This window comes from Sminthopsis crassicaudata, chromosome 2, assembly GCF_048593235.1.
Source record: "Sminthopsis crassicaudata isolate SCR6 chromosome 2, ASM4859323v1, whole genome shotgun sequence".
In the NCBI taxonomy this organism is placed as follows: Eukaryota; Metazoa; Chordata; class Mammalia; order Dasyuromorphia; family Dasyuridae; genus Sminthopsis; species Sminthopsis crassicaudata.
Window position 1 is genome coordinate 464,582,366 of NC_133618.1, and position 66,948 is coordinate 464,649,313.

At 35.4% G+C, this 66,948-nt stretch overlaps 1 protein-coding gene across 1 annotated transcript; it reads left to right on the top strand.

Moving 5' to 3' along the window:
* The first annotated feature begins 41,961 nt into the window (after positions 1-41,961).
* Positions 41,962-57,050, top strand: LOC141552911 (olfactory receptor 1L4-like). Its single transcript, XM_074284827.1, has 2 exons — positions 41,962-41,986; positions 56,095-57,050. Exons 1-2 carry the CDS (start codon positions 41,962-41,964, stop codon positions 57,048-57,050), a joined length of 981 nt encoding a protein of 326 aa, XP_074140928.1.
* Positions 57,051-66,948: the final 9,898 nt, after the last annotated feature.

Consider the following 66,948-nt stretch of genomic DNA (forward strand, 5'->3'; position numbering starts at 1 on the left):
ATGACACCTTTTATTTAATCTAGCCTGCTCCTTAATTTACAGATCAGCAAACAGTCTCAAAGAAGTTAAGTGATTTTAGTAGAGATTCTCAGGTAGCATATAAGAGAACTAAGATTTCAAGCCTGGAAATTAGGTAGGGATTCTAAAATCCAACAATACTTCCAAGTATTATTTGTATGTTGCCTCTTTGCAAGTGACTTCAGATGCAAGACTAATACTTTCCCTCTATAACTTTGTAGCGTGAATCTCCATTAATCATTATTAGAATATTACTTTTGACTAAGTGCAGCAGAGATTGTACAGAATGATAACTACTGTCAGCTATATATAAATAGGCTAAAGTTAATTGCGAACTAGAGACTCTCTCTTTTCTATGGGAAGCAGTATAGTGTTGTGGAAGAGGTCTGATACAGAAATGAAGAGATCTGAGTTTTAGATTGAGCCCACATATATAAAAATAGACAAGTTCCTTCACTCTCAGGGTCTCACCTCTAAAGTTAAAGTGATGGATAAAGTAATTTTCTGCCTTTAACCTTTTATGTTCTCAAATACAAGAGCTTCACATGATAAATTTGTCTTCAAATTTTAGTGTTCTATGTTCTTAGATCCTTATTCTAAAGTTCCCTCCAACTGTAATATTCTATGCTTCAGGGCACAGTATGATGTATAGAAAATGTCTTCTGAATTTGGAGTGAGGAAAGACAACTACTCAAATCCTATCTCTGACGCTTACTAGCTGTGACTAAGGTCTGAGCTTCCTGGGTAAAAGAGGTATAATAATGATCTACCTCATAGAGTTATTGTAAAGCTTAAGCATGATAACATACATGCACATGCATATATTAGGTAATGACTCATAGATCTATGAGCTATTCTATGAGTGAAGTTCCTTATAGATTCTAAAATGCAATGATTTTCATATAGCAGCTGCAATATAATATTTTTCACTTTTTTAAATTTTTTGAAATGTATAGAATATAACAGATAGTTCTGTAATATTGTATAATAAAAAAGACGAATATACATGAACCTGCAAATACACTATGCACAACTTTTTATTCCTTCAAATATCAGCAAAATTATGATTTTTTTTCTTTCCTCGTTCATTCTTGGTCTAAATTCACATTTTCTTTATGGTCCTTTTGCTCTTTTATAGATTTTGGAAAATGCAAATTCCTCTTAGTTTCCTCTCATTTTCTCCCCTGCCTTTTGACACTTTTTCCTTTTTTACTGATAGTAGAATGATTGTGGACTTCCTTTCCAGTGAATGGTAACAGTGCATGATATCAACCATACTGTGAGGTTCCTGCTAGCTTTCAAATTCTGCAATCAAACTAAGTTTTGAACCAAAATCAATTAATCTTTCTTTCTTTCTTTTTTTTTTTTTCTGAGGCTGGGGTTAAGTGTCACACAGCTAGGAAGTGTTAAGGGTCTGAGACCAGATTTGAACTCTGGTCCTCCTGAATTCAAGGCTGGTGCTCTATCCACTGCACCATCTAGCTGCCCCAATTAACCTTTCTTGATGTCAGTTTCCTCATCTGTAAAATTAGAAAGGTGGAGTTGGACCATTTCATCTCAGAATGTATTATTCTGATGATTTCTTAGCTCTAAATTCTATGGTTTTGTCATAGTCTTGTGAGGCAAGATTTCCTGTTTTCAAGAAAGAAAATGATACAAAAATGGAAAGAACAATGGCCTTAGAGATAGATAGACCTTTCAAATTCTTCTTCTTCCATTATACATGTCTTAAAACAAATTATTTCATCTTTCCAAGCTTCAGTTTTCCCCAAAACCATCTATGTACCACTTTCCTCACAAGGATCAAGTGAATAAAATGTCTGAACATAGTTTAAGATGTATGAATATAAGCTTATATTGTTTCACATTATTGGCTTTGTTAGACAAAATATCAGCCATACTTTATGTCTTCTATATGATTGCACATGTTTTACAACTTTGAACTTTTGCAATGTGCCTTTTGTCTCTTGTTTGAAGGATTGACTTCTTTTTAAAAATTGGCCTAAATATTATTGCCATTAATTTACAGATGAGGAAAATGAGACAAATGGAATAGGGTACCTACTACAGAAGACATTTTATGTAGAGCTCTACTTTAAGGTAAATTTTGAAGGAAACTGGGGATTAAGAATGAAATTGAGGAAGGAATGAATTCCAAACATTCCTTTCCTTTACGAATGGACCTCCAGAGAGCTGTTCCAGCTTTTAGAGTCAGCATCTATTCCAAATCATAGTCCAAGAACACTTGCTGATATATTTTCTTTCATTTGACCAATGTAGTATCTATTTCTTTAAAGCAAAAAGACATGTGATGAACAAAATAATTTGGTGAAATGTCCAGCAATATACATTCCAGACAACAGGGGAATGGAGCCAAGATGGAGGAAACAACTCATATTTCTCTCTGACCTTCTTTACAGCCCTCACAATAACTATGAAATCAAGCCTCTGAATTAGCTCTGGACAGGCAGAACCCACAAATATAGAAGTACAACACATTATCAGCAGAAGATAATTTCAAAGATCACCACAAAAGGTCTGTTTCAATTGGAAATGGAAGGGAGGCAGCCAGGGCAACTGGTACTAACACAAGCACAGATATCTCAGTATCCCAGGGTTGTAGAGTTTGTGAGAAAGCAGACCAGAGAAGCAGAAAAGAGACAGTGAGGCCCAGGCATATGACTACAAATGCCAGTGTGGATAGCTCAGAGTATGGGAGCAGTGAAGTCTCAAAGTGGCTGAGTAGACTCTGACCACAAACATCAGGGAAGACAGCTCAGAGTCCTAGGGAATTGCTGATGTGGCAGAGCCAGCAGCAGTAGTGAATCAGCACTGACCCAGCATAGCTGTCATTGCTTGGAAAACCTCTCCCACCTTAAAAACAGAACTTAACTTAACTTAAAAAATGAGTAAAAAAGTAAAGAGGACTTTTACAATTGACAACTTTTATGGTGAAAGAAAAGAACAGATTTCTTTTTTTTTATTAATAGTTTTTATTTACCAGATATTTGCATGGGTAATTTTACAACATTGACAATTGCCAAACCATTTGTTCCAAAGAGAAGAACAGATTTCAAACCCTGAGGAGACTAAAGGCAGATTGTCTCCAGCTGAAGCTCCAAGGGGTGAAATAACAGAGGCCCCAACAAGGCTCTCCTAGAAGACCTTAGAAAGAATCTTAAAAGAGGGCTACAGGAAAAACGGGGAACAGAAATGAAAGCCTTGCAAGAGAGTCTGGAAAAGGCAACCTAAAATAGACATAGTGAAATGGAAAAAGCATATAACTCATTGAAAGACAAATTTGATAAACTAGAAAAAGAAAACAACTCCCAGAAAAACAGAATTTGTGAAACAGAAAAAGAAAATAACTTCTTAAAAAACAAAATTTGTGAAATGGGAAAAAAATCCATAGTACAAAACAATTCATTCAAAAATTCAATTAGACAAATACAAAAAGAAATAAAAAACAAAGTAAATGAAGAAAATAACACACTAAAATTCAGAATTAAACAAATGGAAGTGAATGACTCAATAAGGCAACAAGAATCAGTCAAGCAAAACCAAAAAAATGAAAAAATAGAAAAAAAATGTAAAATACCTAATGAGAAAAACAACCGACCTGGAAAATAGATCTAGGAGAGACAGTCAAAGGATTATTGGACTCCCTGAAATACATGATGAAAAAAAGAGCCTGAAGACTATTTTCAGGAAATCATCAAAGAGAACTGCCCAGATGTCACAGAATCATAAGGTTAAATGATCAGTGAAAGAATTCACCAAACACTTCCTGAAAGAGATCCCAAAGTTAAAACTCCAAGAAATATTGTGGCTAAATTCCAGAACTAGCAGACCAAGGAAAAATACTACAAGAAGCCAGAAGGAAACAATTCAAAGACCGAGGAGCCAAATAAAGATCACTCAAGATCTAGGAGCTTCCACATTAAAGGACTGAAGGGCCTGAAATCTGATCTTCCAAAAGGCAAAGAGTACATGTATAATTTGGTTTACTGTTATAATATAAAAAAGGATCTAGAGGTGAAAAGAAAAGTGTACCAGAAAAAAAGGGAAAAGTGGAGATAAAAAGAGGGAAACTACATCTTACAAAGAGGCAAAGAAACATATTATATCTGAGGGAAAGAAGGGAGGGGGATGATCATAATGTGAATCTTGCTCTCATCAGAATTGGTTCAAAGAGAAAATATTAGACATATTCGGTTTACAGAGAAACTTCTCCCACCTCAATGAAAAATGGGAGGGGAAAAGTGAAAAGGGAAGGGGTAGGATAAATAGAAGGGATTACAGAAATTGAAAGGGAAAGGTTTAAGAAAAGGGGAGGGAGGGATCCTAAAAAGGGAGTGCTGCATGAGGCAAGTGGTGCTCATAAGTTTAATACTGGGAAGAAGGGTAAGGGGAAAAGGAAATAGAAAAGCATAATCTGGGGTTAACAAGATGGCAGGAAATACAGAATTAGTAATCTTAACCATAAATGTGAATGGGGTAAACTCCCCCACAAAGCAGACATGGATAGCAGACTGGATTAAAAGCCAGAATCCTACAATATGATGTTTACAGGAGTCATTCTTGAAGCAGGGCAACACATACATAATAAAGGTAAAAGGCTGGAGCAGAATCTACTATGCTTCAGGTGAAGTAAAAAAAGCAGGGGTAGCCATCCTGATCTCCGATCAAGCAAAGCAAAAATTGATCTAATTAAAAGAGATAAGGGAGGGCATTATATCTTGCTAAAGAGCATAAATAATGAAGCAATATCAATACTAAACAGATATGCACCAAGTGGTATAGCATCTAAATTCCTCAAGGAGAAGTATTTTATTACTATGTTTATTTATAAATAATGTATTATATATTATATAAAATATACTTTCTAATTATTTATCTCCAATTTTATTATTATAATTTCAAAATGCTTTCCAAAGAGATTATACTGACCTACAGATCCACCAGCAATGCCTTAGTATGTCTATCTTCATCTTTTGTCATCTTTGCCAGTTGGAAGAATACAAAGTGAAATATCAGAATTATTTTAAATTTGTACTTCTCATTATTAGTGTTTTGGATACTTTTTTATAATACTGGGTCTTTTTATTTATCTGCAATAATGTAAAACATTTCCATAGTATTCATTTTGTAAAATAAAATCAAATTTTAAAAAAGTGAAAAATAGCATGTTTCGCTTTGTATTTAAATGTCATCAGTTCTTTTTCTAAAAGTAGATAGTACATTTCATCATTAGTCCTTTGGGATTGCCTTGATTCACTGTAGAATATCTAATAAGTTTCACAGTTTTTTATCATATAATACTGCTGTTACTGAATATAGAGTTCTCCTAGTTCTGCTCACTTCATTTTGCAGCAATTCATTTAAATATATCCAGGCTTCTCTTAAAATCATAACAACATAATAACATAATAATATTCCATAACAAAATAATATTCTATCACAATTGATGGGCATCCCTTCAATTTCCAATTCTTAACTACCACAAAAATAACTGTTATAAATATTTTTGTACATACAGGTCATTTTCCTTTTAAAAATTTCTTTAAAATGTAGACATAATAATGATATTGTTTAATTAAAAATGAACAGTTTTGTAATCCTTTGAACATATTTCCAATTAGTCCCCAGAATGGTTGGATCGTTTCACAACTTCACTAAAACTTCACTAGTATCTCAGTTTCTCTACATCCTCTCCAGTATTTGCCATTTTCCTTTTCTGTCATATTAGCCAACCTGAAATGTGTGAGGTGGTCCCTTGGAGTTGTTTTAATTTTTATTTCTCTAATAAATAGTGACTTAGAGCATCTTTTAAAAATTATATGACTATATATGGCTTTGATTTCTTTACCTGAGAGTTGCCTGTTCATATCTTTTGACCATTTTTCAATTACAGAACTATTGGCATTTTAAAAAATGTGTCTCAGTTCTTTATATATTTGAGGAATGAGACCTTTATCAGAGATACATGTTGCAAAAATTGTTTTTCAGGTTTCTGGTTTCCTTTTAATTTTGGTTCCATTGGTTTTATTTATATAAAAAAAGTCTTTTTAAGTTTCTATAATCAAAATTATGTATTTTATATTTAACTGCCATGCTCTTTCATTGGTGGGAATAGTCAGCGATAGAACCACCTGAAGTTTCTTGGGTCTTCTCCTTCATTTCAAGGGTCTGCTCTGTCTCTCTTCAATGGACAAGGCAAAGATGACTTGTTGGCACCCATCTGATTCCTTTTCCAAGCAAACCCTCTCTCTCAAGCAGTTAAACTATCTGGTCCCTTCCATTCACCACTTTCTGAGTCTCTCCACAGGACCTGGTGATTATCTAAAGACAGTGGAGCTGCTCGCACAGGACACTGCCCTTCCCATGGGTTATAAAACCTATCTGCTGAAGCCAGTGCATCTTTGTCAAAAATTAAAAAATTAATGGTATAGAGAACTAAATTTAGAAGTTCTCTAGGGTTACCCATGGCTCCCCCTTTCTTTTATTTTTGGAGGGATGTCTTAATATCTCTGTTTCTTCTCTCTGCTATTGCCTGCCCTTGAAGATTAAAAGGTATGCCAGTGGTATGTAAAATCTTATACTGTGCACAAAAGTGTGCAAAATGTTTAGAAGTATATGCAGGTCCATTATCTGTTTTTATTGCTTGTGGCACACCCATAATAAAAGGAATGCAGTGACCACTTGGGCTGTTTCTTTTGCTGCTGGTATTGCAAAAGTGAATCCTGAAAAGGTGTCTACCACGACATGGATAAAAACGATAGACGACCAAAAGATTTATAATGGGTCACATTCATTTGCCAAATTTCATTAGGTCTCAAACCATGAGGGTAATTCCCTGGAGGAAGTGTAGGAGCACGGAAAGGAAGGCAAGCTGGACAGGCTTTTACTATACTCCTAGCTTCTTCTCTTGTTATTCCAAATTGTAAATGTAAAGCTTGGGCAGCCTGATGATATTTAGAATGAGATTCTTGGGCTTCTTTAAATAAAGGAGTACTGGCTAACATAATATCTTGCATGTCTACTTACATAGTGGACTTCCGGGTCCTATTTTTGTGGTAATTCAAAGGCAGATAGCCTTCTAACTATGTCGGCCAGTACTCCTTTATTTCAGGAAGCACTACCTCATCTGGCTGTTTCTAAAACTTTTCCTTTTTCTACAACTTGCAAGATTGTTTAAGGCCAATTGAATTATGTTGTATGTATAAAATACCTCTGTGGAAGTTGAACAAGGACCTATATTATTGTAGAATTCACTAAGTTGTTCTCCAACAAGTTTCCAATTATCTACACTTATTTCTTCTTCCTCTAAGAACCAAGGGGATGTGCTTTTTAATGTACCCAAGAGTCTAGCAATCTGTTCCCAGATTACAAGTAAAAATTGCTCCTCAATTAACTTGAGCATGCTTTCTATAGTTACACTTTGGGGTGGAGGTGGGGGTGAGGCTGTGGCTGGGGACAGGGGAGAATCTTTTCCTAACATCTGCCCCATTTCAGCTATAAAAGGTTACTAATTTAGCCCTTAAAGTAAGTTCCTTACTTTTGTCTATTAAAATATTCACCTAATTTCCTGGTCACTGGAGGACTTCAGTGGAAGTAGGGTGGTTGGCCCCACATTGGGCGCCAAATGTTGTGACCCTGGATATCTTAGAATCAGCTGGAGTCAGGATAAGCAAAAGTCTTTATTCTTGGACTTTTGGGGTCACCATCAGGGGATTAAATCTAGCAATCTCCACACCTCCTTCCTCTCCCTCCATTGCCAAAAGAATGATTCTCCTCCTCCTACTCTAATAGATGATCTCTCATCCCTTCTCTTACCACACCCACAGATCGATCCAGCATAGAGTTGAGTAGGGTCATCCTCTAAACAAGTTAATAGAGAATTGTCCAATTAGTGATTAGCCGTAAGCGCTAGGTTACCTTGCATCTAGATTAACTACATCTGCTCAGTTCCAGCCCTTTATATTTATCCTTGTTCAAAGTTATCAATATTTAATTTAAATGATGTCAGCACAGTAATCTGTCAGAATCTCTCAGAACCAGGGAAACTGAAAGCATTCTGTTCTAATTTGCTATTAGCACCAATGTTTAACATTCAATTAGGGAAGAGGGCACCTATTTCTCAATGCTCCCCAACTTATGATGTAATCCTTTGTAACCTATAAAAGCTGTATGACTTTACTAATCCTTAACTGTTCTGCCATGAGCTTTCTCTTTCCCTTATCTCATGGTAGATTTTAAAATAGTGTATAATTAGCCGGTGAAGGAAATAAAAAATGCAGGCGAACAAAATTAGAGGGATTGGGAATTCTATGTACTGGTTCATAGTCATCTCCCAGAGTTCTTTCCCTAGGAGTAGCTGGTTCAATTCATTATTGCTCTATTGGAACTGATTTGGTTCATCTCATTGTTTTGTTTTGCTTTTTTAAATTAATTTTATAATTATAACATTTTTTGACAGTACATATGCATAAGTAATTTTTTAGAACATTATCCCCTGTACTCCTTTTTGTTCTGAATTTTCCCCTCCTTCCCTCCACCCCCTCCCCTAGATGGCAGGCATTCCCATACATAATAAATATGTTATAGTATATCCTAGATATAATATATATGTGTAGAACCGAATTTTGTTGTTCTTGTTGTTGCAAAGGAAGAATTGGATTCAGAAGGTAAAAATAACGTGGAGAGAAAAACAACAACAAAAAAAATGCAAACAGTTTATACTCATTTCCCAGTGTTCCTTCTCTGGGTATAGCTGATTCTGTCCATCATTGATCAATTGGAACTGGATTAGATCTTTTCTATGTTGTAGATATCCACTTCCATCAGAATACATCCTCATGCAGTATTGTTGTTGAAGTGTATAATGATCTCCTAGTTCTGCTCATTTCACTCAGCATCAGTTGATGTTAAGTCTCTCCAAGCCCATTTGTATTCATTCCTGCTGGTCATTTCTTACAGAAAAATAATATTCCATGACATTCATATAACATAATTTACCCAACCCTTCTCCAATTGATGGGCATCCATTCATTTTCCAGTTTCTAGCCACTACAAAAAGGGTTGCCACAAACATTTTGGCTCATACAGTTCGCTTTCCTTTCTTTAGTATTTCCTTGGGATATAAGCCTAGTAGTAGCACTGCGGGATCAAAGGGTATGCACAGTTTGATAACTTTTTGAGCATAATTCCAGATTGCTCTCCAGAATGGTTGGATTTTCACAACTCCACCAACAATGCCTTAGTGTCCCAGTTTTCCCACATCACCTCCAACATTCATCATTATTTGTTCCTGTCATCTTAGCCAATCTGACAGGTGTGTAGTGGGATCTCAGAGTTGTCTTAATGTGCATTTCTCTGATCAATAGTGATTTGGAACACTTTCATATGAGTGGAAATAGTTTCAATTTCATCATCTGAAAATTGTATGTTCATATCCTTTGACCATTTATCAATTGGGGAATGGCTTGATTTCTTATAAATTAGAGTCAATTCTCTGTATATTTTGGAGATGAGGCCTTTATCAGAACCTTTAAACTGTAAAAATTCAACAAAAGACTTTTTTATTATTAATTTTTTATAATTATAACATTTTCTTTGACAGTACATATGCATAGGTAATTTTTTTTTACAACATTATCCCTTGTACTCCCTTCTGTTCCAAGTTTTTCCCCTCCTTCCCTCCACCCCCTCCCCTAGATGGCAGGCATTCCCATACATATTAAATATCTTATAGTATATCCTAGGTACAATATATATGTGCAGAACCGAATTTTGTTGTTGTTGTTGTTGCAAAGGAAGGATTGTACTCGCAAGGTAAAAATAAAAATAATCTGGGAAGAGAAACAAAACAAAACAAAACAATGCTCACAGTTTACACTCATTTCCCAGTGTTCCTTTTCTGGATGTAGCTGATTCTGTCCATCATTGATCAATTGGAATTGGATTAGCTCTTCTCTATGTTGAAGATATCCACTTCCATCAGAATACATCCTCATACAGTATTATTGTTGAAGTGTATAATGATCCCCTAGTTCTACTTATTTCACTCAGCATCAGTTGATGTAAGTCTCTCCAAGCCTCTCTGTATTCCTCTAGTTGGTCATTTCTTACAGAACAATAATATTCCATAACCTTCATATACCATAATTTACCCAACCATTCTCCAATTGATGGACATCCATTCATTTTCCAGTTTCTAGCCACTATGAAAAGGGCTGTATATTTTGGAGATGAGGCCTTTATCAGAACCTTTAACTGTAAAAATGTTTTCCCAATTTATTACTTCCCTTCTAATCTTGTTTGCATTGGTTTTGTTTGTGCAGAAACTTTTTAATTTGGTGTAATCAAATTTTTCTATTTTGTGATCAATAATGGTCTCTAGTTCTCCCTTGGACACAAACTCCTTCCTCCTCCACAAGTCTGAGAGGTAAACCATCCCATGTTCCTCCAATTTAGTTATGATTTAGTTCTTTATGCCTAAAACTTGGACCCATTTTGATTCATATCTTAGTATGTGGTGTTAAATGTGAGTCCATGCCTAGTTTCTACCATACTAATTTACAGTTTTCCCAGAAGTTTTTGTCAAATAATGAATTCTTATCCCAAAAATTGGGATCTTTGGGTTTGTCAAACACTAGATTGCTATTTTTATTCACTATCTTGCCCTGTGAACCTAACCTATGCCACTGATCAACTAGTCTATTTTTTAGCCAATACCAAATGGTTTTGGTGACTGTTGCTTTATAATACAGTTCTAGATCAGGTACAGCTAGACCACCTTCATTTAATTTTTTTTCCATTACTTCCCTTGAAATTCTCGACCTTTTGTTGTGCCATATGAATTCTGTTGTTATTTTTTCTAGGTCACTAAAATAGTTTCTTGGGAGTCTGATTGTTATAGCACTAAATAAATAGACGTTTTAGAAACAGAGGGTAAAATAGACATTGAAAAAATTCATTGATCACCTACCTCCTTATTGTGGCTCCTCCATATTTGAATTGCTTTTTTCTAGCAGCTTCCAATATTTTTTCCTTTGTCTGATGGTTCTTGAACTTGGCCACTATATTTCTTGGCCTTTTGATTTTAGGGTCTCTTTCAGTAGGTGATCAATGAATTTTTTTCAATGTCTATTTTATCCTCTGTTTCCAAACTGTCTGGGCAGTTCTCTTTGATAATTTCCTCGAAAATAGTGTCCAAGCTCTTTTTTTCCTCACATTTTTCAGGGAGTCCAATTATTCTCAAATTGTCTCTCCTGAATCTGTTTTCCAGGTCTGTTGTCTTTCTAATAAGATACTTGACATTCTTTTCAATTGTTTCATTTCTCTGGTTTTGCTTGACTACCTCTTGGTTTCTCCTTGGGTCATTCATTTCTACTTGTTTGAGTCTAATTTTCAATGATGTGTTTTCTTCATTCACTTTTTTTATATCTTTTTGTAATTGTCCAATTGTGTTTTTATCTTCTATGGAATTTTTTCCATTTTATCCATTTTATTTTTTAGAGAGCTGATTTCTTTATCCAGCTCACTAATCCTGCTTTCCTTAGAGTTGTTTACCTTTTCCAGCTCACTAATCCTGTTTTCCTTGGAGTTGTTTGCCTTTTCTAATTCACTAATTTTATTTCTCAATGATTCGATCTCTTTACCCACTCTGGATGACTTCTCCAGGTTCTTTTTCCAAGCTTCCCTTTCCTTTTCCCATTTCTCTTCTAGCTCTCTTGTGAGAGCCTTTTTTATTTCCTCAATGAGATTCTTTTGTATTGAGGAGCAGATCATATTCCCCTTAGGGGATTCCTCTGGGGACAGTCTGTTTTTAGTTTCCTCAGTATTTGAAGTCTGCTCTCTCTCCATACAGAAGCTGTCAATGGTTAGAGCCCTTTTGAATTTTTTGTTCATTTTGTCAAGAGTGGAATGGAAGAAAACAAATTGACAAGAGAAACATTTGGTCTGTTTTGGGGGGGATGGGGCTGGATGGTGTTAATGGGCTTCCTCTTAAGACTGGGGGTAGGGCAGCAGAGAGCCACTAACAGAACATCAATGGCTGCGCTGAGTCTGCACTCTGAGGCTCTGAGAACTCGGAGTCACTCCAGGTGGGGTTTGGGGGGGTGGCCGGTTCCAAGAGAGGCTAGCTTTCCAGGGTTTTAATCTTCATCTCTGGTGTTTATACCCTCTCTGCTGCTCCTGGCTTGCTGCCAAGATGGAATATCCACACTGGGGTAAAAGTCTTTTTGCAGAAACGGCAGAGATCGTACCCCTCCCCTCTCTGAGCTATGTGAGCTGTCTGTCTAGCTCTGGCTTGCTTGCCCTCAGTCTGCGCCCAATCGGTTCGATCCTCCTCTGAGCAAGCACAGACTTTCTCTGGCAAATTTCAAGGATGTCGTCTGTTGGTGATTATTTGTGGGTTTCTTTTCCAGTCAAGCATTAACTCTGAGGCTTGTCATGAAGTAAATCCTGAGAAAAAACACGGAGCTCAAGCAGCTGTCTGCCTCCATGCAGCCATCTTGGCCAGAAGTCCCCTAAATCTAACAAAAGACTTTTGAAGGTAGCTCTAATAATTGTTCTGAAATTGCAACCAATCAAAGAGGCTGCTGTCCTCAAATGAAATGTCAGGCAGTGTGCTAAACACTAAAATAACCTGCTGGCATTCCTTCTCCTGTTTTTTGTTTACTGATCCAGGTCCTTTCCAGCCAGACAGCTCTTTCATTATATTTCCTGTATGTTTATACTTCTCTCATTGTCCTTTTCTCTTGTCTCTCATTCTTTATCTGTAATACTGCTTTTTTTCCTTCCCCAAACAATCAACATACTTTTTAAAAAGTATTTGCTGTGTGTCTGTCTCACACACACACACACACACACACACACACACACACACACATACACACACAAAGACTTGTAGATGTTCTGGTATTAAGGAGCTTACATTCATTTGGGAGGAAATCAATGTGGACATAGATAAATCAATGCTAATTATAAGCAAAATGAATAATAAGCAATAAGTGCATATGAGTGGATGAAAAGAAAAATATAATTGAGAAGATGGGAATTGGGGAAAGCTTTATGTAGGAACTGCTACTTGAACTGAACTTTGAAAGGACCTAAGAACTCCTAAAAGACATTTTGAAGAAAGAGAACATTTCAGGAATGGAATACAGTTTATTCAAAGACATGGAGATTCCATATATGAAAAAGGGCCAGTTTGCATAGCTCCTGAAAGGGAATAATGTGCAATTTCTTGTAAGCTAGATCAAGATTGTGAAAGTTTTTATATGCTAATCAGAGGAATTTATATTTTATCCTAGAGACAATAGGGAGTGAGTAAAGATTCTTTAGCAGTAGTGTGATATAGAACAATAGTTTTAAGAATATTATTTTGGCAGCTGTGTAGATGATGGATTAGAGAAGAGAAAGGTTTGATGCAGAAGAAGGTAAGATATTTTGAAGGCCTGAGAAGTGGCTTTGTGAGTGGAAAGAGGGAATCTATATGAAAGATACAGGGATCGAACTAACAAGACTTGACAATTTCTTGACTATATTAAGATGAAGAAAAGTGAGGAGCCAAGGATTATATCAAGGTTTTAAATGTTGGTGACTAGAAGGATGGTGGCATCTTTAACAGAAATATGGGAATTTGGAAGAGGGATGCATATTTGGAGAATGACAATAAATTCTCTTTTAGAAACATTAAGTTTGAGGTGCATTTGGTTTTTCCAGTTAGTAATATCCAGTAGGTAGTTAGCCATACATGACTGGAAATCAGGAGAGAACCTATGGTCAAATGTATAAATCTAAGAATCCTCTACAAGAAAAGGAAGACTAAACATGTGGGATCTAATGAGATCACTCAGAGAAAGTATAGTCAGAGTCAGTGAGTCATTCACTGCTTTGTGCCAAATAAATTCTGGAGATATTAAAAGAAGCAACAAATCCTGGCCCTTAATAGAATAGGACCTAGGACAGAGCTTTGGGATAATACCTCAACTGTGAAGTGGGACAGAGATGGTACTTCATCAAGGGAGATTGAAATGTTGCTGTTGAATAGGAAAATGAAGAGACTAATGCCAGGATGCAGTGTTAAATGCTGCCAAGAGGTTAAGAAGCAAGAGGACTGAAAAAAGATCACTGCAATTTGGCAAGTAGATCATTACCTCAAAATTAACTTATTCCTTTTCTCCTCCTCCCTCCTTTCCTTCTCCACTTCAGCAAGCCAGTTTGTATCACTTTATCATTAAAACAAATTATTTTGTTGTTCTCCTACATAAGACTATGAAAAGGGTTAAATAACTATAATAAGGAATCCATTGGGTTTGATTTTTAATCTGAAAGTAAAAGTGAGATTCAGTACTCTTGATAGTTTTGAGTGTGTGTCCACACATATACATTTGTGTCCATACATATATATATATATATATAAGCATACATGTATTCAAATATGTGTGTATGCATAAATATTCCCATGTAGCTACAAAATAGCCTTATGTTTCACTGAATCTTCCATAAATGCTTATTTGACTTCTTAAATGAACATCCTTTGTCACTAAAATAAACTTTGGAGAGAAATTTATTTAGTGAAGCCTTATCTCTTTTAATTTCACTCTAATTTGCTCTACTATATCTTGCTTCTATAAAAAAAATGGTGATTAGAATTGATATTTTGCTATGTCAAGCTTTTGTTCTTAGATACTTGTAAAATAATCTCTTGCTTGTTAAACATTGAAGGTTGAAAATGGGAGTTGGAGAAACAAATGTGGACCACAGATTATTGGCAACCTGTCCTGAGAATCATGTTGCTTTGAAGTCCAATACAATATCACCAGAAATTTTGTTGTGTAATTTAACTGTAATGTCCAGATCTTTTTCCTTTCCATTGTTTTTAAGAAGACTTATGTTTCTTAAGTTTTCTTTTATTGCTCTATGTTCCAGATTTTTCCTTTTTGATTTCCATAGTTTCCAAATATTTTTTCTGCTGTGTTTTTTTTCTGGATTTTTTTCCTTTTCTTTATCTTTTCCACCTTTATATATCCTAGTGAATTTTTTCATTATTTATTTTAAAAATATTTTACATGTATACATCTAATATATTTACTTCATCATTGTCACATCCTGACATTTCCTAATCATAATAATTTCCTTCTTTATTTAGTCTCATATTTTGCTAATTTTATTCATTTTTTTGACATTGTTTATTTCTTTTATTGTATCTTGAAAAAAAATCTTATTTCTTTCTGACATTTTTACATGTCATCTTAATATATATTTTCTGTGCTTTTTTCGTGCTTTAAAAAAAATTCACCTTTGTATCAGAACTTTTTCCCTCACTCATTGCTCTAAGTTTTTTTTTTCTCCTCCCAACCTTTCCCACCTACAGTTTCTGACAGATTTGCATCTCTGGGAAAGTTACTTTGCTCTCTTGGGAGCATCTTTCTGATTTTTTTTGATCCACGTTTTTGAAAGCAAAGTGATAAAATGAAAAAAGAGTTTTGGATTTCAGGTTGAAAACCTAAGTTCAAGTTTCAAATCTGCCTTGTTTTCATTTAGGGCAAGTGTCTTTTTACTTCATCTTTTTGTTGTTCGTGCTCTCCTTCTCTTCCTTCTTGTTCTTATTCTTGTTCTCCTCCTTCACCTTCTACAACAGACAACTTGCCAAAGATCACAGAAGGAGTAAATGACAGTTAAGGTAAGATTCAAATCTTTTGACTCTGAGTTTCTGGTTCCTTTCATTGAAGTATATTTGCTCTCCTTAGCCTGTGACTGGGAAGTATGAAGGGCTCCATCAGGATTAGGATACCATGTTGGGCTAAAGCATAAAATACTGGCTAGGCAAATAAAAGTAAGATTTCCACATGTGAGAGCACTTGCAAGTTTGGAATACTTAAGTCACCAAATCATAGACTTAGAGCTAGAAGAGATCTTAGACTTCATCTAGTCTGATTTCCCTCATTTTTGGGACTGAGGTAACTCATCCCCAGAGAATGGTAATGATTTCCCCAAGATCACATAGCTAGTTAGTGGTAGAATTGGGATTTGAATTCAGGAGCTCTGACTACAAATGTAGGGATCTTTAGCATTCTTTCACCAAAGAAAACTTCCTTGTCCCTAAGCCCAGACAGGAAGCCAGACTGTGTATTACCTGAGGGAAGCACAGAGGCTCCAAGCAGAAGCTAGTTTCAGAAAGATTTCAGTGGCACAGTCAGGGAGGATACTATCTCTATATGTCATAGTTTCTAGCACAATTTGGCTAACGAGTCCCCAAGGAGACTTCTCTAGAGATGCTACCACCTCCCTTCCTTCATTGCTAACAAATCATAAGGAGCTCTTGGGATCTTTGCAGACTAATTAGATGAATTCAATGAAAGGAAGTTTGGCTTCTCTTATAAGGTTAATTGGAAACCTGGTCCAGAAAACTCTCAACTCAGTTAACCCCATGTATTTCCATTGCTAAAACATCCCCAATATCAATGTTTCTCCTCTCAGTGACATCTACTGCCAATTGTTCAGTCAGCAAAGTTACATCTTCTTGAGAACATAGACATTTCACTTTTAGATCTGAGCTATGAAGTGTCTTGTCCAGAATTCTGCTCCTCTATGATACAGGGATAATTATAGCTCACCCAGGAAATAATGATAGCTCTCATTTCTTTTTTCTCAATATTATTTTATTTTTTCAATTACATGTAAAGATAGTTTTCAACATTCATTTTTGTAACATTTTGAGTTCCAAATTTTTTCTCCTTCTCTCCATTCCATTTCCTAGTCTCTCTTCAAGACAACAAGCAATCTGATATAAATTATTTATGTACAATAATTTTAAACATTTTTCTACATTAATTACATTTTGAAAGAAAATCAGAAAAGTGAAAAACAATAAGAAAGAAAAAACAAACAAAAAAGTGAAAATTGTATACTTCTATCCACATCCAGATTCCATTATTTTTTCTCATTCCCAAGTCTTTTGGAATTGTCTTGAATCACCACATTACTGAGAAGGGCCAAGCCATCACAGTTGATCATCATAATCTTATTTTGACTGTGTACAATGCTCTCTTATTTCTGCTTATTTCACTCAGCATTAGTTCATGTAAGTATTTCCAGAATTTTCTGAAATCAACTCATCACTTCTCATAGAACAATAATAGTACATTTCATTAATATACCATAACTTATCCAATCATTCTATAATTGATGAGCATCTACCCACTTTCCAATTGCTTGCCACCACAAAAAAAAAAGCTGCTATAAACATTTTTGTACATGTGGGTCCTTTTCTTTTTGTGTTTTCTTTAGGAAACAAACCAGTAGTGACATTGCTGGATCAAAGGGTATGTAGAGTTTTATAGTCCTTTGGGCTTCCAAACTGCTTTCCAGATTCAGTTCACAAGTCCACCAACTATGCATTAGGATTACAGTTTTCCCACAACCCCTCCAATATTTATCATTATTTTTTCCTGTCATCCATCTGATAGGTGTGAAGTGGTACTTCAGAGTTGTTTTAATTTGCATTTCTCTAGCTCATAGTAATTTAGAGCATTTTTATATGACTATAGATGGCTTTTGTTTCTTCATCCAAAAATTGCCTGTTCATATTCTTTGACAAATTATCAATTGGGGAAGGACTTATATGCTTAAAATTTTGACTCAGTTCTTTACATATTTTAAAAATGAGGCCTTTATCAGAAACACTAGCTGATATTTTTGTATGCTTTAAGCATAATTCTTTCATTCACTCATTCATTTGTTCAAAGGATCATAATCAGAGCTAGAAGGCTTTGTGAAAAAGTAAGTCATGTAAGTTCTTACAGTTGGCAGCATGGAGTAGTGGATATTTTTTACATTCATAAAATCAAATACATAGGATTATGAAGGAAATCTCATTTAATAAACAGTCAAAATGAATGTTGAAAACTATCCTTAACATATAATGAGGAAAATAAAATACTTGAGGAAAAAGGAAATGTAAGTTATCATTATTACCTGGGCGAGCTATAAGTATTCCTGTCTAATATAGGAGCAGATCTCTGGACAAGACACTTCATTCATCTGATCTAAAGAGCATCTAGTACAATCTTATCATTTGATAATAATAATTTGATAATAATTCTTCTCTAAAATGTGATGTTCTCTGGAGCAGGTTTCTTGGGGGGCTTCTGGAGGCAGTCTTAGTTTCAGTTCAGTTCAATAATCACCTCAAATGCAGCCAGGTATTAAATTCCAAGTCCTTTATTGTTTCCTTTTAAGTCTTGTTTCCTTTCTAGGGCCTAGTTAGCTTTCTTAGAGGCCTATATCTCTCCTTGGTTTCGAGAGCTCCTGCCATTAGTCCTTTACCTCTGCCAGCTTCTGCCTCCAGCTTCCTCTGAATGAGCTTCTAATGGGCTTCTCCTTCTGGCCCTAAGACCTCCTCCTTATATGCCTCATTATATCACTAAGAAACCATTATTTGTTGTAGGATTAAATCACTGTCTCCTCAATTCCACTTAGTACCTTGTTTCAAGTTCTGGTCCATAACATCTTCTTGTAGGATCAGATCAATCATACTGACTATGCTAAATTAGATAATTATTGTCTCTATAAATTCCACTATCTTAGTACCTTGTAAGAATCCTAACATTGATCCATTTTCTATAATTGCCAAAGTGATTTTACTAATGCACATTTCTGACTATATCACTCTATTAACTCAATAAAATTCAGGGGCTTTCTAATATTTCCAGGATGAAATATTATTTAATTCTATTGCATTCTTTAAAAATATCTATTTTGTGTGCTTTATAATTTACTTAATCATTAATATAGTGGTATATAATTTATGAATAAATGTGCTATGAATAAATGAATAAATGGATTATAGGCTTAAGAATTTTCTTCCTGGTAGGAATATATGAACAAAAACCTTTGGAGATTGTTATTTTATAGACATGGGAATGAAATCAGGAAGATCTTGGGTTCTAATCTTACCTCAAGCCCTTATTTGTGTCCTTTATATGTGACCCTGAGTAAAATATTCATCCTCCCTGAGCTTCTTTTCTCAAATGTAAAATGGAAAGAATTATATTTATTACCTCATTTTAGAGGATGAAATAAGAGAAAGTGATTTGTAAGCTTTAAAACAGGGGTTCTTAATCTTTTTTAGAAATTTATTTATTTTTAATTTTTGGAATAAATACAAGTATTTCCATAACATAATACAATAAAAAGATATACATATTAATGTCCTGAATCTTTTTATGTATTCTGTCTTTGTCAGGCTGAAATCCATGAATCCTTCCATGAACGCCATCTTATAATAATGTTTTTAAATTCATAAAATCAAACCTATAGGATTATGAAGGAAACCAAATATATTAAAATATGGTTATGAAAAATCAAAAAGCAAGTTCCTAAGCCCTAAATTAAGAACTCCTAACTTTACATGTGATAGAAACATTCTTTTGAGAAAAAGTGTAGATTCAGGGGGAAAAGTTATGTTCTCTCTCTCTCTCCCTCTAATAAGAAAGTTTATTCTTCATGCCTGGTAAGATGACAACAAATGCAACTCATGCCCACAGTGCAGAGACGTCTGCTTTTTGGCTCCAGGTCCTCAAACTATTGCAAGACACATAAGCTCACATGCTTTATTCTCATCCTTTGTAACAAACAGAAAATTTAATAGAAGGGTTAGTAGAAATAGGAGCATTTTCAGTATGAAGATCCACAATGAGGAAGTTTAAGAGGAATTGTAAAGGTCCAGTCATCTGCCGTCTCACCTCTGTCCTAGAGTAGACTCCTCCTCTGGGCCCAATGTTGTTTTCTTTTATCCTCCCAGAGAATGGGCATGTGAGAACTCAGGGGCTTGTGGGGAAAATTACTTCAACCAATGCTCCTTTTAAAGGTTGTGTAAACTCCTTTTCAAAACTCCTTTTAAAGGTGTAATCTCCCTTCAAAGGTGCGAACCAAAGATGTGAACTAGAGAATTGTTATACCGACTTAGCACTTAGTAAGAACCTAACAAGGAATCAGAGAAGGATTCTTATATTTCTCTTTTCTTTTCTCTTGTATTTTGTATATCCAAGAGAAGGGGCTGGATTTGAAGTAAAATATATATTTATATTCATTGACATATAAATACAAGAGAAATGATGCAGAGAATTAAGTAAAAACTGAAAAGAGTCTAAAATTTTAGACCTAAAAGATAATCGGTTGATAGTCATTTACTGGTTGAGCAGCATAGATAGAGCCTAATATGTGGAACTCAGTTTTATTACTCATTCAGTCATGTATGACTCTATGTGATACCATGGATGTTGTCCATGAGGTTACCTTGGCAAAACTTCTGAAGTGGCTTAGCAATTCCTTCTCCAAGGAACTGTAGGGTGTTATCAAAAACAAAGAAGACATATATAGTCCCAATCTGCTGGCTGACAGAAAGACACTGAACCTGGGAACATTCAAGTCTCATGAAAAGTAAAATAGTTTCCTGTAATATATAATGTATAGCTCCTATGATATTTCTAAGATCAAATATTATTTAATTTTATCTTATCCTTTTAAAATATCAATTTTGTATGCTTTGTAATTTACTTAATCATTAACATAGCAATATACAATTTATGAATATATGTGTTTATATTGGGGACTCCCAGTAAGAAAGATATGGCACAGTCATTAATCAAGTCCAGTTTCCAGTTTTATGGAAAAGTTAGGCATGTATGAAGCTCTTGTGGTTGATAGTATGGAATAGTGAATAGGAAACTATATTCCACATCAGACACTTATTGTGTTACTCAGGTCAAGTAATTTAGCCTCTCTGTTTCTTAGTTTCTTTATCATTAATATGAGAGAGTCAGACTCAATGTTTTCTAAGATTCTTTGCAGCTTTTAATATATAATCATATGACTTGGTTTGAGGAATCCTTTAAGATGAGAATAGAAGCACAACCCCTACTTGTAGGAGAAAATATTAAACACATGTTATTTATCCAAAGAAAGCTAATAATCTGATGTAGAATGTAGAATATATATATTTACATAACACCAAACATTTGCAAAAACATGGAAAACTTTTGCAGAGAAGATCATAATATTAAAGAAATAATCAGACTTCCGGCCAAGATGGCAGCATGGAGGCAGACAGCTGCTTGAGCTTCGCGTTTTCTCTCAGAACTTACATCATGACAAGCCTCAGAGTTAGTGCTTGACCAGAAAAGAAAACCCACAAATAATCACCAAGAGAAGACATCCTTGAAATTCACCAGAAAAGGTCTGTGTTTGCTCGGGGGAGGGTCAATCAGACTGGGTGCAGACTGAGGGCAGGCAAGCCAGAGCTAGACAGACAGCTCACACAGCTCAGACCAGAGGGGGAGGGGTACGATCTCTGCCGTTTCTGCAAAAAGACTTTTACCCCAGTGTGGATATTCCATCTTGGCAGCAAGCCAGGAGCAATGAGAGGGTGTAAACACCGGAGGTAAAGATTAAAACCCCGGAAAGCTAGTGTCTCTCAGAACCCAGCTACCCCTAACCCCCACCTGGAGTGACTCCGAGTTCTCAGAGCCTCAGAGTGCAGACTCAGCGCAGCCATCGATGTTCTGTTAGTGGCTCTCTGCTGCCCTACCCCCAGTCTTAAGAGGAAGCCCATTAACACCATCCAGCCCCATCCCCCCCAAAACAGACCAATTGTTTCTCTTGTCAATTTGTTTTCTTCCATTCCACTCTTGACAAAATGAACAAAAAATTCAAAAGGGCTCTAACCATTGACAGCTTCTGTATGGAGAGAGAGCAGACTTCAAATACTGAGGAAACTAAAAACAGACTGTCCCCAGAGGAATCCCCTAAGGGGAATATGATCTGCTCCTCAATACAAAAGAATCTCATTGAGGAAATAAAAAAGGCTCTCACAAGAGAGCTAGAAGAGAAATGGGAAAAGGAAAGGGAAGCTTGGAAAAAGAACCTGGAGAAGTCATCCAGAGTGGGTAAAGAGATCGAATCATTGAGAAATAAAATTAGTGAATTAGAAAAGGCAAACAACTCCAAGGAAAACAGGATTAGTGAGCTGGAAAAGGTAAACAACTCTAAGGAAAGCAGGATTAGTGAGCTGGATAAAGAAATCAGCTCTCTAAAAAATAAAATGGATAAAATGGAAAAAATTCCATAGAAGATAAAAACACAATTGGACAATTACAAAAAGATATAAAAAAAGTGAATGAAGAAAACACATCATTGAAAATTAGACTCAAACAAGTAGAAATGAATGACCCAAGGAGAAACCAAGAGGTAGTCAAGCAAAACCAGAGAAATGAAACAATTGAAAAGAATGTCAAGTACCTTATTAGAAAGACAACAGACCTGGAAAACAGATTCAGGAGAGACAATTTGAGAATAATCGGACTCCCTGAAAAATGTGTGGAAAAAAAGAGCTTGGACACTATTTTTGAGGAAATTATCAAAGAGAACTGCCCAGACAGTTTGGAAACAGAGGGTAAAATAGACATTGAAAAAAATTCATTGATCACCTACTGAAAGAGACCCTAAAATCAAAACGCCAAGAAATATAATGGCCAAGTTCAAGAACCATCAGACAAAGGAAAAAATATTGGAAGCTGCTAGAAAAAAGCAATTCAGATATGGATAACCCAGGATCTAACAGCGTCCACATTAAAAGAATGAAGGGCCTGGAACATATATTCCAAAGGGCTAAGGAACTTGGTATGCAGCCAAGAATAACTTACCCAGCAAGAATGAGCATCGTTTTCCAAGGAAGAAGATGGACATTTAACGAAATAAATGAATTCCATCTATTTTTGATGAAAAAACCAGACCTACATAAAAGGTTTGATCTTCAAATACAGAACTCAAGAGATTTCTAAAAAGGTAAAAACAAATCTTGAGAACTATACTTCTGCCATAAAAATATGTAAAGAACATATGTATAATTTGTCCTAGAAACTAGAGGTGGAAAGGAAATTATATCATAAAAAAGTGTAAAGTGGTGGCACTACATCTCATAAAGAGGCAAAGGTAACCTATTATATCTGAGAGAAAGACAGGAGGGAGATGAACTTAGTGTGTATCAATAGACATATTCGATTTATGGTGAAACTTCTTCCACTTCATTGAAAAGTGAGAGGGAAGGAGTAAGCTAAGGGGAAGGGAATACAGAAATTGTGAGGAAACGGGTAAAATAAGGGAAGTAACTTTAAGGTGGGGGAGGGATCCTAAAAAGGGAAGGCTGTGAAAAGCAAGGTGTTCACAAGTTTAATATTGGGTAGGGGGGTAAGAGGGAAGGAAAGGGGAAAAGCATAAGCAGGGGTTAATAGGATGGCAAGCAATATGGAATTAGTCCTTCTAACCATAAATGTGAATGGGGCAAACTCCCTCATAAAGAGGAAGCAGTTAGCAGATTGGATCATAAGTCAGAATCCTACTATATGTTGTTTACAGGAAACACACCTGAAACAGGGTGATACATTCAAACTAAAAGTAAAAGGGTGGAGCAGAATCTATTATGCTTCAGGCAAAACTAAAAAAGCAGGAGTAGCCATCCTCATCTCAGATCAAGCAAAAACAAAAATTGATCTAATTAAAAGAGATAAGGAAGGGCATTATATACTGCTAAAGGGTAGCATCAATAATGAAGCAGTATCAATATTAAACATATACTCACCAAATGGTGCAGCATCTAAATTCTTAAAAGAGAAATTAAGAGAGCTGCAAGAAGAAATAGATAGCAAAACTATAGATAGTGGGAGATCTCAACCTTGCACTCTCAGAATTAGATAAATCAAACCACAAAATAAATAAGAAAGAAGTCAAAGAGGTAAGTAGAATACTAGAAAAGTTTGATATGATAGATCTTTGGCAAAAGCTAGATGGAGACAGAAAGGAGTATACTTTCTTCTCAGCAGTTCATGGAACCTATACAAAAATTGACCATATACTAGGACATAAAAACCTCAAAATCAAATGCAGTAAGGCAGAAATAGTAAATGCATCCTTTTCAGACCACAATGCAATCAAAATTACATTTAATAAAAAGCCAGGAGAAAATAGACCAAAAATAATTGGAAACTAAATAATCTTATACTAAAGAATGATTGGGTAAAACAGCAAATCATAGACATAATTAATAACTTCATCCAAGAAAATGACAATAATGAGACATCATACCAAAATGTGTGGGATACAGCCAAAGCAGTAATAAGGGGAAGTTTTATATCTCTACAGGCCTACTTGCATAAAATAGAGAAAGAGAGGGCCAACAAATTGGGCTTACAACTCAAATTGCTAGAAAAGGAACAAATTAAAAACCCCCAGACAAACACAAAACTTGAAATTCAAAAAATAAAAGGTGAGATAAATAAAAGTGAAAGTAAAAAAAACTATTGAATTAATTAATAAAACTAAGAGTTGGTTCTATGAAAAAAACAACAAAATAGACAAACCCTTAGTAAACTTGATTAAAAAAAGGAAAGAGAAAAAGCAAATTATTAGTCTTGAAAATGAAAAGGGTGAACTCACCACTAATGAAGAGGAAATTAGAACAATAGTTAGGAGCTACTTTGCTCAACTTTATGCCAATCAATTCGATAACTTAAATGAAATGGAAGAATACCTTCAAAAATATAGCTTGCCCAGATTAACAGAAGAAGTAAGTAGTCTAAATAGTCCCATCTCAGAAAAAGAAATAAAACAAGCTACTAACCAACTTCCTAAGAAAAAGGCCCCAGGACCAGATGGATTTACATGTGAATTCTACCAAACATTTAAAGAACAACTACCTCCAATGCTATGTAAACTATTTGAAAAAATAGGGATTGAAGGAGTCCTACCAAATTCCTTCTATGACACAGACATGGTACTGATACCTAAACCAGGTAGATTGAAAACTGAGAAAGAAAACTATAGACCAATTTCCTTAATGAATATTGATGCTAAAATCTTAAATAAGATATTAGCAAATAGACTTCAGAAAATCATCCCCAGGATAATACACTATGACCAAGTGGGATTTATACCAGGAATGCAGGTCTGGTTTAATATTAGGAAAACTATTAGTATAATTGACCATATTAATAATCAAATTAATAAAAACCATATGATCATCTCAATAGATGCAGAAAAAGCATTTGATAAAATCCAACATCCATTCCTACTAAAAACGCTTGAGAGTATAGGAATAAATGGACTATTCCTTAAAATAATAAGGAGCATATATTTAAAACCTTCAGTAAACATCATATGTAATGGTGATAAACTAGAACCTTTCCCTGTAAGATCAGGAGTGAAACAATGTTGCCCACTATCACCATTACTATTCAATATAGTACTAGAAACGCTAGCCTCGGCAATAAGAGCCGAGAAAGAGATTCAAGGAATTAGAGTAGGAAATGAGGAAATCAAATTATCACTTTTTGCAGATGACATGATGGTATACTTAGAGAACCCCAAAGACTCTGCTAAAAAGCTATTAGAAATAATTCAGAGTTGTAGCAAAGTTGCAGGATACAAAATAAACACATAAATCCTCAGCATTTTTATACATTAACAACACAATCCAACAGCAAGAGATACAAAGAGAAATTCCATTCAAAATAACGGTCGATAGTATAGAATATTTGGGAATATATCTACCAAAGGAGAGTAAGGAATTATATGAGCAAAATTACAAAATACTTGCCACAAAAATAAAGTCAGATTTAAATAATTGGAAAGACATTCAGTGCTCTTGGATAGGCCGAGCAAATATAATTAAGATGACAATACTCCCTAAACTAATCTATTTATTTAGTGCTATACCAATCAGACTCCCAAGAAACTATTTTAATAACCTAGAAAAAATAACAACAGAATTCATATGGAAGAACAAAAGGTCGAGAATTTCAAGGGAAGTAATGAAAAAAAAAATTAAGTGAAGGTGGTCTAGCTGTACCTGATCTAGAACTGTACTATAAAGCAACAGTCACCAAAACCATTTGGTATTGGCTAAGAAATAGACTAGTTGATCAGTGGCATAGGCAAGATAGTGAATAAAAATAGCAATCTAGTGTTTGACAAACCCAAAGATCCCAAATTTTGGGATAAAAATTCATTATTTGACAAAAACTTCTGGGAAAACTGGAAATTAGTATGGCAGAAACTAGGCATGGACCCACATTTAACACCACATACTAAGATTAGATCAAAATGGGTCCAAGATATAGGCATAAAGAACGAAATCATAAATAAATTGGAGGAACATGGGATGGTTTACCTCTCAGACTTGTGGAGGAGGAAGGAGTTTGTGTCCAAAGGAGAACTAGAGACCATTATTGATCACAAAATAGAAAATTTTGATTACACCAAATTAAAAAGTTTCTGCACAAACAAAACTAATGCAAACAAGATTAGAAGGGAAGTAACAAATTGGGAAAACATTTTTACAGTTAAAGGTTCTGATAAAGGCCTCATCTCCAAAATATACAGAGAATTGACTTTAATTTATAAGAAATCAAGCCATTCTCCAATTGATAAATGGTCAAAGGATATGAACAGACAATTTTCAGATGATGAAATTAAAACTATTTCCAATCATATGAAAGAGTGTTCCAAATCACTATTGATCAGAGAAATGCAAATTAAGACAACTCTGAGATATCATTACACACCTGTCAGATTGGCTAAGGTGACAGGAACAAATAATGATGAATGTTGGAGGGGCTGTGGGAAAACTGGGACACTGATGCATTGTTGGTGGAGTTGTGAAAGAATCCAACCATTCTGGAGAGCAATCTGGAATTATGACCAAAAAGTTATCAAAATGTGCATACCCTTTGACCCAGCCATACTACTACTGGGCTTATATCCCAAGGAAATACTAAAGAAGGGAAAGGGACCTGTTTGTGCCAAAATGTTTGTGGCAGCCCTTTTCATAGTGGCTAGAAGCTGGAAGATGAATGGATGTCCATCAATTGGAGAATGGTTGGGTAAATTATGGTATATGAATGTTATGGAATATTATTGTTCTGTAAGAAATGCCCAACAGGAGGAATACAGAGAGGCTTGGAGAGACTTACATCAACTGATGCTGAGTGAAACGAGTACAATGATACTGTACGAGGATGTATTCTGATGGAAGTGGATATCTTCAACATAGAGAAGAGCTAATCCAACTCCAATTGATCAATGATGGACAGAATCAGCTACATCCAGAAAAGGAACACTGGGAAATGAGTGTAAACTGTTATTTTTACCTTCTGAATCCAATTCTTCCTGTGCAACAAGAAATTCGGTTCTGCACATATATATTGTATCTAGAATATATTATAATATATTTAACATGTATAAGACTGCCTGCCATCTGGGGGAGGGGGTTGGGGGAGGAAGGGAAAAAATCTGAACAGAAGTAAGTGCAAGGGATAATGTTGTAAAAAATTACCCATGCATATGTACTGTCAAAAAAAAGTTATAATTATAAAATAAAAAAAAGAAAAAAAAGAAATAATCAGTCACTTGGCTGTTTCAAGAAATAGGAGAAGTAAAAAAAAAAAGAAATAGGAAATGCTACTGCTGAGAAAGTATGCTTTTTATAATTTGAAAAAGCAGGAATGAATGTGATTTGAAGGAAAGCAAATATAAAAGAGTGTGAGATTAAGACTATGAAATAGGTACTAAGATGTAGGCAGGAATTGGAGGCTGCAAACATTTTCCTTTAACCAGATATAAAACATGTATTAAACTCTTGTTATGTGACAGGCACTCTCCTAAGTATTAGGGATACAAATAAAGACTATGTACTTATAAGATACAAATACTTTAAATGGAAAGTAATCTCAGAGTAAAGGCTATAGAGATGGGAGAGAGGGAAAAGTGAAATTTAACAAGACAATGCCAGTAACTTCACTCTGCCCATCAGCTTCTCTAGATTCCACTTTATGTCATTTTCCCCCAGGCTGTAGATGGAGGAATTCAGCATAGAAGTAAAAATAGTATAAATGTTTGTCACTATTTTGTCCTTGTCTACATAGCTGGACAGAGGTTAAAGTAGACATAAATGATGCTACCATAAAACAGGATCAATACAATGAAAAGGAACCAATAAATGGAGAAAGCTCAGTGTTTTTCTGTGGCAGAGGGGGATCCTCAGGACAGCAAGGATTATTTTCAAATATGAGATGATAGTGCACAAAAAAAGGGTCATCCCAATGATCTGTATCTCTATCATTCCACAATCTCATAGATGCAGGTAGAGGAGCATGACAGCTTCAGCACAAGATGGACATCACTAAAGTGGTACATAATATTGGAAGCACAGAAAGTCATTTGACTTACCAAGAAGTCTTGCATGAGGAAGTGAAGACAAGTGACAGAGCATGAGAGAGCCAGTGGCAAGATACATCTGTAACTCATAGTGAAATGGATCACAGATGACTACATATCGGTCAATGGTCATTGCTTCCAGAAGAACTATTTCCAAGTGATAAAAAGAAATATACCTGGACTAGGCTCTCCACACAGAAAATAGTTTTTGTCTCTGATAAAAAATCCACAAGCATCTTGGGGACAAAGACAAAAGGATAGCAGACATCTGCAAAGGACAAAATACTTAGAAACAAATATATAGGAGTGTGAAGTCAGAAGTCTGAGTGAATGATGATGTTGGCGAGCCAATTTTCAAAGAGGTTGACCAGGTCCATGATGAATAACACTTTTAGAGTGCCTTTCATTCCTCCAGTTGAGAGAAGAGTCCTAGTGGAGATTCTGGTTTGATTAACCCTTTCCATAACCTTGGGTCCATGAGCAAAATGAAGCATCTTGATGTTGCATATTCTCAGTGTTCTGGATAACTAATTTTTCATCCTCATGGACCGTGTGTCTGCCTTCTCCTCTAAACACCTGGTGGCAGAGGATTTAGGGTAGGTCATCACCATTGGAAAAGATCATTGAATCTTCCTAGGTATTAGATCACTTAATCTCTTTTGGCCACAGCTGTCAAAAGAAGGAAAATAATATTTGCATTACCCATTTCACAAAATTTTTATGAATTATAGTAGGGATGGGGACTAGACTAGACTAGGATGAGGAAAGTTCTTCTACAAATTCAGGTTGGCAAATTCTCTATAAACATATATTATCTTAAAAAGTTGTCCAAAGCACAGAGAAATTAAATGCCTTTCACAGAGTCACATAATCAATACTTATCAAAGGTAAGTCTTCTAGACTTCCAGATTGGCAATCTCCCATTCCATATAGTCTCTTAATAAATAATGATAGTTGACATGTATTTTGCAGTATTTTAAGGTTTGAAAAATCATCTTACACATATTATCTCAAAAACTTTGAAGAAATAGGAACAATTATGCACATTTTACAAATGAGAAAACTAAGGCCCAGAGAGGTTTAGTGACACAATAAATGTCAGAGGTAGAATTTAAACCCAGATCTCCTTCCTGTAAGTCCAATGCATTTTCCACTCTACCACACAAACTGAATGTAAATTCTAAAATTCCCTATAAGTGTGAGGTTTTTGTCATCCTTTCAGATTCCATTATATCAGATATATTTAACTAAAGTCAATTTTTGGGGGGAAAAAAGGGAGGACTTGACTCCAGAAGTCATGAATAAAGTATGTGGAGAAAGAAGAAACTAGAAGATTTAAATGAAATGGTATCTCTATAAACAAAGAGACCTCACAACCTGGGTTCTAAGGAAAATAGCCTAGAAAAGAAAGGATTTATGATTGTGGAAATCAGGGAATATTAAGCTTCAAGTTGACTATGTAAGAAGAATAAAAAGAGAATTAATTATGCCTAAATTTAGAGATTCATCTAGCATCTGCCAAAAAAAGGGTCTTGGCTCCTTAAAGAGAACTTGAGACAGACAAAGCCTGATTCCTTGGGAAATGAGAAGAATGGATGGATCTTGTATCATTTTCTCTTTTTTTATTATAGCTGTTTATTGACAGAAAATATGAATGGATAATTTTTGCAGCATTGTCCCTTGCACTCACTTCTGTTCCAACTTTTTCCTTCCCTCCCTCCACCCCCTCCCCTAGATGGCAAGCAGTCTCATACATGTTAAACATGTTAAAGTATATCTTAGATACAATATATGTATGCAGATACATGCAATTCTCTTGTTGCCCAAGAAAAGTTGGATTCAGAAGGTAAAAATAACCTGGGAAGAAAAACAAAAATGCAAGTAGTCCACATTCATTTCACAGTGTTCCTTTTCTGGGTATAGCTGATTCTGTCCATCATTGATCAGTTCGAACTAAATTGGATCTTCTCTTTGTCAAAGATATCCACTTCCATCAGAATGCATCCTCATACTGTATTGTTATTGAAGTGTATAATGTTCTCCTGATTCTGCTCATTTCACTCAGCATCAGTTTATGTAAGGTTTTCCAAGTCTCTCTGTATTCATCTTGCTGGTCATTTCTTACAGAACAATAATATTCCATAGCATTCATACCACAATTTATGCAACCATTCTCCAATTGATGGGCATTCATTCAATTTCCAGTTTCTAGCCACTACAAAAAGGGCTGCCACAAACATTTTGGCACATACCGGTACCTTTCCCTTCTTTAATATCTCTTTGGGGTATAAGGCCAATAGTAACACTGCTAGATCAAAGGGTATGCACAGTTTGATAACTTTTTGAGCACAATTCCAAATTGCTCTCCAGAATGGCTGGATCTGTTCACAACTCCATCAACAATGCATGTGTCCCAGTTTTCCCATATCCCCTCCAACATTCATCTCTATCTTTTCCTGTCATCTTAACTAATCTGACAGGTATATAGTGGTATCTCAGAGTTGTCTTAATTTTCGTTTCTCTTATCTGTAGTGATTTGGAACACTCTTTCATATGAATAGAAATAGTTTCAATTTCATCATCTGAAAATTGTCTGTTCATATCCTTTGACCATTTATCAATTGGAGAATGGCTTGATTTCTTATAAAATAGAATCAATTCTCTATATTTTGGAAATAAGGTCTTTATCAGAACCTTCAACATAAAAATATTTTCCCAGTTTATTGCTTCCTTTCTAATCTTGTTTGCATTAGTTTTGTTTGTACAAAAGCTTTTAAACTTGATATAATAAAATTTTTCTATTTTTGTGATCAATAATGATCTCTAGTTCTTCTTTGATCATAAGTTCCTTCCTCCTCCATGAGTCTGAGAAGTAAACTATACTGATCTCATTCTTTATACCTAAATCATGGACCCATTTTGACATTATCTTAGAATACAGTGTTAAGTGTGGGTCCATAGCTAGTTTCTGCAATACTAATTTCCAGTTTTCCCAGCAGTTTTTGTCAAATAGTGAATTCTTATCCCAAAAGTTAGGATCTTTGGGTTTGTCAAACACTAGATTCCTGTAGTCATTGATTATTTTGTCCTGTGAACCTGAACTATTCCACTGATCAATTAATCTATTTCTTAGTCAATACCAAATGGTTCTGATGACTGCTTCTTTATAATATAGTTTTAGATCAGGTACAGCTAGGCTGCCTTCATTTGATTTTTTTTTCATTTGTTCCCTTCAAATTCTTGAGCTTTTTTCTTCCATATGAATTTTGTTGTTATTTTTTTTTTCTAGATCATTAAAATAGTTTCTTGGGACTCTGATTGGTATAGCACTAAAGAAATAGATTAGTTTAAGTAATATTGTCATCTTTATTATATTTGCTCAGCCTATCCAAGAGTACTTAATATTTTTCCAATTGTTTAAATCTGACTTTATTTGTGTGGAAAGTGTTTTGTAGTTTTGCTCATATAATTCCTGACTTTTCTTTGGCAGATAAATTCCCAAATATTTTATGCTATTGACAGTTATTTTGGATGGAATTCCTCTTTGTATCTCTTGCTATTGGATTTTGTTGGTGATGTATAAAAATACTGAGGATTTATGTGGATTTATTTTGTATCCTACAACTTTGCTAAAGGTGTGGATTATTTCTAATAGCTTTTTAGTAGAATCTCTGAAGTTCTCTAAGTATTCCATCATATCATCTGCAAAGAGTGATAATTTGGTTTCCTCATTATCTACTCTAGTTCCTTTAAACTCTTTATCAACTTTTATTGCTGAAGCTAGCCTTTCTAATACAATATTGAATAGTGATGGTGGTAGTAGGTAACCTTGTTTCATTCCTGATCTTATTGGGAATGGTTCCAGTTTATCCCCATTACATATGATGCTTACTGATGATTTTACATAGATACTCCTGACTATTTTAAGGAAAAGTCAATTGATTCCTATACTCAAGTGTTTTTATTAAGAATGGACGTTAAATTTTGTCAAATACTTTTTCTGCATCTATTGAGGTGATCATATGTTTTTTGTTAATTTGGTTATTGATATAATAATTGACTAATTATGCTAATAATTTTCCTAATATTGAACCAGCCCTGCATTCTTGGTATAAATCCTACTTGGTCATGGTGTATTATCCTGGGGATGATTTTCTGTAATCTTTTTGCTAATATTTTATTTAAGATTTTTTACATCAATATTCATTAGGGAGATTGGTCTACAGTTTTCTTTCTCTGTTTTTAACCTACCTGGTTTAGGTATCAGTACCATGTCTATGTCATAAAAGGAAATTTGATAGGACTCCTTCAAACCCTATTTTTTTCAAATAGTTTATGTATCATTGGAGTTAATTGTTCTTTAAATGTTTGGTAGAATTCACATGTAAATCCATCTGGTCCTGAGGATTTTTTTCTTAGGGAATTAATTAATAGCTTGTTGTATTTCTTTTTTCTAAAATGGAACTGTTTAATCAATTTACTTCTTCCTCTGTTAACCTAGGCAAACTATATGTTTAAAGGTATTCCTCCATTTCATTTAAGTTATTGAATTTATTGGCATAAAGTTGGGCAAAGTAACTCCTAATTATTGTTCTAATTTCCTCTTCATTAGTGACGAGTTCTCCCTTTTCATTTTTAAGACTAACAATTTTATTTTCTGTAGAGGGCTAGAAATGAGCAGATGCACTTGGATAATTGAGCACGTGAGGCTAATTGTCAATTGGACAATTCTCTATTGCCACATGTTTGGAGGATGAACCTACTTAACTATTCTATGCAGGCTCGTTCCCAGAGAACGATTAACAACTAAGAGACAACAGGACATTACATTTTGGCACCCAAACAGGGATAGACAAGATTCTGATCTCAGTGGAAAAGTCTCTCTGGCCCAGAAATAAGCATGAGTAACAAGGAAACTTTGTTAAAGAGCTAAAGTAGAATTTCAATGAAATGGGGCAAATTTTTAGAAAACAGCCTTATGTTTCTGTTCAAGGAAAATGTTTAGAGAGCATTGTCAAGGTTATGAAAAGCTAAGGATTGATTATAATTTTGGAGGAGATCACTGAACTTTTAAAAACTGTGCAGGTCATATGTCTTTGTTTTTCAATACTACAACAAAAATGGACCTAACTCAATTTCCAAAGACACACTTCAAACATACAATATAATTCAACTGGCTTTAGGAAATTATATAAGTTATAGAATAAGGAAAAAGGAGAAGGAGCAAAATGGGGAGGTGTCAACTAAATTAGATGGAAAGGATGAATCAGATAACAATGGAGTTAAGTACAATTCTGAGCAACAGGAGCATTTCCCATCTCCTCCCTCAATTAACCCTTCAGGTGAGGACGAAGAAAGAGGAGGGGAAGAGGTAGAAACACAAACAAAATCACCTGATAAACAGATTAGAAAAAACATTGATTAAGGCTAAGGAGAGGGACAGGATGTAAGTGATTTTATACATACATATCCTGTGATTGAAGAGATTAACTCTTTAGGTCAAAAAGACAGAAGGTATATTCCTTTAGATTTCAATAAAATTAAGGATCTGAAAAAAGGTTGTACCTTTTATGGGGCTACATCAGCTTATGTTAAATTTTTACATTCATACAGTGTATGAGCAAATTTCTAAGGCTGCAATAAAAGCTTGGGGTTCCCTCCCTGGACAGAAAGATCAAGGGGAGGCTTTCACAAAAATAGAGCAAGATCCCAATGAATCTTTTGTGGATTTTGCAGGATGTTTGCAAACTGGGCGCCAAAACGTAATGTTCTGTTGTCTCTAGATTTGTGACCGTTCTCTGGGAGGAGATCTCTTGGGGAGCTTCTGGGGAGGCAGCCTTGGCTTTAGTTCTGTATTGTGTCCTTCAAAATCTTGAATCTTTTCTTGGCAGAATGTCTCCAGCCAGCTTCAGTCTCTAGCTCCCTCTGAATCCAAAGCCTCCAGTTGGCATGAAGGTAGAATCTCGAATCCTCTTCTTCCTGAATCCTGGCTCCTTTTATCCTCCCAGAGAATGGGCTTGTGGGTATTCCAAAGGTGTAAACTTCTTTAAAGGTGCAAACTCCCCCAGAAGTCCAAAGGTGTAAACTCCTTTTAAAGGTGTGAACAAAAGGTGTGAATTCTGAGCTAGAGAATTGCCAAGTACTGATTTGCCACCTAGTAAGGAATCTAACACATGGTCTTGCTGCCTGCCTGCAGTCTGCTCCTGGTCTAACCAGCCCCGCCACACATGATCTACGTACCAAATTGCAGTGATCTTTTCCCAGTCCTTATGCTTCTTATCCTCTTAGCAGCATTTAGCACTGTTTGTCAGCATCCTATCATTACTGTCTTCATTTTCTGATTCAACAGCTCCATTTCAATATCTCTTGACAAAGTACCATCTCTGTCCCACTTTCAGGAACTATGAAAACTAGCTCTTTTTCATATATAGAATTCCATCTTCCATCTTCATGTCTTTGAATAAACTATATTCCATTCCTGAAATGTTCTCTTTCTTCAAATTGTGTTTAGGAGTTCTTAGTTTCTTTCCAAGTTCAACTCAAGTAGCAGTTCCTACATAAAGCTTTCTCCAATTCCCCCCTTGTCAATTACAAATACCTCTCTTTTAATTCATTCTTATACCTTTGTTGCTTATTATTCACTTTGCTTATAATTAGCATTGATTTATCTATGTACACATTGATTTCCTCCCAAAGGAATGTAAGCTGCTTAATGCCATAATAGTTTCATTTCAATCTTTGAACCCAGAGTGACAGACACTCAGAAAACATTTTTAAAAATGTATGTTGATTGCTTGGGGGAGGATAAAAGCAGTATCACATAAACAATGAGAATTAAAAGAGGACAATGAGAGAAGAATAGACATATAGGAAATATACTGAAAGAGATGTCAGGCTGGAAAAGACCTTAGTCAGTAAACAAAAATTGCAGAAGGTATGCCTGCAGATTATTTTACTGTTTAGAACACTGCCTGGCATTTCATTTGAGAATAACAACCTCTTTAATTGGCTGCAATTTCAGAACCATTATTTGAGCTACCTTCAAAAGCTTGAGGTTGAGTTTGTCCACAAACTCTCTTGGGTGGAATTCTGCTCTTGGTTTAACTCCAGTGATGGATGAGAGACAATACTTTTTTTCCCAGTACACGTATACATATTTATACAATTATCTAGCCACAAAACAAAAATCAGATCTGTTGTGCCCTGCTTTCTAGAGCCCCCAAATAGGGGTGACAAAATGTATCCTTGTTTTCTAGAGCCTCCACACCGGGGTGAGTAACATATCCTGTTTTCTAGAGCTCCTAAGTTGGATTCTAGATGATGGCTCTCATCATCATAAGATCATTGGAACTGGCCTATTGAGAAGAGCCATGTCTATCAGAATTGATCATTGTATAATCTTGTTGTTGTCATATATGATTTCCTGGTCCTGCTCATTTCACTTAGCATCAGTTCTTGTAAGTCTCCTTACTCTCTTTTCATTTTTCACACTCAGGTCAGGAACAGCTTCTCTGTGACACCTTCCTGGATTCCTGCAGTTGTTAATCCTCTCTACCTCCTTAAATTATTTTATATTTAGCTACCTGTAAACATATTTATACCCCACTTTCCACCCTCTGTAGTACATAAACTCAAGAACAAAGACTTTTCAACTTTTTTGTCCTCAGAACCTGGACTTCCCTCAGGGTTCTAGAGAACCTCTGAAATCATCCTGCTGATCATTTCTTATAGAACAATAATATTCCATAACATTCATATACCATAACTTATTTAGCCATACTCCAACTGATGGGCATCCATTCGATTTCCAGTTTCTTGTATGGGCCCCATTTCTTTGCCTACTTCATTATTTTTTATTTTTTATTTTTTGCTTTAAGTGAAAGAAACTAATCGGGAGGCCCATATCCTCATGAGTCTCAAAGATCAGGAGAGTGAGCCATCTGCAAATTTGGGCATCTGAGTGAGTGCCTAGTTATCCAGGATAATGTATCTCTGGAAATTTATGAGTCCAGGAGTTGAGGAGCTAAGCACATGCCAAGTTTTGCAGCCAACTCAGCATCAATGTTCCCAAAAACAAGTACCCAGTTCAACTGTAGTTGAAATATGTATCAATCCTGAAGCAATACTATATTTGAACATGAACTTGGCGGGACAAATGCTATGTACAAATTGTGTTAAGTCTAAAAAGACTTTCCTCAGAAACTGAAGAGATACCAAGAGGAGCCCCTGAAATACTGGGAGTGGGAAATATCTGTACTTTTGTTATTCTATGTAATTAAAATAACTATCCCTTTGCAAAAAGCTGACTGATGTCAAGTAATTAAATAAAACTGGGGTGCTTGCCATGAGCATTTAATACTAGGAGGAACATTCCAGTTATAGAAGGTGATCAAACTGATGGCTTTACAGAAGACACAATCCAATTCCTAAAGATTATCTCTAGACCCTGAGGAAAGTCCAGGTTCTGAAGATGAAAAAGGCAAATAGTCTTTGTTCTTGAGTTTATGTACTACAGAGGGTGGAAAGAGGGGTATAAATATGTTTGCAGGTAGCTAAAAATAAAATAATTTGAGGAGTTAAAGAGGATTAACAACTGCAGGAATCCAGGAAGGTGTCACAGAGAAGGTGTTCCTGACCTGAGTGTGAAAAAAGAAAATAATTTTGAGAGGGGGAATTGGGGAAGGAATGTGTTCAAAGTGTGGATAATAGCTTATGAGAGTACGTAGGGGTGAAAAATAAAGTTCTGAGTTCAGGAGAATGCAAGTAATCCTGTTGTCTGGAATCTAGATTGCATAAAATGATTAATGAATGAATGAATTCCATCATACTGATATAGCACCATGTATAAATTGGGCCCTCTCAGAGTGGCCATAGAGTCAAAGAATGTCTGTTGGAGGTGACCTTGGAGGTAACTTAATCCAACTTTAATTGTTATTCATTCATTTCAATCATGTCTCAGTTTTCATGGTCCCATTTTAAGTTTCCTTGGTAAAGAAACTGGAGTGGCTTGCCATTTCTTCTTCAGCCCATTTTATAGGTGAGGAACTGAGGCAATGAGAATTTAATGATTTGTTTGAGGTCATACAGTTAGTAAGTGTTTGAGATCATAATTAAACTCAGAAAAATAAGTCTTCCTGACTCCAAACAACACTCTATACTACCCCATCTAGCTGCCCAGTTCAGTTTTCCTTGTCTTCTATTCTTTCTACAATTTTACTGACAATCTTCTAGCCTCCACTTGGAAACTTTCAGTAAAGTAAAGAAGGACACAGAATAAGCATTTATTAAGCACCTACTATGTTCCAGGTACTGTGCTACTGACAAGTTATCTTGACAGTAACACAGTACTGGACAACTTCGTATGGCAAAGAGCAACCCAGAAAAAACATTTATTAAATACCTACTGTGTTCCAGGTACTGTGCTAAGCATTTTACAAATATTGTCTTGTTTGATTTTCACAACCCTGCAAGATAGGTATCATTATTATCCTGATTTGATAGTTGAAGACACTGAGACAGTGAAATGACTCGCCTGTGACCATGCAGTAAGTGTCTGAGACCACATTTGAAACCTCTAAGTCAGCACTCTCTCACTATACCATATAGCTGCCTCTACCTTCTGAGGATGTCAATTTTACTTCAGGTCAGCTTTGATGATTACAAAATGTTTCCTTAAATCAAATCTAAATCCATTTCTCTTCAACTTCCATAAATTGCTCCTCATTCTTCCCTCTGGAGCCAAGTCCCTCCTCCATTTGACTCTCTACCAAATACTTAAAGACATATCTCTGTTGAATATTTTTATTTTCACATTTAAATAATTTTGGTTCTTTCAACTGATCTTTATGTGGTATAGCCCACATTTTCATGGGATTGGGTCAAATCTCCACATAATAAACTCTCACACCCTATGGAATTTATAGAATGTGCTTATGACTGTGAACTCATAGGAAACATTGGTGCAATGTGTATAGAAGAATTATACATGTTTAACATATTGGATTACTTGCCATCTAGGGGAGGGTATGGAGGGAAGAGAAGGAAAAAAAATTGGGAACACAAGGTTTTGCAAAGGTGAATGTTGAAAATTATTTATAAATACATTTTGAAAATAAAAATCTTTAATTTGAAAAAGGAAACATTAGTGTTCATGAATCTCTGAATATAGTCATGTATATTAGTAGAAAAATGAAAATAGAAAATGTATATGCAGATACATCCAAACCAAACACGCGTGCTCTAGGGATAAGTATATGGACAAAAATATTTGAATTAAAGTATGTGTATATAAAGTACCACATGTAGATAAAATATAGGGAGAACATGTGTATGGATGTGTATGGACAGGAGGACCATGATGCTAATATGTGTATAGGCAGATGTATGAAGATTGAATACGTGTAGATAAAAAGTGTCTGGAAATAGAATGAGGGTTTAGAGGAAACATTGTGCAGGAGAAATGTTCTGGACACTTGGAGTCAAGGGACTTCACTTCAATTAGGCACCACTACAAACTATGTGACCCTAAGCTAGTTATCAATGTTTCACTTTTCTCAGATTTAAAGAGAAGTTTGACTAAATGTATCGAAAGTCATTTGCATCTCTAACTCTATCAGTCTTAGACTGAAAGGGACAGTTTCATTCAGCTCACTCTGTTCTACAAGAGGGGGGATTATTTTTACTCATATTTCAAATATATTCTTATTCTCTCTCCTTCACTTTTCCTCCTTATTCTCTCTATCTCTCTCCCACTTGTGGTTCTCTTTCACACAGAGACATAAATCCAGATGCACACAAACATACAATTCACGCATATGTATGACCATCCTCCCCCCAAAAGAAGCACATATATTCCAAGAGAATCATGGCAACTTTTGTGGATATGTTCCTTCATCCACAGTGCCATCAGCCTCTAATTCCCTTCCTAAGGGTACAAGACTCTGGAGTCCAATTTTATCTTTGACTTTCCCACAGGAACTCAGTGATATCATTGGGATGCCATTTCCTCTTGGGGAGCTCAGTGCCAGTTCTCCAAAGCTCAGCATGGACAAGCTTTCTTGCTGTTCTCCATAAGCAAATTGCCTTCTCAACGGCCTTACTTCCAACACATCACCCAAGAAGAGACTGATTCTGAAGGATTCTGATTACTTTCTATTCAGTGATCTCTAAGCCTCACTCCTCAGAGATACAGGGCTGATTCAGTACTGCCTTTTGCTCCTCAAGGTTCTGGTCCTTTCTTTTATACAAGACAACTGCCCAAGGCTAACCCCAGCAGGGTAAGAAGTGAGAGCATCTTTCTACAATTCTACTAGTCTGAGCCCTTTCTTTCTCTTCCCTTCTGGTCTTTCTCACTCCTGCATTTGAGAGATTGAAGCAGGGTGAAATAGGCCTATTTCCTGGAAAACCAGGATTTTCACCACCACTTTGCCACTAAAATACTCTGTACCTTCAGACATTCCTGGGCCTCAGCTTTCTCAATTGTTAAATGAGGACTATATGATGACTAAGGTCCCTCTTGGGTGTTAATATTTCGTTTCTCTACTTCTTTCTTTTCTTAGCTCCTTTTCTCCCCCACATCCTCCATGCCAATGATGAAAAGCCAAGGAAATCTCATAAGAGACTTCTATTTTCCCCAGTGGTCACTTAGGTTTATCTTGACTTGTCTCAATTTCTTTATTTGTAAGATGACAATATTTGTTTACCTACCTCACAGGACTGTTGTGAGAGTACAATGAGAGAATGCATGTAAAGTACTTTGTATATCTTAAAGAGTGATCAAATAGTGTTAGTAATTGGTAACAGAAATAGATCAAATGTGGGAATACAATGTGTACATGGATAGAATATATGTGTACAGTTAAGGATACAAAGAGAATCCAAGAATTAAGACATTTGTGTGCAGAAAAGTCAGGGGGCAGATAGCTTCCTTAAATGTTATATATTCTACTTCACCTCTTTATTCTCTTGTTTTGTTTCTTAGGGTTGATTCACAACATCAGACTCAATTAGCAAAGTAAGAGGGGCAGAAATCACTTGAATAAAGACGCTCCCATGCAAAGTATCTGCAGGTCAGTCAATTATATGTTCATGAAAACATGACAGAGTCCAAGCTAATCACAGCCCATATTTCCTGGATTGGAGACAGTCTCTGGTATGACTTTCTGAACTCTAAATGCCCATGCCCTTTTCCATTTGATCCTTGTTAAGCTCAGTGCTCTGCTTCTATGCCTTCATTTCCATATCTCTGATTTTTCTCCTATTATTCTGTTTCCACCCTGCCCCTGTTTATTTCCAGAGTCCCTTTCTTGACAAAATGACAAAAAATAAATAATATGTCATAGGCTTGAGGACATATAGTTTAACATCTCCCCCATTTTATAGAGGAAAAAGGAATGGAACTTGTCCAGGGCCATCCAGATTGATGGCAGAGCCAAAACTCAAACTGGAGTCAGATCTGATTTCCATGCCAGTTCCCTTTCCAACTCCATTAACCTATTTTATCAACATTGGATGAGTCAGTTACATATATGGAGAAATGGATACTTTTTTTTACCCTTCCATGCCTTTCTCCATAAGTATTTTTTCCTTATCTATTTTTTCTCCCCTCCTTTCTCTTCTCTCTTTTCTTCATCTTTGTTTTTTCTCTTCCCTAACTTCTCCTCTTCCTCATTTCTCTCTTCTCTCCTTCCCCATCCCTTTGATCTTTTCTCTCTTGCCCTCTATCCCTCTTTCTATTTTACTCTATTCTATGCCTCTCCTTTCTTCTTTTCCTTTTTAAATCTATTTTCCTCTTTCTCTGATCTCTTCTTCTAATGTTTCAATTTGTGAAAAAGGGGTCTTGATTAGACAGACTCTGTTTTCTTCCAGTAACATTATCATCCTATGAGTCCTAGTTCACACACTTTCTTAGCAACTATGTGAAGTTTGGCAAGTTACTTGAATCTTCAGTTTCTTTATACATAAAGTAGGAATTCTAATAACTGCAATACCTACATCACAGTGTGATTAGAAGATATTTTGCATACTTTAAAACACTATTGAAAAATGGACTAATTTATCTCTTCCTCTTTCTCCCTTTCCTTCTCATTTCCCCCTTCTTTTCTTCCTCATCTCTTTTTCTCCCTCTCCTTGTCTTTCTGCTGGTTTATCTTTCCTTCACCTATTCCCTCTCTCCCTATTTCTGTCTTCCTTTGTCCTTCTCCTTTCTCTTCTCTATTTCCCTCTTTTTTCTCTACTTTTCTTTCTCTTCATGTTTTCCCCTTCTCACATTCATCTAATTTTTCCTCGGTGTAAATCTACTTTTTTTCTTCCCCTTTTTTCTTTGCTGTTTCCCTGTCCCCCCTCCTATTTTTCCATCCTTTTCCTTTATTCCTTTCTCACCTACCCCATTTTTCCTCTCACACTTTCTGCTCCCTCTCCTTTCCTTCCTTGTTTTACATGCTCTCTTTATTTCTCTTCCCTTTCCCATTTCCCTCTCTCTTTTCTACCTTATTTTCTTTTTCTCTCTCCCTTCTTTTCCTCTCCCTCTATCTTTCTCCCTTTCTCTCACCTATGTCCCCTATACTGGAGATGATGGTTCACATTAATTTGTCTTCCTTGGGACAGCATCATTCTATGATCCTCAGATCTCACAGAAAAATTCTGAAATCCATCTGTGAACATATGGCATCCAGACCTAAACTTACAGGTAAGTGTTGAGATTTAATATCTATTACAGTTAGATACTCATTTCTCTCAGATGACTCCCATAGGGCATGTTGGGAGTGTCCTTTCCATAACACCTCTACGTCATTAAGCAAAATCCTCTAAACTGGATCATAGTTGTGATGTAATATTTACATAAAGACCTTCTTGGAGATGAAGTTCTATGGTGTGTGTGTGTGTGTGTGTGTGTGTGTGTGTGTGTGTGTGTTTGTATGTGTGTGTGTTCTCAAAGCACTCCAATCTAATTGTGTTCTTGAAATAGCTAGAGCATTGGAACTCAGGTTCTGAAGATCTGAGTTCAAATCTTGCCTCAGACATTTACTAGGTATCTGATCCTGGGAAAATTACTTAAAGCCTGTCTACCTCAATTTTCTCATTTATAAAGTATCTATCTCCCCGGATTTTTGTGAGGATAAAATGACAGATTCTTAAAGTGCTTTGCAAATCTTAAAATGCTATATAAATGTTAAGTATTACTATTTCAAAAATATGGTGGCCAAAACTAAACAGAGTGTTCAAGATTAAGTATGATCAGGCCAGAGGACAGTCAAATTCACACCCTTATGTGTGAAGGTGCACATGCACATAAAACATACAACACCCCCCCACACTCACACACACCTCTTGCTCTGGATACTTATGAATGTAACATTTTTACCTATCTTCTCATTCTATTAACATTATGCTTTCCAATGATTTTTCTAGTGATTCCAACTCACAGTTCTCTAAAATCCAAATCTTTTTTTTCTTTTTTCCCAGATCTTTCCCTCAAGAATTAAAGAATAGTGAAACTTCCTCAATCTGATATTTTTTGTTATTCATCCCAATTTTTTATGATTCCATTTGGGATTTTATTGACCAAGATATATATTAGTTTGCCATTTCTTTCTCTAGATCATTTTGTTGTTGTTGTTGTTGAGGAACTGAGGCAAACAGGGTTAAGTGACTTGCCCAGAGTAACATAGCTAGTAAGTATCTGAGTATGATTTGGACTCTTGGAAATGAGACCTCCTGATTTCAGACCTAGTGCTGAAATCACCAGATCTGAATGATGTCATCTAGCTGCTCCGCAATCCAATATTATGTAGTCATTTTAACCCAATAATATAACATTAATTTGTCCCTATTTATTTCATCTTATTTGGGTCTTCCTTGTTTAAAAAAATGTGGGTGGCATGGGGATTTTATGTTAGGTCCCTCAGATTTGTGTAATTTGAGAACTTGACAAGTTTACCTTCTCTGGCTTTCTTGATAAAAATGTGATGAGTGTATTTAATGACCAATATTTGAGTGCATTCAGCAGTTTTAAATCCACATAAATGCACTATAATATAAATCCTATATCCAACTTACTCATAAAAAAGAGGAAGAATGGGAACATTTGTCAAACGCCATGCTAAAATCTTTGCATCCTGCAGCTACAATATTCTACTATCCAGTTAGCTTATCAAAAAGGAAAGATTAGGTTACCATGAATTGGTTTTGATGAAGCTGTCCCTACTTTGAGTAATCAGTCTATCTTTAATATGCTCTATAGTTATTCCAATGATACAAATTAATTTTTTGCCAATGAAACCCTTAGCCCTTTATTGAGAATTGAGATTATTTGCCAATCCTGTAGCAGTTCTCCTTTATGATTTAAAAAAAAATTTTTACAAGAACTCACCAATTATACTTACATATTCTTTCTATTCTCTAGTATATACCTTTTGCAAGATTGGAGAGAGACTCATTGAAGGCAGCTAATTGCAATTTTGCCATAACCTTACTCATTTTTGCTTTCCACTCCTTACTAATCATTTCTTTTGTACTTTTAAATCCAAAGATTTTCTCCTTGTGGGGAAAATTGAAACAAAATGAGAGTTGATGTCATTCATTCTTTAAATCATCTTCCATTGTCATCATCTTGTCCCCCTCAAAGAACATTCCTATACCTTCTTTGATTCTTCTCTAATTTTCCAAATAGCTTTTTAAAGTATTTTTTTTATTGTACTTAACACTCATCAACTCTCACTGTAGTCTGGGCATTAGTATACCTGGAATTATTCTAGGAACATTCTTTTGTACTCACCCTCATTATTTACCTGTTTCTGTCTTCTATAAATAAGGGTAGAGATAGGAACTAGGTTTATTATTTTATTGGTATAAGGAACTCCCAATGAGAAAATTCCCTCTCTCAACTTAGGTTTGCAACTTAAGTCTTAGAAAGTTGTCTAGAGCAGAGATGTCAAACATACAGCCTCTGGGCTGTATTATTTCTCCCAACCCTATCAATGGAAAACATTTAGCAAAATAAGAAGAAACACAATATAACATAAATAATGTTGGTAGATGACTTTCAAAGTCAATACAAGACCTATAGTGATCCTTGTGTGCAGTTTAATGGCTGCCATTTTTATTTAAGCATAGCACTGTTGGTCTAAAGCAGAACTTAAACTTTTTCCAGTTGTAACCCCTTTTCATCCAAGGAATTTTTATGTGATCCCAGTTATCTAGATATATAAAATAGGTATGCAAATCAAACATTTATTGGCAATAGATAAGGATTCTGTAAATCCCACATTCAATTATGTGATCCAATATGTCACTGCAACTCACAATTTAGGAAGTTTTGCTCTAGAACAATGAGAAGGTAAGTGACACACCTAAAGTCATATAGCCGGTAGGTATTAGAGTTGGGACTTAAATCCAGGTCTTCCTAGTTCTAAGACCAGATAGTTTCTGTATAAATACAATGACCTCTTGGGATAGTTCATCATTATCTTCTTCAGAATAATTTTTTTTATTTTTAGTTTTTGAATTTCGTTCTCTTTTTAAAAAATTATTAAACAAAATGTAAAATAAGAAAGAACAAAATAGAAAATGAGAGAAAAGGAAAAGAAAAATTGTCATGTGCCCCATAGAACACCAAAGAGGATTCAAAATATTTAATATTTAATAAATTTTCATTTCAAGAAAGTGTATATAATAATAGAAATTTATATCCATGACTGTCCATCTTTTCTTTGCTTTCTTATAGGTTATTCTTTTGTTCTCTGCTGTGCACATTTTGCTTTATTCTTTTTTTCCACTTCCATCCCTCCCACTTCCTCCAAGTAGGCTACAATTAATCATAGATATATTTATACCCACACATCCTTATATATATGCATATATAAGTATATGTGTATATATATTCACACCCACATCCACATGCATGCATATCTGTAATTCATAGATGCATATATACCTACATGTGCAGACACGCATATACATATGCATTTGTACATGCAAAAATGTATATGTAAACATGCCTCTAAAATAATATTAATGTAGCTGATGTGTAATGTAGATTTCTCTTATATGAATCTTTAAGTCTGACTTTGAGATCAGTGATTACTAGATAGGTTTACTTTTTTTTTTTCTAATAATTTCTACTCTTGATCCTTGTTATAATGTTTGTTTATATCTCTTATTTCCTATTCCTATCAACTCTTCTACTTTAATTCTACTCTTAACTTGCCTTGCTATTATTTAATCTTCCCTTACCCATGGATTTCTCCCTCATCTTCTGCTCCCCTACTTTATTCCTTTCCCATTAATTTTCATATCTTGTCTTACTTCCATAAATCTACACATCTTTCTATACCCCATCTTATTCTACTCCTTTCCCCTTTATTTCTTTATATTAACTCTTTATGGGCTAAACAAGGAACACTACAGATACAAACATATATACACACATACACATAAATGTATATTTCATATCTATCTATCCATATATATATATATATTATATATATATATATATACACACACACACACATACACACACACACACATATATATATATGTATAGTGTTCCTTACATACACATGTATATATTCCACATATACCTATATGTATGTATATGTATATATGTATATGTTTGTGTACATATATATTTGGTGTTCCCTATTTAACCCATTCCCAAACCCATTTCATAAATATGAGGCCTCTTATGCCCTCTAATGCCTCTGTGTTGATTCTTCCTCTATACCTCATTTGTATAACATAATTACTATTTTTATCTTTTCCTAGTCCATTTTCCTTTTTTGAGTCAGATCATACTTAACTCTGACTCAGTGTTTCTGTAATGTTATCCAATTAACTGATGTCATTCTTAAGCACATCATATACATTTTCATGTAAAAAACATAAAACATTTTTCCACATTGTTTATTGGCATTTATCTTTGATGTTGGATCATATATATTAAATTTTCTATTAATTTCAGGTTTAGTTGACATAAAGTGTTGAAAGCCTGCAAATTTGTTGAATGACAATTTTTTTCAATCAATATGAATAGTTTTGTTGAACACGATATTTTTGACTACAGGCCGACTTCTTTTGATTCCCAGTATATATTATCCTAGGATATTCCAGTCTTTCCTTGTAACTGCTGATAAATCCTATACAATTCCAACTGTAGCTCCAGTATATTTGATTTTTTTTTCTTTCCTGCAAAATTTTCTATTTGATCTGGGGATTTTGAAATTTGGTAATAATATTCCTTTGTGTTTTCCACAAAGAATCTCTTTGAGGTTGTGATTGGTGAATTTTTTCTATATCTACTTTGCCTTCTATCACTCCAAGACAATTTTCTTTGATTATTTTTTAGTCACAATTTTCAAGTAAGCTTATTATTCTATTTTCTCGATCTGTTTTTCAGATTTGTTGTTTTTCTTACAAAATGTTTCATATTCTGTTATTTTTTTTATTCTTTATACTTTGTTTTGTTATTTCTTGGTCTCTTGTAGCTTTACTCTTGTAGGCCTCCCCTTAACCACATCTAATTTTCTTTTTTTTTTTTTTTTTTTTTTTTATTATTATTATATATATATTTTATAATATTATCCCTTGTATTCATTTTTCCAAATTGCCCCCCCTCCCTCTATTCCCTCCCCCCGACGACAGGTAATACCATACATTTTACATGTGTTACAATATAGTCTAGGTACAATACATGTGTGTGAATATCATTTTCTTGTTGCACAATAAACATTAGAGTCCGAAGGTACATGCAACCTGGGCAGACAGATATTAGTGCTAACAATTTACATTCGCTTTCCAGTGTTCCTTCTCTGGGTATAGTTATTTCTGTCCATCATTGATCAACTGGAAGTGAGTTGGATCTTCTTTATGTTGAAGATTTCCACTTCCATCAGAATACATCCTCATACAGTATTGTTGTTGAAGTATACAGTGATCTTCTGGTTCTGCTCATTTCACTCAGCATCAGTTGACCTAAGTCTCTCCAGGCCTCTCTGTATTCCTCCTGCTGGTCATTTCTTACAGAGCAATAATATTCCATAACCTTCATATACCACAATTTACCCAACCATTCTCCAACTGATGGACATCCATTCATCTTCCAGTTTCTAGCTACAACAAAAAGAGCTGCCACAAACATTTTGGCACATATATGTCTCTTTCCGCTCTTTAGTATTTCTTTGGGATATAATCCCAGTAGTAGCGCTGTTGGGTCAAAGGGTATGCACAGTTTGATAACTTTTTGGGCATAATTCCAGATTGCTCTCCAGAATGGCTGGATTCTTTCACAACTCCACCAGCAATGTATCAGTGTCCCAATTTCCCCACATCCCCTCCAACATTTGTCATTATTTGTTCCTGTCATCTTAGCCAATCTGACAGGTGTGTAGTGGTATCTCAGAGTGGTCTTAATTTGCATTTCTCTGATCAGTAGTGATTTGGAACACTCTTTCATGTGAGTGGATATAGTTTCAATTTCTTCCTCTGAGAATTGTCTGTTCATATCCTTTGACCATTTATCAATTGGAGAATGGTTCGGTTTCTTATAAATTAGGGTCAGTTCTCTATATATTTTGGAAATGAGACCTTTGTCAGAACCTTTGTTTTTAAAAATATTTTCCCAATTTGTTACTTCCCTTCTAATCTTGTTTGCATTAGTATTATTTGTACAGAAACTTTTTAGTTTGATGTAATCAAAATCTTCTATTTTGTGATCAATAATGATCTCTAGTTCTCCTCTGGTCATAAATTCCTTCCTCCTCCACAAGTCTGAGAGGTAGATTATCCTCTGTTCCTCTAATCTATTTATTATCTCCCTCTTTATGCCTAAATCATGGACCCATTTTGATCTTATCTTGGTATATGGTGTTAAGTGTGGATCCATATCTAATTTCTGCCATACTAATTTCCAGTTTTCCCAACAGTTTTTTCCGAATAATGAATTTTTATCCCTAATGTTGGAATCTTTGGGTTTGTCAAAGATTAGATTGCTATAGATGTACCCTTTTTTGTCCTTTGTATCTAATCTGTTCCACTGATCTACCGGTCTATTTCTTAGCCAATACCAAATGGTTTTGGTGACTGCTGCTATATAATATAGCTTTAGATCAGGTACACTTAGACCACCTTCCTCTGAGTTTTTTTTCATTAGTTCCCTTGCAATTCTTGACCTTTTATTCTTCCATATGAATTTTGTTGTTATTTTTTCTAGGTCATTAAAATAGTTTCTTGGGAGTCTGATTGGTATAGCACTAAATAAATAGATTAGTTTGGGGAGTATTGTCATCTTTATTATATTCGCTCGGCCTATCCAAGAGCACTGAATGTCTTTCCAATTATTTAAATCTGATTTTATTTTTGTGGCAAGTGTTTTGTAATTTTTCTCATATAATTCCTGACTTTTCTTTGGTAGATGGATTCCCAAATATTTTATACTCTCAACATTTGTTTGGAATGGAATTTCTCTTTGTATCTCTTGCTGTTGCATTTTGTTAGTGATATATAAAAATGCCGAGGATTTATGTGGATTTATTTTGTATCCTGCCACTTTGCTGAAATTTTGAATTATTTCTAGTAGCTTTTTAGCAGAGTCTTTGGGGTTCTCTAAGTATACCATCATGTCATCTGCAAAAAGTGATAGTTTAATTTCCTCATTTCCTACTCTAATTCCTTGAATCTCTTTCTCGGCTCTTATTGCCGAGGCTAGCGTTTCTAGTACTATATTGAATAGTAATGGTGATAGTGGGCAACCTTGTTTCACTCCTGATCTTACTGGGAAAGGTTGCAGTTTATTTCTATTGCATATTATGCTTACTGACGGTCTTAAATATATACTCCTGATTATTCTAAGGAATAATCCATTTATTCCTATACTCTCAAGAGTTTTTAGTAGGAATGGATGTTGGATTTTGTCAAATGCTTTTTCTGCATCTATTGAGATGATCATATGGTTCTTATTAATTTGATTATTAATATGGTCAATTATATTAATAGTTTTCCTAATATTAAACCAGCCCTGCATTCCTGGAATAAATCCTACTTGATCATAGTGTATTATCTTGGAGATAATTTTCTGAAGTCTTTTTGCTAATATCTTATTTAAGATTTTAGCATCAATATTCATTAAGGAGATTGGTCTATAATTTTCTTTCTCAGTTTTCGATCTACCAGGTTTAGGTATCAGTACCATGTCTGTGTCATAAAAGGAATTTGGTAGGACTCCTTCATCCCCTATTTTTTCAAATAATTTATATAACATTGGGGCTAATTGTTCTTTAAATGTTTGGTAGAATTCACATGTGAATCCATCTGGCCCTGGGGATTTTTTCCTGGGGAGTTGATTAATAGCTTGTTCTATTTCTTTTTCTGAAATGGGACTATTTAAGCAATTTATCTCCTCCTCTGTTAATCTAGGGAGCCTATATTTTTGGAGGAAGTCATCCATTTCACTTAAGTTATCAAATTTATTGGCATAAAGTTGGGCAAAGTAACTCCTTATTATTTCTCTAATTTCCTCTTCATTGGTGGAAAGATCCCCCTTTTCATTTGTAAGACTATCAATTTGATTTTCGTCTTTCTTTTTTTTGATCAAATTTACCAAAGGTTTATCTATTTTATTGGCTTTTTCATAAAACCAACTCTTGGTTTTATTTATTAATTCAATAGTTTTTTTACTTTCAATTTTATTGATTTCTCCTTTTAATTTTTGTATTTCGAGTTTAATTTTTGGTTGGGGGTTTACAATTTGGTCTTTTTCTAGCCTTTTAAGTTGTAAGCCCAATTCGTTAATCTTCTCTTTCTCAATTTTCTTCAAATAAGCCTCTAAAGATATAAAATTTCCCCTTATTACTGCTTTAGCTGCATCCCAAAGATTTTGATATGATGTCTCATCATTATCATTATCTTGGGTGAAATTATTAATTGTTTCTATAATTTGCTCTTTCACCCAGTCATTCTTTAAGATGAGATTATTCAGTTTCCAATTACTTTTTGGTCTATTTACCCCTAACTTTTTACTGAATGTAGCTTTTATTGCATTGTGATCTGAGAAGAAGGCATTTATTATTTCTGCCTTCCTACATTTAATTTTGAGATCTTTATGTCCTAGTATATGGTCAATTTTTGTATAGGATCCATGAACTGCTGAGAAGAAAGTATATTCCTTCCTATTGCCATTCAGTTTTCTCCAAAGGTCTATCATACCTAGTTTTTCTAATGTTCTATTTACTTTTTTAATTTCTTTCTTGTTTGTTTTGTGGTTTGATTTGTCTAAATCTGAGAGTGCAAGGTTGAGATCTCCCACTATTATAGTTTTACTGTCTATTTCTTCTTGCAACTCTCTTAACTTTTCCTTTAGAAAGTTAGATGCTATACCACTTGGTGCATATATGTTTAGTATTGATATGGCTTCATTATTTATGCTACCTTTCAGCAGGATATAGTTTCCTTCCTTATCTTTTTTAACAAGATCTACTTCTGCTTTTGCTTGATCTGAGATAAGGATAGCTACCCCTGCTTTTTTGGCTTTACCTGAAGCATAATAGGCTCTGTTCCAACCTTTTACCTTTACTCTGTATGTATCTCCCTGCTTTAAGTGTGTTTCCTGTAGGCAACATATTGTAGGGTTCTGCTTTTTGATCCAATCTACTATCCGTCTCCGTTTGATGGGATCGTTCATCCCATTTACATTTACAGTTAAAATTACTAATTCTGTATTTCCTGCCATCGTATTATCCCCAGCTTATGCTTTTTTCCCTTGACCCCCCTGATCCCCCTCCCCGATATTTAATTTACAGACCCCGCCTTGTGCCGCACAACCCTCCCTCTTTTTTTTTTGGATCCCTCCCCCCTCCCTCCAAGTCCCTTCACTTATTCTCCTTTTCCTTTTCCCTTTTCCTCTCCCCCCTTTTAATGAGGTGAGAGAAAATTCTCTGAAAAACAAATATGTTAATTATTTACTCTTTGAGCCTCTTCTGATGAGAGTAAGATTCACACAATGATTCTCCCCCTCACTAAGTTCCCTCAGATATGGTGTATTTTCTATGTCTCTTCCTGGGATGTAGTTTCCCTCTTTTTATCACTCCTTCCCCTTTTTCTGAACCGACCTCCTTCCCTTTACTACACCCCCCTTTTTTTCTTTTATATCAGTAAAATCAAATTATCCTTGAGTATTTTTTATATACCCACAACAGAGTTACAGTTCTCAAGGTTTCTGTGTACCTTTTTCTGTTTCTCTTCAGTCTTGTGGATGTAGATCAAATTTTTTGTTTAAGTCTGGTTTTTTTCTTAGAAACATATAGAATTCCTCTGTTTCATTGAATGACCATCTTCTTCCATGGAAAAAGATGCTAAACTTAGCTGGGTAGTTCATTCTCGGTTGCAGTCCTTGATCTTTTGCCTTTCGGAATATCAGGTTCCAGGCCCTTCTATCTTTTAATGTGGAGGCAGCCAGATCTTGGGTGACCCTTATTGTGGCACCTTGGTATTTAAATTGTTTTTTTCTAGCTGCTTGCAGGATTTTCTCCTTTGTGTGGTAATTCTGCAGCTTAGCCACAATATTCCGTGGTGTTCTTTTTTTAGGGTCTATTTCAGAAGGAGTTCGATGAATTCTTTCCACATCTACTTTCCCTTCTGTTTCTATTATCTCTGGGCAGTTCTCTTTGATAATTTCCTGTAAAATAGAATCTAGGCTCTTTTTTTGGTCATAGTTTTCTGGAAGTCCAATAATCCGCAGATTATCTCTCCTAGATCTATTTTCCAGGTCTATAGATTTTCCCAGTAAGTATTTGACGTTGTTCTCCAGCTTCTCATTTTTTTTGTTTTGTTTGACTGATTCTTGGGTTCTCTGTGAATCATTCATTTCTATTTGTTCCATCCTGACTTTTAAGGAGTTATTTTCTTCTTTCACAGTTTTTAGTTCTTTTTGTAAATGCCCAATTTCGTTTTTAAATGAGTTATTTTGCTCTATTGAATTTTTTTCCATTTCCCTAATTTTTTTTTTTGAGAATTATTTTCTTTTTCCAATTCAGAAATTCTATTTTCTTGAGACTTTTTTATCTTTTCCAATTCAGAAATCCTACTTTCCTGTGTTTTTTTAACCTTTTCTAATTCACTAATTTTGTTTCCCTGCATCTCCTGTGAATTCTTTATTTTTTCCAACTCCAATTTCAGGACATTGTTATTCTCTATCATAACTTCTCTTTCCTTTCCCCATTTTTCTTCGATCTCCCTCAATTTCTTAAGAGCTTCTTCTAGGAGAGAGTTATGTGATGGGGGGCAGGAATCGTTCCCCTTTAGGTTGTTATCTTCTGAATCTTTGCTGTTAACTTCCTCGGGGTTGGATACCCGCTCTTTCTCTGTATAGAAGGAATCTATAGTTTTTCTAGCTTTTTTGCTCATACTTAAAAAATGTTTTGGGGTCTGTCCCTGGGGTAGGAAATTATTTACTTCTTTACCAGCTTCCTCCCAGACCGGATGGATGCAGCGGCCCCTGCGCCCGCCCTAAGAGAGAGCTCTGGGAGAGAGTTCCCCACCCCCTCCCTGGAAGCGCCTCAGAGGTGATTAGCACTACTGTGCTTCGAGGGCGTAGAATAGTGAAGACTGCAGGAAGCCCAGTCTATGTGTCCGGGTGGGGAGTGGGTGTCTGCAGCAGGTGACGTGAGAAGCCCCTGCGCTCAAACTGGAAGTGTCTGCCAGAAACCGCGGTCCCTAGTTCAAAGGTTCCGCTTCTCTGGGACTTCCTGGAGCTGAGTTCCACTCCCTCCAGCTAAGCTAGGCAGTGTGTGTTGCCTTGGGCCGTATCCACCCACTTGTCAGTCTCTTAACTATTCTCAGGAGGTAGCTGAGGCCACACCCCCTGGTGCCGAGTCTGCCGAGTCACCCCCAGGGTGGGTGGGTGGGGGGAATCTAATCTGAGTTTTAAAATATTTTGGCTTTCTCTTCTGAACTGCTAAATAATTAGCAGAGAAGAGCTAACAGCCTGTGCCAGATTCCTTTACCTCAGTGGCTTCTCTGATCCCAGAGCCCCTCCCAGCGCAGTGGGCGCAGTGTGCCCCTACCCCACCGTCTGTGCTGGTCTTTCTTATTCCTCCCCTGAGAACTGACCTTTCCTGTTGAAACTCCAGATTCTCTTCAGCTGGTAAGTCGTGCTTCCAGTCCTTGTGGTATCTGTCAGTCCTGAGCTAATTCTGAGACTTAATTTATCTAATTGGTTGTGAGGGAGTGAGGACGTTCACTGAGTCGTGTGTTTCTTCTCCGCCATCTTGGCTCCGCCCCCTCAACCACATCTAATTTTCAAAGAATTATTTTCTTCTTTAAGATTCTGTATCTCCTTTTCTAGTTGGTTAACTTTTCCCCCCATAATCTTCTTGGTTTTTTTGGACAGTTATTTTTTGTTTGTTTGTTTTTTCCTCCATCTTTCATCTGATTTTTGAAATCTTTTTGAGTTCTTCTATAAATTCTTTCTGGGCAGGTAGCCATAATGTTACTATTAGGGTAGAAGAGGCTTTTACTTCAGTGTCCTCCTCTGAAGATGAACCCTGGTCTTCCCTATTCCCAAAGTAAGTTTCTATGGTTGGGTTCTTTCTTGGGTTGGGTTCAAAGAAGAAATTTTTAAAGTAAAAACTATTAATGTAATCCCCATTAATCATGGCATGGTGACTCTAGATTCATTTCAGCTCTCCTCTTTGACCTAGAACCACAAACCAAAAGCTCCAACTACCTATTAGTGCCTGCACCCAGGCAAGCTTGCCCCATTGTTTCTGCATTTATTAGATATGCTATTTCCTTCTTACCCAGGGCAGCACCTCTACAACACAGCTGGACCTGGCATTTGTAATCAGCCTAGATTCTCTCAGTCAGTCTTGCTGGACTCGAGCCCTCAGCTTCTTAGGCTGTTTGGGAGGTTAAAGTTAGTTAGTTAGGATTGAGACTCCAGTGGAACTTAACTAGCCTTTCCTGCTAGCCTAAAGGTGTTGATACTTCACAGCAGTTAAACCTCAGGAGTGGGTGATCTTCTAGATTTTCAGGTCTTTCTCTTCAGTCCTAGGATGTTCTGTTCTGTCCAAATCTTTTTTGGTTTTTGTAGACTTATGTTTATTGTGAGGTATAAATTAGTTCTGTTCATGAACAAAATTTAGAGAGCTTGAAATTTTCTGACCTACTTTACCATCTTCTCAGAATCCCTGCAAGTCACTTAAACCCTTAATTGCTTTTTCCTTATTTGTAAAATGAGAGGATTAAACAGCAACTGTCTCACTGAGATGTTGTAAAGATCAGATCAGAAAATATGTATAAAGCACTTTGTAAACCTGGAAGCATTATACAAATGTTTGCTATGATGATCCTGGTCATATCTTACAGAGCTCTCTTTATTTATCACTTTATTAACCCTATCCAAAGAGTAATTTAATCCCCATGTTCCTGAGAAACTCCACAGTGGTTCTTAATAGTGATCATCTCTTTGCAATCCTTTATCAAGACATTTTGAGAATTGTACTAGGAAAAAAAAGTCGAGTATTCTAATACCCTATGTTATAAAATAAGTTCTGATTTTCATCAAGCTCTGACATATTATATACAAGCACACTCATGTTCTGAGTTCCCTTGCAACTTTAACATCTTATTTTTATAGTGTCTCTTCCAGCTCTAAAATGTTCTTTGTTCTAAAGTTTCTTTTATCTCTGACATTCTAGGTTTTACACTTGTTTGTGGGGTAACATTCTATGAATCTTCTATGCTAAGTGGTCTATTTTTATCATCCTCAGAATTCAATGTTTGAGGAGATGATGAACTGTAACATTAGAAAATTTCGTTTGTCATTCGTTTGTCAAGTATCTATGTAACAGTGTAGTTTTCCTCAGCAGGTCTGTGTTGATCAATGGCTTTTCAGAGTTAGGTGTAATTTCATAGGATGTCCCAAACCAACCAGAATCCTTCTGTGTCTGCCATACAGGTCCTAGAAATACCAGCATTATGGCTATATTCTTTTGGACTTTAAGACTTTGATATTATGCACTATTGACTTTATCAGCCACTAAATAGCTATATAACATTGACTAAGTCACTCAAACTTCCCAGAGCCTCAGTTTCTTCAACTGTAAAATTAACGAACTAGACAAGATGAATATTAAGCTCTAACAATCTATCAATATTTAAAATGCTTTGCTTACATTATGTTATTTGATGTTCAAAACAACACTCTGACATAGGGATAACTGTTATTTTATAGACTGGACATGAATTCAGATATCAAATGATTTTCCCAACATCACACAGCCAATGCATAGCAATAAACCAGGAGTTCCAACTCACGGCTAGTACTTTCCCCATTCCATCAGCTAACCTGTTAAAATGGAAAGATCCCTCTTGTCATTGCCTCTACTTATATGGAATGAAATAATAAAATTATTTATTGAAAAAGAACATGTATTGGATTCAGAAAATCTGGGTTTCAAGTTTTGTTCCCTGCCTTTATTAGCTTGTGGCCTTAAACTGGTCACTTCATCTATCTGATCCTCAAATTTCAGATTTATAAACTGAGAGAATTCTGTTTGCATTATCTGGCTCAGAACTGTTTTGAAAAGTGTTTGGAAAAGTATTGCACAAACCTTAAATTTTGGATTCCCAAGAGTCTTAGTACAATTTAAGTTCTAATAGACTTTTATTAAGTTTTATAAATTGCAATAAGATTAAACTTATTAAAAGTTAATGTTAAAACTTTTAAAGCTACCCTTAGCACATTCTTATTTTTCAATTAAACTGAGCTTCATTAATATATTAAATCTTCTCTGAAAATTCCAGACATCCTGGAGGAAAAGAATGACAATAGAAGCTGGGGCAGCAGTAGCACCTCTGGATTCATCCTCTTAGGACTCTCCTCAAATCCTCAGTTACAGGAGCCACTCTTCATCATATTCCTTACTATGTATCTGGTCACCCTCTTTGGGAACTTGCTGATCATAGTAGTCATCCGTTTAGACTCAAGGCTTCATACCCCAATGTATTTCTTCTTGAGCATCTTGTCCTTCATTGATATCTGCTTTACCTCTGTCATTATCCCCAAGATGTTGGTGAATTTCCTATCAGAGACAAAAACCATCTCCTATATAGGCTGTCTAGTGCAGATGTACTTCTTCATAGCTTTTGTAAACACAGATAGTTATCTTCTAGCCTCCATGGCTATTGACCGCTTGATAGCCATCTGCAATCCTTTACAGTATTCTATGATCATGAGTCACAGACGGTGTGTCATTTTGGCAGTGGCTTCCTGTGTAATCTCACACCTCCATGCTCTTTTACGTGTTTTGCTCATGTCCCGTCTGTCATTCTGTGCCTCCCACGTCATCAAACACTTCTTCTGTGACACACAGCCAGTGCTGAAGCTTTCTTGTTCTGATACTTCTTCTAGTCAGGTTGTGGTCATGACAGAGACACTGGCTGTTATTGTGACCCCCTTCTTATGCATAATCTTCTCCTACCTGAGGATCATTGTTGCCATTCTCAAAATTCCCTCTGCATCGGGAAAATGGAAGACCTTCTCCACTTGTGGCTCCCACCTCACCATTGTGATATTATTTTATGGAAGCGCTATCTATGTCTATTTCCGGCCTCTGTCCAGCTATTCTGTGGTCAAGGATAGAGTGGCCACAGTCATGTACACAGTAGTCACCCCCATGGTGAACCCCTTTATTTACAGCCTAAGGAATAAGGACATGAAACAGGGCATGGGGAAGTTGAAGGATAGAATCAAGGTCTAAAAATTCATGGTATCAGAAATACATAGATGCTAAAAGTGGAAGGATGTTTAGAACATAAGAATGTTAGAGAAGGAAACAAAATAGAAAATATTATAACATAAAGTGTGAAAACTTAAAGAGACCTTAGAGATCATCAAAGATCCAATCATTTCATCACCCAGATGAGGCAGTTGAAGCCCACAAAAGGGAGACTTTCCAATGTCACAGAACTAATTATTGTTTTATGGTGGAAAGAGCAGACATATACTAAGGAGGATAAGAGTAAGCAAGGAGTTCTATATATTTGGTGATATTATGGATAGCCACCAAAGACAAACTCTACCAAATTCACAAATGTGCCAAAGGTCAGCTCTAATTTCATCAATTAATTTATTTCTCACATATTGAATAGCACCTGGTCCTTGCAAGGAACACAGTAAAGAAACACTATAATTAAGGGTAGGAAAACTGGGGTTTTATCCCAGAGCCTCAAAATTTAAATACTTTTGACAGGATTCATCCTTCATAACTTATTTAGCAAGAATAATTAGTTAAAATAAGAAGTTAGGGAAACTCTGACATGTTTCCACCTTCCTGCTTCCAGCAGCATGACATAGTGAATAGAGAGCTGTCCTCTAAAACAGGAAAACTTATACTATTTAAGTTGGCCTCCATATATACTGATTGTGTGGCCCCTGAGGAGCCTTAATTCCTCATTGCTCTAAGTAATTCTTTAAGATTATAAATTGCAGAGAAAGAGATGACCCATACTAATGGAAAAAGTTTTCTCACCTGAAACTTCCCTATATAAATGAAATCATAAGTCTAGTTTCTATCCCTTTCCCAGAATGTTTCTCTGGTTTCTCTCTCTCTCAATATCCTTCTCTGGCTGCATCTTGTAGTGCTTGTTCTAGGTTTCATAAGCCTTAATTGCAATTCTGTTACTAAGTGGTCCTTATCAGAAGCATAAACCTGTCTTCTCCTTAAGATATTCTGTGAGGAGAGGGTATATACTATGTAAGTTGTTGTGATGGTCTAGGAAAATTCTCCATCTGCTACAAAGATAATTTTCTGTCTCAAATAAATCAAAATAGTCATCCTAGGGGGCAGCTAGATAGTACAGTGGATAGAGCAGCACCTCTGAAGTCAGGAGGACCTGAGTTCAAATCTGGCCTCAGTCACTTAACACTTCCTAGCAGTGTGATCCTGGGCAAATCACATAATCCCAATTGCCTCAGAAAAAAACAAAAAACAAAACAAAACAAACAAACAAAGGAAAAAAAAAAACAGTCACCCTAGCAGAGCTCCAAACCTATTGAGAAAAAGAGAAGGCCCAGAAAAAGAAGGCAGAGTTTTCTCAATAAGTAAGTATTCTTCAGGAAATTCTGTTAATCATCCATTCCTGCTAAAAATGCTTGAGAGTATAGGAATAAATGGACTATTCCTTAGAATAATCAGGAGCATATATTTACGACTGTCAGTAAGCATAATATGCAATGGAGATAAACTGGAACCTTTCCCAGTAAGATCAGGAGTGAAACGAGGTTGCCCACTATCACCATTACTACTCAATATTGTATTAGAAATGTTAGCCTTGGCAATAAGAGTCAAGAAAGAGATTAAAGGAATAAGAGTAGGTAATGAGGAAATCAAACTGTCACTCTTTGCAGATGATACGATGGTATACTTAGAAAACCCAAGATATTCTAACAAAAAGTTATTAGAAATAATTCACAACTTTAGCAAAGTTGCTGGATACAAAATAAATCCACATAAATCCTCAGCATTTTTATACATCACCAACAAAATGCAACAGCAAGAGATACAAAAAGAAATTCCATTCCAAACAAATGTTGAGAGTATAAAATATTTGGTAATCCATCTACCAAAGAAAAGTCAGGAATTATATGAGCAAAATTACAAAACACTTGCCACAAAAATAAAGTCAGATTTAAATAATTGGAAAGACATCCAGTGCTCTTGGATAGGCCGAGCGAATATAATAAAGATGACAATACTCCCCAAACTAATCTATTTATTTAGTGCTATACCAATCAGACTCCCAAGAAACTATTTTAATGACCTAGAAAAAATAACAACAAAGTTCATATGGAAGAATAAAAGGTCGAGAATTTCAAGGGAATTAATGAAAAAAAAGTCAGATGAAGGTGGTCTAGGTATACCTGATCTAAAACTATATTATATAGCAGCAGTCACCAAAACTATTTGGTATTGGCTAAGAAATAGACCAGTTGATCAGTCAAATAGATTAGGTACAAAGGACAAAAAAGGGTACAACTATAGCAATATAGCAATTTATAATAATATAAAATTTATAATAATATAAAAATATAGCAAAATATAGCAATTTGGGTTTGATAAACCCAAAGATACCAACATTAGGGATAAAAATGCATTATTTGGAAAAAACTGTTGGGAAAACTGGAAATCAGTATGCCAGAAATTAGATATGGACCCACACTTAACACCATATACCAAGATAAGATCAAAATGGGTCCATGATTTAGGCATAAAGAATGAGATCATAAATAGATTAGAGGAACAGAGAATAGTCTACCTCTTAGACCTGTGGAGGAGGAAGGAATGTATGACCAGAGGAGAACTAGACATCATAATTGATCACAAAATAGAAGACTTTGATTACATCAAACTAAAAAGTTTCTGTACAAACAATACTAATGCAAACAAGATTAGAAGGGAAGTAACAAATTGGGAAAATATTTTTATAGTTAAAGGTTCTGATAAAGGTCTCATTTCCAAAATATATAGAGAATTGATCCTAATTTATAAGGAATCAAACCATTCTCCAATTGATAAATGGTCAAAAGATATGAACAGACAATTCTCAGATAATGAAATTGAAATTATATCCACTCATATGAAAGAGTGTTCCAAATCACTACTGATCAGAGAAATGCAAATTAAGACAACTCTGAGATACCACTATACACCTCAGATTGGCTAAGATGACAGGAACAAATAATGATGAATATTGGAGGGGATGTGGGAAAACCGGGACACTAATATATTGTTGGTGGAGTTGTGAAAGAATCCGGCCATTTTGGAGAGCAATCTGGAACTATGCCCAAAAAATTATAAAACTGTGCATACCCTTTGATCCAGCAGTGCTACTACTGGGCTTATATCCCAAAGAAATACTAAAAAGGGGAAAGGGACCTATGTGTGCCAAAATGTTTGTAGCAGCTCTTTTCGTAGTGGCTAGAAACTGGAAGATGAATGGATGTCCATCAATTGGAGAATGGTTGGGTAAAGTATGGTATATGAAGGCATGGAATATTATTGCTCTGTAAGAAATGACCAGCAGGATGAATTCATAAAGGCTTGGAGAGACTTGCATTAACTAATGCTGAGTGAAATGAGCAGAATCAGAAGATCACTATACACTTCAACAACAATACTGTATGAAGATGTATTCTGATGGAAGTGGATATCTTCAACATAAAGAAGATCCAACTCACTTCCAGGTGATCAATGATGGACAGAAACAACTACACCCAGAGAAGGAACACTGGGAATTGAATGTAAAATATTAGCACTATTGTCTATCTACCCAGGTTACTTATACCTTCGGAATCCAATACTTAACGTGCAACAAGAAAATTGGATTTACACACATATATTGTATCTAGGTTATACTGTAACACATGTAAAATGTATGAGATTTCCTGTCATCTAGGGGAGGTAGTAGAGGAAGGGAGGGGAAAATCTGGAAAATGAATACAAGGGATAATGTTATAAAAATTACTCATGCATATATACTGTTAAAAATGTATAATTATAAAATTAATAAAATAAAAATAAATAAATAAATAAAAGGAAATTTTGTTAGTGCTACATGTTTCCCCAAAGCTTAAAAACTGTTGCTTCTGATTCCACTTGTTTTATCATTCTGGTTTTTTGAACGTGGCTCAGATGATCAAATTTTTTGTTTGCACCTTTATTTGCACCACTTCTTTATTCATACACCAAGGAGATAAATCTGTGGTAAATGTACTGTTTATTTGGTACCTCTCAAAGTAAACTCCTGTTGAGTCAACACAATGACCAATCAAGATTCCAGAAAACTGATCTACTACCTCTTGACAAAGAGAAAATGGACGTGGAGTACAGAATAAGACATTTATGTTTAGACATGGACAATTAAGGAATTTGTTTTAGTTTGGTTATGCACATTTGTTACAGGGATTACAAGAAAATTACAAGGAAAAATAAATTTTTGTTACAAAAAAAATTAAGTTTACCTAGTGACAGTGGCCTCTTTGCTATTTCTTTGACAAGACAGTCCATCTCCTAATTCTAAGCATTTTCAGAAACTCTCTTCCATGGATAGAATTTTTTCCTTCCTGATCTTGCCCTCCTGGTTTCCCTGGTTTCCTCCAAATTGCAGTTAAAATCCAGACTTCTGCTAGAAGCCATTATTAATCCTCTTTATGTAACTGTCCAATTTATACATAGTTATTTATATGTTGTTTCCTCCATTAGAATGTAAATCCATTGAGTGCACAGATTGTCTTTTGTCTCTATTTCTCTATCTAGTGCTTAGTATTTTGCCTGTCACATATTAGTTACTTAATAAATGCTTATTGACTGGTTGACTGACTGATTTAATGACTTACCAAAAATGACTCAGATAGCAAATAGCAGAACTTCTGAGGAAGTAAATTCAATTCCACTTCTGCTACTTGCTACCTGTGTAGCTTAGGACAAGACATTTAATATCCACCTCATCTACTTGCCTCATCTCTAAAATGGTTAGACTAGGTCAGATGAGGTTAGACATACAAGGGCCTTTATAGCTTTTTCTCTTTCTTTAGTTCTACATCTATGATCCTTTGATGAAGAACATAATCAAGACAAACTAACCTTATTTCTTTTCTTAGCAGTATTATTTATATCATAATAATGTTTTAGATAAAGTTTACCTGGGTTTCAGCAAAAAATTCGATAAAGTCTACTATGCTAATCTTGTGGAAAAGATGAAAAGACACAGGCTCTTTACAATGGTTAGGTGGATTCAAGGCAGCTGAGTTGTCAGGAACAAGCAGTAGTCATTAATGTTTTCATGTCAATTTGGATGCTTCTCAAATTTGTGCTTGGTTCTCTTCTATTTAATATTTTTATCAAAACCATATATATCAAATTAATTTCATCTTAGGCTACATTAAAAGAGATATGTGTCCAAGAAAAAAGGAGATAGTGCTTCTGTGCTTTTCCAGTATCAGTTTATATCAGACAAATTCTGTTCACTACTTGATGTTGTACCTTAGCAATGATATTGATAAACTGAAGTGCAATCAACAAGGAGTCAACATGAATAGTGATAGGACTGAAGATCATACTATGTAAAGATCAGTTGAAATAACTGATGAAAAAGGAACTCATGATAGTTATTGTCATGTATATAACAAATTGTCATGTGGAAAAGAGACTACACTTGTTTTGCTTATCACCAGAAGAGAGCACCAGGAAGAAGAAATATGAAAGAGGAAGATTTAGGTTTGATATGAAGAAAAATTGCCCAATAATTACTCCTAATAATGGAAAAAGTAGAATGAGCTGTCTCTTGAGTAGAGTCTCCTTTTATATAGGTCTTCAAATAAAGGCTGAATGACCATTTATTAAGGATATTATAACAACTAGCATACATTGACTGTTTTCTTTTTTTTTCTGACACTGTTACTTTATTTTTTTTATTTAGAATTTTTTTCACAGTATATATGCATGAGTAATTTTTTTATAATATTATCCCTTGTATTCACTTTTCCAAATTATCTCCCCTCCCTCCACTCCCCCCCCTTGACAGGCAATCCCATGCATTTTACATGTGCTACAATAAAATCCAGATACAATATATGTGTGTAAATACCATTTTCTTGTTGCACATTAAGTATTAGATTCCGAAGGTATAAGTAACCTGGGTAGATAGACAGTAGTGGTAACAATTTACATTCACTTCCCAGTGTTCCTTCTCTGGGTGTAGTTATTTCTGCCTATCACTGATCAACTGGAAGTGAGTTGGGATCCAACTTTATGTTGAAGATATCCACTTCCATCAGAATATATCTTCATACAGCATTGAAGTGTACAGCGATCTTCTGGTTCTATTCATTTCACTCAGCATCAGTTGATGTAAGTCTCTCCAAGCCTCTCTGTATTCCTCCTGCTGGTCATTTCTTACAGAGCAATAATATTCTATAACATTCATATACCATAATTCACTCAACCATTCTCCAATCGATGGGCATCCATTCAACTTCCAGTTTCTAGCTACAACAAAAAGAGCTGCCACAAACATTTTGGCACATTTCCCTTCTTTAGTATTTCTTTGGGATATATGCCCAGTAGAAGCAATGCTGGGTCAAAGGGTATGCACAGTTTGATAACTTTTGGGGCATAGTTCCAAATTGCTCTCCAGAATGGCTGGATTCTTTCACAACTCCACCAACAATGTATTAGCGTCCCAGTTTTTCCACATCCCCTCCAATATTCATCATTATTTGTTCCTGTCATCTTAGCCAATCTGACAGGTGTATAGTGGTATCTCAGAGTTGTCTTAATTTGCATTTCTCTAATGAGTAGTGATTTGGAACACTCTTTCATATGAGTGGATATAGTTTCAATTTCATCATCTGAGAATTGTCTGTTCATATCCTTTGACCATTTATCAATTGGAGAGTGGTTTGATTTCTTATAAATTAGGGTCAGTTCTCTATATATTTTGGAAATGAGACCTTTATCAGAACCTTTAACTATAAAAATATTTTCCCAATTTGTTACTTCCCTTCTAATCTTGTTTGCATTAGTATTGTTTGTACAGAAACTTTTTAGTTTGATGTAATCAAAGTCTTCTATTTTGTGATCAATAATGATCTCTAGCTCTCCTCTGGTCATAAATTCCTTCCTCCTCCACAAGTCTGAGAGGTAGACTATTTTCTGTTTCTCTAATCTATTTATGATCTCATTCTTTATGCCTAAATCATGGACCCATTTTGATCTTATCTTGGTATATGGTGTTAAGTGTGGGTCCATATCTAATTTCTGCCATACTAATTTCCAGTTTTCCCAACAGTTTTTTCCAAATAATGAATTTTTATCCCTAATGTTGGTATCTTTGGGTTTGTCAAAGATTAGATTGCTATAGATGTACCCTTTTTTGTCCTTTGTATCTAATCTGTTCCACTGATCTACCGGTCTATTTCTTAGCCAATACCAAATGGTTTTGGTGACTGCTGCTATATAATATAGCTTTAGATCAGGTACACTTAGACCACCTTCCTCTGACTTTTTTTTTCATTAGTTCCCTTGAAATTCTCAACCTTTTATTCTTCCATATGAATTTTGTTGTTATTTTTTCTAGGTCATTAAAGTAGTTTCTTGGGAGTCTGAATATATTGACTGTTTTCAAGGTTTACAAGATGCTTTAAAAATATAATTTCATTTGAACTTTATAGAGTCCTATTAAGTGGATCCTATTATCATTCCCTCTTTTATGTGATAGTGAAACTGAGTGGTTTTTTAGCTTTTTATTTTCAAAATACATGCAAAGATAGTTTTCAACATTCACTCTTGCAAATCCTGTGTTCCATATTTTTTCTCCTCTCTTTTCATTCACTCTTGTGCCCTTATTGCTTATTATTCACTTTGCTTATAATTAGCATTGATTTATCTATGTACACATTGATTTTCTCCCAAAGGAATGTAAGCTCCTTAATGCCAGAATAGCTTCATTTCAATCTTTGTTCTCAGAGTGACAGACACACAAAAATATTTTTTAAAATATATGTTGATTGGGAAAGGGAAAAAAAGCAGTATCACAGATAAAGAATGAGAAATAAAAGAGGACAATGAGAGAAGAATAGACACATAGGAAATATACTGAAAGAGATGTCTGACTGGAAAAAGCCTGAGTCAATAAATAAAAAATCCACCGAAGGGATACCTGCAGGTTATTTTACTGTTTAGCATATTTCCTGGCATTTCATTTGAGGATAGCAACCTCTTTGATTGGCTGCAATTTCAGAACCATTATTCAAGCTACCTTCAAAAACCTATAGTTGAGTTTGCCCAGAAACTCTTGGGTAGAATTCTGCTCTTGGTTTCACTCCACTGATGGAATGAGGTGAGAGACAATGCTGCTTAATAGGGGGCCCATTTGTTTTTCCCCCAGTACATACAAAATATTTATACAATTATCTTTCTGCACAAGAAAAGTCAGCTCTGTTGTGTCCTGCTTCCTAGAGCTCCCAAGTTGAGGTGACAAAATGTACTGTGCTTTCTAGAGCCCCCATGCCAGGGTGATTAAAATATACCTTCCTAGTGGAAAAGTGATATGACAGGATTCCTGATGGAGGAAAAATGGAGTCCATTTATTACAGATATTTTCTCCTTTTATACCCTCATGCCCTTATGTAACAAAATACTAGGAATGTGCTAAGTATGTACTGTGCACACAGGACCACATAAACAATTTGCTATTGTATGCAATTTGCCACCTGGTATCACTCTTCCACCTGGTATCAACTGCTTCAATGACAACACAGGCTGTCCACCCCCTGACTTCTCAGGAAGGTCGAGAGGCCTTCAGGGAGATGGGGAGCCAAACCAGACATTGTTAGCAGCTTTCCTCTGGGCTGAAGGGTCTTATACTTCACCCAGAGTTTTCCCACTGACTGTGACCCTCTACATAGATCAAAAAGGAAAAAATGAGAAAAAATAAAATTCAAGCAAACAACAACAAAAGAAGTAAAAATGCTATGTTGTCATCCACACTCCGTTCCCACAGTCCTCTCTCTGGGTATAGATGGCTCTCAATATCATAAGATCATTAGAACTGGCCTGAATCATCTCACTGTTGAGAAGAGCAACATTCATTGGAATTGATCATTGTATAATCTTGTTGTTGACATATATTATGATCTCCTCATTTCACTTAGCATCAGTTCTTATAAGTCTCCCCAGGCTCTCTAAAATCATACTGCTGGGCGTTTCTTATAGAAAAATAATATTCCATCACATTCATATACTATAACTTATTCAGCTATTCTCCAACTGATGGTCATCCACTCAATTTCCATTTTCTTGTAGGGACCCCGTTTCTTCGCCTATTTCACTTTTCTTTTTGCTTTGTAAGTAAAAGAAATTAATCAGGAGGCCACATCCTCATGAGTCTCAAAGATCAGGAGAATGAGCCATCTGCAAATTTGGGCATGTGAGTGAGTGCCTAGTCATCTAGGATAATGTATCTCTGGAAATTTATGAGTCCAGGAGTTGAGGAGCTAAGCCCATGCCAAGTTTTGCAGCCAACTCAGCATCAATGTTCCCAAAAACAAGTACCCAGTTCAACTGTAGTTGAAATATGTATCAATCCTGAAGCAATACTATATTTGAACATGAACTTGGCGGGACAAATGCTATGTACAAATTGTGTTAAGTCTAAAAAGACGTTCCTCAGAAACTGAAGTGGTACCAAGAGGAACCCCTGAAATACTGGGAGTGGGAAATATCTGTACTTTTGTTATTCTATGTCATTAAAATAACTATCCCTTTGCAAAAAGCTGACTGATGTCAAGTAATTAAATAAAACTGGGGGGGCTTGCCATGAGCATTTAATACTAGGAGGAACATTCCAGGTATAGAAGGTGATCAAACTGATGGCTTTAAAGAAGATGTGATTGTGAACTCATAGGAAACATTAGTGCATATGAATCTATGAACACTAGGCATGTGTATCAATAGAATATGAAAATAGAAAATGTCTGTGCACACATGAGGTAGCCAAACATGCATGCTCTAGGAATATGTGTATAAATAAAAAAGAATTAAATTAAAGTATGTGCATATAGGGAATCATGTGTAAATAAAACATATGCAGATAGAA

What these genes read in the sequence shown, in the direction of transcription:
- LOC141552911 (XM_074284827.1), top strand. Translation starts at nt 41,962, where the DNA reads ATGGCATCCAGACCTAAACTTACAG. An exon ending in ATCCAGACCTAAACTTACAG is followed by an intron (nt 41,987 to 56,094) that starts GTAAGTGTTGAG and finishes TGAAAATTCCAG; the next exon opens with ACATCCTGGAGGAAAAGAAT.